The following is a 72089-nucleotide window of genomic DNA, read 5'->3' as shown; positions in this document are numbered from 1 at the left end:
TCGGATTAGGATCAGTTCTCACTAGAGCTAGAGGGCGAAGAAAGAGTCATCGCGTATGCTAGCGGCTGTCTTAACAAGGCAGAGCAGAACTATCCATCCACAAAGAAGGAGTGTTTGGCCATCGTATGAGCCATCCGAAAGATGAGACCTTATTTGGAAGGATACAAATTCACCGTTATTACCGACCATCTGTCCATGAAGTGGTTAAATGCGATCGAGAGTCCCTCTGGTCGTATAGCAAGATGGGCATTAGAGTTACTGTTTGGCCGGGGTGCGTCTGCTCCTGAGTCGGTGGGCGCACCGAGGTCGATCTCAATGGGAATAAGCGGGTTGGAAATAAAAATAAGAGAAGACGAGATTTCTCGTTATAATGGATGTGATTTATTGGGTGAATATATAAAATAACCTGGTTACAATATTACCTGAATATATTGGCAGGAAGAACGGCAGAGATCGCTGGCAGCATATGTGAACTGGTTGGCGGCTAAAATCCAAGAGGCCGGTTGTATCGAAAGCGACAACCGTTGACCCGCAAGATCCTCCGTTTTGGAGGGGAAAGGCACCCACGCATCAACCCACGACATGCATATGCATGAGTGCTGACAAAAGGCACCCATACACTTGCATGTACCATGCATGCATATGCATAAGGCGGTGATGGTGTCGGTGGTTATAAATTAAATCGAGTATCTAAATGCATTAGGGGGGTTGCAATCGGATGCGGAAAAGTTAGGCATCCGGCCTAAATATGCTGGCCCCCTTGCGATACGCAACATCGTTTCCCGCTAACGTTCTCTGCTAAAAAGAGAATATAAGACTTACAAACTAAACTTAATCTAGATGAGGATTTTGACAGCGTCACGGATTACAGCATGCCTCCTAAACTAAGAAGAAAATGATCGATTATGAAAAAATACAAGTGAATATTTCTTGCCATTTCCATTTCAGCGTTTCCGTTCCAGCGTCTGACGTATCGGATCGCTCTTCGGGCGACTGCCTTTCTTTTGTACGACGAGGAGTGGCAGCTTATAGATGTGCCGGGGCGAGTGGCCGTGAGATTGGTTGGGTGAGACTCGTTCTCGCTACCGTGCATATATATTATAAATTATGTATTATATTAGTAATTAGTGCTGTCGGAATGGACGTGATTTCGAGCAGCTCATGCATATTTAACAAAACCAGTGTTGTTTTTGTAGCGATAAGGTTGCTCCCCGAAGGCTTTAGGGAGTGTTATCGATGTGATGGTCCTTTGCCGGATACAAATCCGGTACGCTCCGGTACAATAATACCATTAAGGTGCTAGCCCGACCATCTCGGGAACGATTTATGTGGCCACGTTAAACCTTCAGGCCATTCCCTCCCTCCCTACCCCCAAGTTCAATTAGGAGCTTGTGGTCGCCAGATCCTCGTCTGTTAGTGAAACAGGATTCGCCGCGGCTAGGTGAGGTTGACAATTGGGTTTGGAGAAGCTATATATTGCGCTGGCAACCTGAAAGGTTGCGCTACACAGCCCCTTGAATCTGGTATTTTAGTCGCCTCTTACGACAGGCATACCTAACGCGGGTATATTCTGATCCCCTAACCCGCTGGGGTTAACAAAACCAGTAGAATTGCGGTGTGTGGAACGTTGGAACGGACGGATTCCAAGCCACCTGCGCAAAATTACTTGTTTTGGTGATAAGCGTGGGAGGTTGGAACGGACGTGATTCCAAGCCACCCACCCAGATCATTGCGTATTTAAGTTAGTCAGTAGATATTTCATTATTGCGTGCTAAAAAGAGTGTTATTTTATTAACAAACGTATGTTAAAATAAATAAATAAAGCGAGTTTAAGCGGAGCGTAGTGGCCAACGAAATTGTGCATTTAATTGTGTGCGACAGCTCATGCCGATTAGAGAAAATCATAATTCAATTCGAAGTTCCACCAACTACTTAGGCTTATATGAAGTGGCTGAAAAATGTCAAGCTGCTTAAAACGGAATATTAAATCCAATTTTACCAAGCAGAATTGTGACATGAATTTTCAGATTTGCGAAGCTTTTCACGACGGGTTTTATCTGCACGTACCATTAGGCAAAATGTTACATGCAACTCTGTCGTATGGTTTTTGCAGCTGATAGCTAGTGAGGTGAGTTTGTGGCGTACGAATCTATGTATATGTATTTGCTAGTCTTTGAAAAAAACTAAAAAAAAAACTAAACATTTTTCAGACAACCTGCCATAGCTGCCTTCATCATCAGTACGCATCAGCAGTGGTTTGTTTGACTGGCAAATTGCTATTTCGATTCCTTCTTACCAACTATATTTATTCAGCGTTGCGCCATCTGTTGAAAGACACTGATAATGTTGAATTTGTTTATTGTCAATTACTTAAAAAAAAAAAAAAAAACAATAATCATTACAAAAAATGATTGTTCTGGCATTGAGCTCGTTTCGAACCTTGAATACTTTATCAAAAGCCGATAAAACAAAAACAATTGTTGATAAACCATGAGCACTTGGGAAATGTCAAACAAAGTAATTGACAATAAACAAATCCAACATTATCAGTGTCTTGCAACAGATGGCGCAACGCTGAATAAATATAGTTGTTAAGAAGGAATAGAAGTAGCAATTTGTCAGTCAAACAAACCACCGCTGTATAGCTAAATGGTTAGCGGAGCGTGCCTAAAGCATTACAAACAATTATTGTTCTGGCCTTGAGCTCGTTTCGAACCTTGAAAAAAAAACTTAATTACTAGTATTTATATTTATTTGTGTTTATATTTATTTATGTTTTTAGTTATTCGTATTTGTAGTTATTTGGTTTTCTAGATAAATCCGTGCACTACGAAATTTTCGTTAAAAGTATGTTATTCCCAAAAAAAAAAAAAAATCCAATCCATTTATCACCTTGCTTGAAAACGCGTCGGTTTACTTATTTGAAACGTTGTGCAAACTAGTCGATATGCACACCATTTATTATTATTGGCGAACGTAGATTTATTTGTTTAGTGTTGATCGTTTTAGGTTTAGGTATCTTAGATTTATTATACGTTTACTTATTTTGATTTCATTTCTTTATATATGTAGCATTTTTCTTTTCCTTTTGCAAAAAAAATGATTATCGTGATAACATATTTGTGGCATCGAGGCCTTACATGGGCAGTACATGTATGTACGTACTACCGGTTGAACCCAACCCTGCAACAAAATGACAGTACAAAAATTTATTTATTTAATGGCTGCGATTTCAAGTTCATCCACTAAAGTAACCTCTAGCCACTTAATCCAAAAAAAAAAAAAAAAAACAAGCGGTACAATTCTTGAATAATCTTCCAAGATAACCCAGTAGAAAAAATCTCTAACGATTTCCGATATAAATTTGCGGAAACCAATATAAGGTTTTATCTATTTGATCGGATATGACTTCGACATTAGCCAATGTCATCTACTTGGCCGCCCAAAGCATACAACCAACTTACACTGATATAGAGTTTACCGGTTCACATCCGAAATAATCCAGATGATGTACAATCCAAGGCAAAATCTTTAGGAAAATAAAAGAAGGGTTAAACTGCGTTAAAGCAAATTAAAAAAATGTAATGAGCTGCAAAACATACTAAAATTTAAAAGAAATCTTATAAAGTTTACCGGTTCACATCCGAAATAATCCAGATAATGAGAATCCAAAGAAAAATCTTTTAAGTGATTAAAAAAATTGAATAAACTTCCAAAAAAAATTGATGAACTATTAACCTTCTCTGGCCCCACGTTGGGCGCCATTTTATGTAATGAACCAATCGCATCATGCCTCCATCTGCCCACCACAAAGTGCACCATCTATGCAAGGAAACTGGCCCCATTTCCGTCCACCATTCCCGCCACGAACTCCTTCACAGACAATCGTTTAGCTTATTCTACACTGAATTAGGGGACAATAGTTAAGCTTTGCAACAGCTCTTCTAGTAGATATAGGGTTTAAGAAGCGGATACTCTGTTTGTTACTACCAGCTAGTCTACGACGTATATGGGAGGGATCTTGCTCCTACACTGACTTTTATCTCGATTTCTCATAAAAAAATTAAACAGAGATTTACCAAAAAAAATTTAAATCTTCAGGCTGTCGAAGGGTTAGGCTCATACAAATCAAGCAATAACAAAAAAAGGTATGGAAGAAGAACAATAAAAGGGTCAACTAATACAAAACTACCTGAAACACGTTGCATTGTTTAGGTTCTTGCGGCAGTTACAGAGTGGAAGGCTAAGCTGTCGTTGCACTTCCATCTACACCCACCCAACCTGCTAAAAGAATGGTGATATTTAATCTCTTCGCCCACACATACTCACCATTGCCCCTGCCACAAATATCCAAAAGAAGTTAAACCTTCATTTTTTCCTTTTACAGATCTTTAAACTTTAATCAGTATTCGTTGGTAGTGACCACTCAGGTTGCTGAAGTTACGTATATGACAACTCAGGAAAGTACTGGTATACAGTGGGACGCGTAGCCACCACTACGGAACAACTGGCAGTGACCACACAGGTTGTTTAAGTTACATAATTTACGAGTCAGGAAGGTACAGGTATATAGTGGGACGCGTAGCGACCACTACGGAACAACTGACAATGACCACTCAGGTTGTTTAAGTTACGTATTTTACGAGTCAGGAAGGTACAGGTATATGGTGGGACGCGTAGCGAGCCCTACGGAATAACTGGCAGTGACCACTCAGGTTGTTTAAGTTACTTATATTACGAGTATATAGTGGGACGCGTAGCGGCCATTACGAAACAACGATAATATAATAAGAATCGAATAAATAAATTTAAATTTTAATTTAACATAGGGGAATTCTTTTCTTTGTAAGCGAACCCATCGACCGAGTTATAACCCTGGCCCGGACGACCGGGGTTCGTTAAAAATGGCGTACGAGCAGGTACACTTATAAGGTAAAAGAAAATGACAGGAACTCTAAAATCATCAGAGAGAGAAGGTGGAAAATAAATTGCAGAAGGACCATCAGCTGGAACACAGAACAAAGCAATCATGGTAAAGGTAAGGTGGACCTACTACCTCAATAAGGAGGACCTGGTAACATACGCATGTGAATTTGGCTTCGGGAGCACGGGAACTATCGACGAACTGAGGAAGGAGTTCGTCAATTTCGTTAATCAAAACTCATCGTACGAGAGTCGCTTCGCAGAGTTGGAAGCAAAACACACGAAACAGGCGGGTACGCTAAAGCCGCCCAATCAACAAGGTGGTAGTGTAAGCCCAGGACGATCAACGACGTCCACCAACCTCAACGAGGCCCAGGCAGGACTAAATACAACGGAACCAAGCAACCCACTGAAGCCACAGGCTTGTATAATCGATCGGGTAAGGAAGTGGGCAGAGGAGATCCATTGGCATTCATCGAGAGAGTCGAGGAGCTGGCAGAGGGGTACGAAGTAGACCAAAACCTACTACCACGAGCGATACCAGAACTGCTTAAAGATCGGGCGTTAATATGGCTCAGAAACAACAATCGGCATTGGGCACAATGGCGGATGTTCAAGCAGGATTTTCTCAGTTTCTTCTTGAGCGGTCGATACTTCGAGAGGCTAGGCAACGAAATACGGCAACGTCTTCAGCAACCAAAGGAAACGTTCAAGGATTACGTCTTGGAACTGCAGAGCTTGATGCGGCACCCCAATCTAACAGAGGAACAGAAATTAGACCGCATTTATAGTCGTAGTGAGTATCAAATGTATGCCAAACGTAACAAGTTCATTACGCTCGACGAGCTGGTAAGTCTTTTCTAAGATCTTGAGAATATAATTATAGAGAGAGCACAACGACGGCCAGTATTGCGGCCAAACCCACCGCTTCGCACAGAGGGGCGCTAGCCCCACACTCAAAGGTATACACCTGCACACACAGAAGCAACGAGAAGAGACGCCCACTTACGACAACTCTAAGAAACTGAACCACCAGGAACTCAGAAACGTGCGTAGATCCGAGGAATGCGTGTAGGCGATGCGGCGAAACGGGTCATTTTGCATACGAATGTCGCAACGAGCAACGACAATTCTGCTGGGAGTGCAGTCGATGTGATGTACTGACGCGAAATTGCTGTCGTAGATCAATGGGAAACGACCAGAGACCATACCAGAACCGAGGGATAGGGTCTCAAGTCGTGCAACCTCGGTAAGTTTAAATATTTTGAAATAGGCAGAAGGGCGAGTTTTGGCAGAGGCAACAGTAAACGGCGAAGGTTTGATGGCAACAATAGACACGGGAGCAACCAGAAGCTTCATGAGCGAGGCTTGGGCAAAGAATATACGTACAAGTAATGTTAAACAGGTGCAAAGACATGTGGTAATGGGGGAGGGCAGACCATGAACGGTAATGCACGTAATAGATGTAGAGATGAGAATTGGTGATAAGACACACAGAAGTGAGGTACTTGTGCTCCCTGGGCTAGTTGACGACGTTTTCATTGGACCGATATACTGGCCAACGCTAACATGACATTAAGCTGCGGAGGCCACTCCCTGACACTACAGGAGAAAGGGGTGAAACGAGAAGTGATCGCGTGCACATCAATAATAGAGGGCAATGACAGTCGTAACGAACCAAGCAACAACGAAGTAATTATAAGTTTAGAACACACATCAGGTAAAGATACCAAAAGGATCAAAACTTTCTTAGGCGAGGAGCTGCGTCGATTCGAGAACATGGGTAGGACATCGAATATCGCCACACACAAGATAGTAATGCGGGATGACCGCCCCATTAAGCAAAGGTACTTCCCACGTAACCCTAAGATGCAGGAGGCAATCAATAAAGAGGTCGACGAACTATTAGAGAAGCAATGCATAGAGCCACCGCGGAGTCCCCGCAGCGCCCCGATAGTACAGGTAAAGAGGAAAAATTGAAGTTGGAGATTATGTGTCGACTACCGACAGCTGAACGCACGGTCAGTCCCCGACGCATATCCTCTCCCACACATACAGCACATACTGGACCGATTGCGAAATTCGTAACCAGTCTAGATTTGAAGAACGGCTACTGGCAAATCCCAATGGAGAAGCGAGTAAGCAGTACACGGCATTCACCGTACCAGGGCGAGGCTTATTCCAGTGGAGAGTAATGCCTTTCGGCCTACACTCGGCACCACCGACATTCCAAAGAGCGTTAGATCACGTTATCGGCCCAGAACTCGAGCCACATGTATTCGCCTATTTCGACGGCATCATTGTCGCAAGCACAATGCTAGAAGATCACATCAGACACCTTACCGAAGTGTTTGACCGACTAAGACAAGCCAAACTCCGAATAAATCCCGAAAAATGCGAGTTTTTCAGAAAACCACGTGGTAAGCGAAGAAGGTATCCACACTGACTCCGACAAAATTTCAGCAATTCGTGAACTTAGGGCGCCCGCGAATATGAGAGAATTACGAAGATTAGGCATCGCATGCTAGTGCCGACGGTTCGTGCTAGACTTTTCACGCACAGCACACCCCCTCACACCCCCTGGTCTGAACAACAACAGGAGGTGTTTGAGAACTTAAAATGTTCGCTTACTGAAGCCCCGGTGTTGGCCTGCCCAGACTTCACACAAAAAATCCAAGAGGCCGGTTGTATCGAAAGCGACAACCGTTGACCCGCAAAATCCTCCGTTTTGGAGGGGAAAGGCACCCACGCATCAACCCCGACATGCATATGCATGAGCGCTGACAAAAGGCACCCATACACTTGCATGTAAATGCATGCACATGCATATGGCGGTGATGGTGTTGGTGGTTATAAATTAAATCGAGTATCGAAATGCATTAGGGGGGTTGCAAACGGATGCGGAAAAGTTAGGCATCCTGCCTAAACATGCCGGCCCCCCCCCCCTTGCGATACGCAACATCGTTTCCCGCTAACGTTCTCTGCTAAAACGAGAATATAAGACTTACAAACTAAACTTAATCTAGATGAGAATTTCGCCAGCGTCGTGGATTACAGCATGCCACCTAAACTAAGAAGAAAATGATCGATTATGAAAAAATACAAGTGAATATTTCTTGCCATTTATTAACAATCCTTAACAATATGAATTTCATACGCAATATAAGTAGAAGGTAGATAGGGCTGGGCGAAGAGGCCAAGGTCTCTGCTCCAAACTCGCAAGTTTTGTTTTCTCCTTTTGTTGGACGGAGAGGCCGAGGTCTACGTTCCAGTGTCGCAGTTTTTTTTTTTCCTGGGGCTGGGCGAAGAGGCCGAGATCACCGTTCCAACGTCTGACGTATCGGATCGCTCTCCGGGCGACTGTCTTTCTTTTGTACGACGAGGTGTGGCAGCTTATGGATGTGCCGGGGCGAGTGGCCGTGAGGTTGGTTGGGTGAGGCTCGTTCTCGCTACCGTGCATATATATTATAAATTATGTATTATATTAGTAATTAGTACAGTCGGAATGGACGTGATTTCGAGCAGCTCATGCATATTTAACAAAACCAGTTAGATTGCGGTGTGTGGAACGTTGGAACGGACGTGATTCCAAGCCACCCGCGCAAAATTACTTGTTTTGGTGATAAGCGTGGGAGGTTGGAACGGACGTGATTCCAAGCCACCCACCCAAATCATTGCGTATTTAAGTTAGTCAGTAGATATTTCATTATTGCGTGCGAAAAAGAGTGTTATTTTATTAACAAACGTATGTTAACATAAATAAATAAAGCGAGTTTAAGCGGAGCGTAGTGGCCAACGAAATTATGCATTGTGTGCGACAGCTTATGCCGAATAGAGAAAATCATAATTAAATTCGAAGATCCACCAACTACTTAGTCTTATATGAAGTGGTTAAAACGGAATATTAAATCCAATTTCACCAAACAGAATTATGTTATTTGCCATCCACTGACATGAATTTTCAGATCTGCGAAGCTTTTCACGACGGGTTTTATCTGCACATACTATTAGGCAAAATGTTACATGCAACCCTGTCGTATGGTTTTTGCAGCTTATAGCTGGTGTGGTGAGTTTGTGGCGTGAAACTTGAAAAAAACTAGGTCACTGGGGCAGTAGTACAACTAAGCTAGTAGAAAAAGTTGACTTTTTTTAGTTCCGGGATTTATTCCTTTCGGGACTCGGAAGTATGATGCATGAATGTTTGTGATGTTTGTTGTTAAAGAACAACAAGTCCTGCCCCCAGCCAGAAAACAGTACCCGAATACGGATGTTTAGGCCACCAGCCTAAATATTTCGGACCACCCTAACGCGCGCATTAGTTATTTTATTATTAATACCGGTAACGGCTAACACCAGTCGAGAGCTAACTTTTAAGGGGAAAACTCATCGAAAGTTAGCTATCGGCAGCTGCCGCGGACTTTTGCGCGGTCTTGACTCTTTCTTCTATTTTAGAACGTTCGAGCGCCAGCAGCTATCTCACAGGTGAGTTTCCTAACCATTTTGGAGTTATAATTTTCACAAGTGTAAATCTTAAACTTTGAATTGTGTTTAAATTGTGAATTGCCAAGTGCACCTTTTTTGTATAATTTAACTCCTTGGCATTGTCACTTAATTTTCTATTTGCAATTAATCACTGGCATAAATTTGAATGTGCCAAGAGCATTTTGTATTTCAATTTACTTCTTTCCAATTGCACGACTGCATATTAAATCGAAATCGATATTTATATTGTGAAGTAATTAACTTACCTTACGAACAGGAAGTTTGTGAGTGTTTTCACTTTTGTAAACACAGATTGTAGCTCGTCGCTAATTCCTCTTTCTATATTATCAATAAATTTATATTTTATAAATAAACTTGTGATTACTATTTACTAATTCGGTCTTTATTTTCTTCTTATTTGCGACGCACACGCCCGACTTGCCCGGGTCCACACTGCCCCGCAAAACATTGATCCTTACGCGCCGAGGAAATTAATATTCAGAAGCATACTTCAAATCACAGAGAAAACAGCACCTTTTTAAAATTTTGCCAATTTGCATAGTTTGGATAAAGCGAACAAAATTGAAAGAGGTTATTTATTATCTCCAGCAATATAAAAACCAACCAGCAGGCAGCGAGAACACAAATAGGAACTCGCTATCTCACACATACAGTCAGTACAGTATCACATCATCATCACATCCATTCAGCATCACATACAGTCCGCTACAACCAACAGCACATCATATTTTATTTATTTATTTATTATTTAAAGTCGACGACAAACTATGGTCGACGGCATAATATAAAAGATATATAAATATACAACTCAAAAGATAAAATTTAAGATATATCGAGATTTCAACAATGTTATATTACAAACAAATATATATTAAAGAAAATTACTCTTTAATTTCAGAATATAATAATAATAAGAAATATGAGCAGACATAAGATCTTATACCAAGATCTTATACTGGCGGAATGCATCAGATTCCGCTCACCATGATTTCGGAATGCAGTGGATTCCAATCTTCCTGTTGGAATGCAACAAGATTCCAATCAGCATGTCATGGGAATCCGGCAGTGCTAAGAGTAGTGTAATGAGGATACGCCATCACACGGCATAAAAAAGTAACATGACCTGTGTTGTTGGAATGCACCGGATTCCAATCAGCTCGATGCCTGACCCATAAGATTATACTGCCGGAATGCATACGATTCCGGTCAGTGACTCATGAAAAAGCATATTTTTACGTTGTTGGAATGCACCAGATTCCAATCAACACAGTACTGTCTTGTTCCTTCTTAATGATACATGTTGATAAATGTTCCTCCATCCTTAAACGAGATAGTTCCTGTTTTTTATGGAAGAAATAAAATGCCGGAAAATTAAATTAGCTTGTATCTCTTAAATTAGATAGGCAAGTATTGCATTACGTATAGTGGCAAAAGTACATACATTCAAGACTGATACAGCTATACAAGTCATTGTAGTGCGCGCACCAGATAAGAAGAGGATTAGTTTTAGCAAAGTTTCGTCGACAAAGGGGTACATAGAAAGGAACGTAGTGTCTGGATACTCTACGGGAAACCGCAAAAAACAAGCGGTTGAGAAGGTCCGCAGAATCAATTTCTCTAATAATGAACTCATGGATGAACAATACCCCCAGTAATATTCTCCGATTTTCCAGAGTGGGTAAGTTAATAAGAAGAAGTCTACTTCTGTATGGAGGAAGGTGGAGACTTGAGTCCCAATTAAGGCAGCGCAATGCAAATATCAAAAATTGGACTGACTCAAGACGCTTTATATGCTTTTGAGAAACAGGGGACCAAACGCATGAGCAATACTCGAGTATTGGACGAACCAGCCTATCTACCTAGCCCATCTTTTAACAAATCTAAGTAAACCCAACGCTTTGTTGGCTATAGATGAAATATGCATGTTAAAATTCAATTTCGGATCAAAAAGGACACCTAGATCATTTGCAATAGATATACGCTCCAAAGGCGTACCATCTATTACATAAGATTTCAATGCTGGCTTAACTCGGTGAAATGTCATATGCTTACATTTAGAGCAATTTAAAGCTAGTAAATTTGTTGTGCACCAACATTGGAACGAGTCCAAGTCGGCCTGAAGAAGATCCAAGGAATTCAAATCGGTAGGACAGTAAGTGTAGCAAAGTTTTACATCATCCGCATACATTATAGTATGGGAATATAATATTGTCTGTGGCAAGTCATTAATGAAAAGGGCAAAGGGCCTAGATGACTTCCCTGGGGTACGCCGGAGGAAACTCCGAACGATTCCGACAGATTGCACTTGAACAGGACTTTTGGGTCCGGTTAGAAAGATAGATTTTCAGCCACATTAATAGGTGAAACGAAAAGCCCAGTAAATCAAGCTTATGAATAAGCAACTCATGGTTGACGGTATCAAATGCTTTGCTGAAGTCCGTGTAGATCACATCCGTTTGCTTGTTCGCTAAAAATCCTTCCATAACTATGAATACAAGCAAATTTGTAGTGGTTGACCTTTGACGAATGAAACCGTGTTGGCATGGAGATAAAATACTAGAACACTGATATTGGAATTGACTGGCAACAATCTGTTCAAAGACTTTAGGAATGACTGAAAGTTTAGCAATACCCCTGTAGTTTTCAACTTTTGACCTACTACCTTTTTTATGGAGGGGTATAATAAAAGACTGTTTCCAAAGTGCCGGGAAAGACGCAGATCCCAGAGATAGCTCAAATAATTTTAAAATAGGCTCATACATGTTTTCGGCGCAGTACCTAAGCACGCAACTAGGAACACCGTCCGGTCCCGGAAAAAAGGTGGGCTTTAAAGATTGAAGACTCTGAAGATCAATATTACCATCAATAGCAGGATTCCTAATAGAATTCGATCTATCTAAGCGATAGGGATATTGACCGGAATGAAAACCACTGGATGAATATGTGGACTTAAAGAACTCAGAAAATAGTTCAGCAACGTCGTCATCAGTGCAAGCTTTTTTACCTCCAAAGGTTAATGAGGAAGGATACCCAGAATTTTTCCGCTTTGAATTTACGAAACTGTAAAACTTCTTTGGATTCCTAAAAAATTGGGCTTTACAACAACTCAAGTAATTTTTATAACAAAGCTGATTAAGACGGTGAAATTTAGAACGAGCTATTAGATATTTAGAGAGGTCTGCAGCTGCTCCAGATTTCTTGAATCTCTTATAAAGCCTAGATTTAATGTTATTAAGTCTGATAAGTTGCCTTGAAAACCAAGGGGGCTTATTCGAACATAGGGTATAGCGAGTAGGAATGCAGGTATCAAAGAAGCCATCAAGCGTACTGTAAAATATAGAGATAGCCGAATCGACGTCAGTGCAAGCATAGAGATCCGACCAATCATGGGAAGCCAACAGATCGTTGAGCATAATGAAATTCGCTTTGTAGAAGCATCTAGATCGGGGACGAGACTGTACTTGAATCCTTCGGGGTAGGCTGATATCAAGTGATATCTCTAGCGTAGGGTGAAGAGGGTCTTCTGGAAAGGATAAAGGTGGGATTTGCGTAAGGGTAGTACCCACCGAGCCATCCACAAATACTAAATCCAGCATTTTATTTCCACTATTTGGAACATTGTTAATCTGTAAAAGAGATGAGTCTAACAAGCAATTGAGAAACTCATGTTGAGCAGTGGGAGTTAGAAAGTTTGAATCACTTATATTAACCCAACTAACTGTTGGCAAGTTAAAGTCACCAACAACACCAAGTCGATAGTTATCTCCCAACTGCGAATGCAAATCGCAGATGGCCGAGCTATGACTAGCATAAACATCCATATCCGAACGAGGTGGTATATACGAACAGCAAACAATTACGCTATTGCTACCGAATGAAAGCCTAACTGCTATGAATTCGATATGAGAGATATTGTCCAGCAAAATCAACTCAGATGATAGGCTAGATTCAACAGCAATAAGGACACCTCCCGCTCTGGAGATGCGATCACGCCGATAAACAACATATCTATTTGAAAAAAATCTCAGAATTGTAATTATCAGGCTATAGCTAGGTTTCCGTAAAAGCTACAACTTGTGCAGAAAAGTTGAAAGAATTAAGGAAGAATGGAACAAGTTTTGATCGTAAACCACGAACATTTGGTAATTAATGAGAAGACGGGACAGATCAGCAATTACCTTTGTGTTGTTATTACTGTGTTCGTCATACCGTTTTTTGGCTGTAATAAAACAGGTTCGGCCCTCGCCTTTCTTGTGAACAAGTGAACCACAGTATGCTTAGGCCAAAAAGAGGAATCAAGTACCTTATCGAAATATTCATCTGAAAGGGATATTTTAAATGAGGAGATGTCTCTCTCATATTTAAAGTTAAATTTATACCCATTGATGTTACTAGTGGGTGCAACACCAAGTTTAGAGCAAACGTAATAAGCAATATCATTTTCGGTAAGCGAGGCGTGTAATCGGGACACAAATACAGCCCTATGAGGAGGCACGGCAGTCACCTGCAAAGGAGTAGCGGATAGCGCACCAGATAGCTGGGAAGGTGCGGCCGTTATATAACAGTTGACAGAAGGCGCATTGCTTGACCTAGCGTTGGTTATAGCCCGTCAAAGAAGTACTATTTTTTTCAGGTACACTTGTATCACTAGCAACAACCCCAGTATCGGTAACTGTTATTGTTGGAGCTAAAGATACCGGTGAAGGTGTAGGATGAATTGGGGAGTCCAGCGAAATCAACATTGGTGACGTAGAACAAACAGCCGCAAAGGTACCACTATTAGTTCGTGCATCGCTTAATTTGCCAGAGATCGTCTCACTGGAAGTCTCCACACAGCCTTGTAGAGATTCTTGTGGAGATTCCTGAGCTGCATTGTTCATAACGTCTTGGGTAAGCCTGTTCGTATCAGTCAACGCGGTTGAAGGGACATTCGGGGGAGGATAGCTTTGCCCCCGACTCGAAGACAAGTTGGAATCATTGTTGGGCATACATTTCTTACGTTTTGGGGAATAAGATATCACTTCAAATTTTTTAAAGTATGCCTTCATCGTTTTGAATCTTTCGTTAAGGTCACGAAACCCAATAAAAATGTTGTTGAACTCTTTCTGAGTTTGCCTCATGAAAGCTCGCATGTCATTTTCTACGGACCGACAATCATGACATGTCCAGTTCAGTCCAATTTTGCTGGATATTAGGTCAACCACCCGACCACCTATGTGAGAGAAACCGGCACAGGTAACATGAGCCATATTATCACAGAGCCAACAACAAACATAAGTATCACCATGGGAAATTTTCTTTTGATTGGTGCACTTCTTGACACAGCATCCAACATAATTGCAAAGTTAAACAAACCCAAAAGAAAAATAGGCAAAAAAACTATAAGTATAGGATAAATTGAACAGCTGTTCAAAAATATGGGCGACAGTTATTTTGGTGCACTGGATGCAAATCGCAAGACAGCGTATAGCTAGCAGCGAACACAACAGAAAGCAAAAAGGCCACACAATGACTTGCTAATAGCAGCTACCAACAAAAAGGTACGCAGTTACCACAAATTTTTGTGAAAATCTATGATCTATGAACACACAGACTGAATGTTTAAATTGCACAAAAAGCCACTATGTATATTGCACTGTGTAAAGATGTAATACGAAATTAAACTTATAAACTGTTTTCTATTATATTAATGAATATTTATAAAAGATAAAACTTGTTTACAAGGTAAAAAGAATAACAATTCGAAGAGCGATCAAAAACACGTCCGCGCGCGGCAAGGTTACCAGATCAAATCGTCATCACAATATTGCTATCACTCATACAGTCCATTCGCATCACATCGCAAACACATTATCAGAACATCAAACAGTTCACTACAGTCCATCACATCAACACATCGCTGCCCATCGATCAACTTAAAACACAAGGCACGTGGTTGCTTGGTACTGCACATATTTTTTTAATTAAATTTTCGTGTTTTACGTAAAAAGTGCACTCCGGGATAGTTACAAAAAAGGCAAAGCAAGTGAAATTGTTAGATTTCGCGTTTAATAAGCACACAACGCCTTTTGACGATCGGGTAATTCCCCCCACCAGTGGTAAGGGTTACCCGACACCGCTCAAGGCAGACAGTCAGTGAATTTTTTTTAAGTTTTTTTCACACTGATCACTGCAATGTGTTGTACCCCCTCGTCGTCACATACGTTGACAAAAACTTGCTGCAGGAACCATATTTTCACTTGGTTGATAGCGTTAGCGTATCTATCAAGGAATTTACGTTGTTAATCAGTTGCGAACTGAAATAATACCAGAAAGCCAAAAGATTAGCACTGCGTTGGGTGGCTAGTGGCTTATCACAATTGCTCACAAACACGATTTATACCTGTCGCTTTATAGTATATAGCTGTATTTTTTCAGCGTGGTCATAATAATTAATTAAAAGTGTTATTTTCCACATAAGGTGGATAAACAAATTTATTTTCTTATTTATATTGGGGAGGATACCCTGGTTGGCTACTCGGGAATACTCATCAGCGTTCACATTACACCTTTTGTATGCACATTAAATCCTCGTCAGGATTTCTATCTGTGTTTCACATCACTAGGTATACACATCAAATCCTCGTCGGGATTTCTATAGGTGGTTCCAATTTCTAGGTTACACACATTAAATTCACATACGGATTTCGATTTGTGTGTCAAAGCTCGAGGTTGACACTATATCCACATCGGGATTACTATCTGCGTTTTAAAACCTTTTTTTAGACACGCCAAAGTTTTGGAAAACATTTCTATCTGTGTCCAACACACTTGTGAAGGCACATTAAATATTTGCAGACGATTGTCTTCTCTGCCGTGCACATCACTGTAAACACATTAAATCCTCGACAAGGATTTCTATCTGTGTTTAGTATCACCTGATACACATTCATACACGTCAGGATTTCTATCTGTGGTTTACATAATTAAATCCTCGTGAGGATCTCTATAAGTGTTTCATATCACTGTCTGCACATTACATTCACGTCAATATTTACATCTGATTCAAATTTTTGCTTATTGCACTAAATTCACATAAGGATTCTATCTGTGTTAACATATTCAATCAGGTCAGAGTTGCAATCCGTGTGTTTTTAAAGATTCTACTTAGACACTTTTCAATCTCAGTAGGATTGGTAGCTATACTACTCAAAAAAAAAAAACACTTATAATTTTTGCTGCGGTTGCATATACACCAACGCCACTAAGTTGTTTACCTCCAAGCTCGACACCTTTAAAGAAACAAATTAATAAAATCAATGGAGACTTATATTAGATTCGCTGATTCCATAGTCGAGTTTGAACAAGATTTCAACTCCACCCCGGCCGAATCCCGGAACAAGCACACCCTTGCACTACGGCAAGAGGAGCTAAGGGCACTAGGGAAGAAGACCAAGTCTACATATGAAGGTCTTCTCAGCAATCCTGAGCTGTCCAAAGAGGAACTCAGCTCGCTAAGAAGAAAGAATAAAAGCTGCTTCGCATGCTACCTGCAATGCATGTCTGCTGTGGCGACTGTAGTCGACAAAAGATAAAGCAAAGGATGAAGAATCTTCGCGCCGTGGACATAAAATGCGGCTGCCGCCTTGCGACACCGACGTATTTAAAGGCGACTACCTTTCTTGGCCAGCCTTTAGAGATATGTTCACGGCAATTTACATCCACAATACCGATCTGAAAGATGTCGAGAAATTATATTATCTGAAACAAAAAACTCAAGGGGAGGCAAAAGAAATAGCGGGCAGGTGATCGTTAACAAACGAGGGTTTTGCAACCGCCTGGAAAAATCTAAGCGACAGGTACGAAACAGTCAACACACAACTTAAACTTTTATTTAACCTGACGGCAGTCGAACAGGAGTGTGGAACATCAATTAAAAAATTGCAACGTGAAATCAACAATTGTATTTCTGCGCTGCAATGTCATAACATTGACATCACAAATTTTGATGCAATTATAATGTACTTGTGTTCAACAAAACTCCCCGAATCTACCTTAGCGCTTTGGGAGCAGACCGTGGAAAGTAAAACCGATATCCCGAAATGGGAGGATATGGACAAATTCCTGTCCGATCGCTTCCAGACATTAGAGACGGTTTCTGATCTTAGGGGTAACAAAACAACAAAAGCACCCAAAAGTCGGAATTCGAATTCTAGGGAAAATTTTACAAAACTTGGGGTTTACCAAGCCAGCGTACCAAAACTGGCATGTAAGATAGGCAACAGTACGTAGCACAAATTATGAAAATTCCGTAGGTTGTCCACAGGAAAAATCGAATTTGTAAAAAACAATAGTTACTGTCTGAATTGTCTGTCGGGAGGACACACCGTGATACGATACACTAGCCAATTCAATTGCAGCACGTGCCGTGCAAGGCACAACACCTTGCTCCATGTTCCGACAGCACAACCAAAGACAACTCCTTAAAGGTGGACTCAAAACGCAACCGAAAACACACCTTCAACCTCACAACAGGCTAGGGCAAGGATGGAGTCTGATAAAAGACAAGATAATGCTAATAACGTCTCTTCGTGTCATGCTAACACCACTAAAGGGGTGTTATTAGGAACAGCACGTGTTAATATACACTATAGTGGAGTAAAATTTTCTGCCAGAGCGCTGATAGACTCTGGGTCCGAATGCTCTTTCATAACAGAAAGACTAAAGAAGCGAATAAACTTTCCATCCAAACGTTTGAATGTGCAAGTTTCAGGAATAAATAATACACCATCTGCACAGATAAAGGAATCATGTGCGATTAACTCAGGTTCGCTTACAGACCCCTTAGTAAACATCGATACAGTGGTCCTAGTCCTACCTCAATTAACAGGGGACCTTCCGACTTGCCAAGTTAGCGCAACGACTCGGCAAGCGTTCCCTGATCTCATTCTGGCGGATAAGAGGTTCTTCATTAACGAACCAGTCGACCTCATACTTGGAGGCGACATTTATCCCCAGATAATACTAAACGGTATACGGAAGAACGTTCTAAATATGCTTCTCGTCCAAGAAACCGTCTTCGGTTGGATTTTAACCGTCGTGCAGAAGCACCTCACCCAACTAATACACGGGTATCCTTTTTTAACGAAATTAGCCTAGACAAGCAACTAACCGCTTTCTGGGAAATTGAAAACGTACCTACAAAAACGGCCCTGACTGAAGATAATGCCTATTGCGAGGCACTATATAAAAGCACGACGGAAAGGAATTCAGATGGAAGATATATCGTCGCCCTTCCATTCAAACAAAGCTTCCCAAAAACCCTCTGTTTTGGCTCATATCTTAAGAGCGTCTGATCTCAGTTCTGTCGGAGCGAGACACACCTAGCCAAGACACCGGCCCTACAGACGGAATAAAATAGGGTACTGACAGAATACGTCATGTTAGGGCACATGTCTAAGGTGCACACAGTAGTACCACCACAATCAACTGATTGCTATTTCTTACCGTATCAAGCGGTGATCAAAGAAGAAAGCACAACGACTAAAGTAAGGGTCGCCTTCAACGCGTCGTGCCCGACATCCAATGGAAAAAGCCTGAACGATGTTCTACACACCGGCCCAGTACTTCAAGCCGACTTAACAATACTACTTCTCCGACGGAGATTCTACAAGTACGTCTTCAACAGCGACATTGAGAAGATGTAAAGGCAGATCTGGATAAAAGATGACCTGCACTTTGGTACCAGGGCAGCGCCAATAATAAGCACAAAAATAAGTGCATTGATAGTTCGATTACGAGACATGGTCCCTTATGAAAGTTTAATATATATAAATAATATTGGCACACCGCTTTCACTATTAAGAAAAATATAAAAAACACATACCACTTTCACCTGCACACTCCTTGGAACTGGTTACACCGTTTTAGATAACCTTTGATTTGTGGCGTTATAGTAAAAGGTGATTAAACGACCAAAAAAATCGCCATCGATGTCGGAGAATTCTAAGAGAGGACAGGTGCTTACGCTGCTTCTGAAAGGTTACTTGAAATCAAGCGATGCGCTGTAACGGAAACGGTTGGAATTGTTAACTTAAAAGTAACTTCTATCACATGCAAGTGGTCAAAGTGCTCGCATACCTGTAACAAGGGCTCGTTCACCTCGTAATTCACTTCTTCAGCTGGCCTTAGCATTTTTAATAATATTCGATTCGCTTCGACGCGCATACCTTTTCCATAGACCACGAATCCTTCCTATGCACAAGATTGGAAATTGCGTGAACAGCTGCCGCCTGCACTTGTCTACCTGAATGAAACAAAATTCGGCCAAGTGCTTCATGATCTTGTTATCCATTATTATATAATCAGCATTCTCGGCCTCAGCTGTAAGGTTGCCAATAATACATCATGCTTATTCTTTACTTTCAGCTGATCGTTGAGACTCCAGTAGCTTATTTATAGCTTCGAGTATTGGTGACGCATGCGTATTCATTAGTATTTCCACATGATGAGTTTTACCCAGTAGATCTCTTAACAGCCCTAATGTTTTCATCACAATCTTGGTATCGGTATCATTCAGCAATTACTAGATACGTTTTGTTCCTAATGTATTTCTAATATCGTTTTATGCAAATAATTCAGACTGAAACGACATATTCATTAAAGCCCGTACGCTATTTAATATAAGTGAGGGATCTTCATGCAATGTCTTATTTTAAATGCACACGTATGTTCAAATGTCGAACGTATTGTACTGAGGTATGTTTCAACACATTTTTTACTATTACTTTTTGAAGTAATTTCCTTTAGCAAGTATGGTTCGACCTTATATTGTTTAACCAGCATTTCAACTTGCTCTTCCGAACCTTTCGCCAAGGAGCCTAAGATGACGAGTGCATCCATTTTGCGGGCTGGGCTTGATCTTAATCAATGCAGCTATTTAGTATGACCAGAAGTACATTCGTGGGAGATGAGTGCACCTTTCCCTTTTTACCTCGCGTGCCATAATAGGGCTTGTGGATATCACGGGTGGGGCAGGCTCAAAAATGCGTTGCTGTATATCAATTGAGCTTTTGTCTACTGCCTTGTTCTCGATGAAGCATATTTCTTGCAATAAATAACCAAAACCATGAACGAATATTTTCTGCTTTAGTGCACGTAATTGACAGCTACTGGTTTCTGGATGATCAATAACGCATATTGTAGTATGTGATTGACGACAATCTTCGTTACCCTCGTCAACAACCCAATGTATTGCAACTGGGTATTTTTCTTTAGTTGCATTATATATTAAATCATCTTCAGGAATTGTGGGTTAAAACCATGACTTGATTGTGTGAAAAATTGATTTATGCCTTTTTCGTAGTGAAACGTTTCGGATGTTAGACCATCACGTGGCACAAGTGTAACGCCACTAGGACTAACATCCTCACTGCAAAAGTAATATGGTAATCGTGCATTTTCCATCCGAATCAACCGTAAGCTCAATAGTATAAGCACATGTTGGGTGTTTTCCACTTGGAAAGTGCCCCAACTTTCAGCAAACCGAGTGCAAGTGTTGGCAAAAAAATTCTGTAGAATGTTGTATTGCATTGTACTGGCAATTTCTTGTGCGCATTGTCGTGCTATATGCGAAGATTCTGGGCAGATAAATAGACAAGCATTGCAAACCACCCAAGTTGTAGCTGTGTACCTGAAATGAAACAAAAGAATAAGAAATTAGAATATTTATAAAATTATCAAAAGGGAACGATACAGGTATACAAGTTTTCTTCATAATGGAAATCATTCAAAAATGTTTCTGTACTCATTTCTATGAATGAATGACATTTTTGAATGAACGAAACAAGGTTGCCACTCGTCTGACATAGCCTTTTTTGTTTCTTAAGCGGTGAAAACATTGTAGGCGATACCATGGGACCACAATTCGGATCCGTGAGATCCGACAAGCACGAAAAGTCATACGCGAGCTAGGTAGGTGCCCGACGCACCCTACCAACAGCTATGGTTCGGAACACACAAAAAAAAACAAACAACAAAATTATAAAAGAGAAAAAAGTGGTGGGGGAACAAATAAAGGACGAGAAGAAATTAAGCATGCTCTACAAAAACGGAACATTTAATAAGACATATTTATAATTTATTGGTAAATATATATTTACAAAAAAAAAATCAAAATGAGAAAAACATAACGTTAAAGTAAAGCATGTTTTCGCTTCCGATGTAACAACAGCGAGGAGGCCGAAGGGTATCGCTTCCCGCAGCTGCATCTATAAGGTGCGAAACCCATGTGGCGATTGAGGTGGGCCTTCAACGCGGTAAAGCAGCTGATCGTGTGCCACACACTCGGCACATAAACTCTTGCCCGCCAGAAGAGTCAGCGTGAAACCAAAGGACCCCCTCATAACACCGATAAAAACAGGTATATCACGGTGGCGCCTCGTCATAATACCGCACTTTCAATCTTATGCGAATGTAGTTCCGCGGCACATTCAAAAATGTAACTCGGAGCGTAGGACGACGTTCGGAAGAGGCCCTGAAACGGAAAAGAAAGAAAGTGGTAATCGCACATTAGGAAAGAGGATCCAAAATAAAGAAAGGAGATCACAATCCGCATACTTACACGCTTGCTTGGTAAAACCTGATATACACTCGTCACTGGTCACGCTGTAAATGCCCTTCCTGTGCACAGATTCAGCGAACATAACAACACTAAAATACAGTGCTGCCAGATGACATCAGCGAATGAGTAAAACCAAAAGCGCTGATCACATGAAGAGCGGTCGACGGCAAGCTTAACTTAACAAAAAAAAAAAAAAAAACGAAAACATGAGGAAAAAAAATTAACTACGTAACTCACGTTCCAATATTATTTTTATTTGGAAAACTTAAGCCTTCTTCTAAACTCCAACTTAGCTTTAAACTGTTTCTTGAACGATAAAGAAATAATTTCGAATTATACAAGACCTTGAAATTTCCGAGCCTTCCCACGTTTTTTATTAGCTTAAATTTAACGGTGGAAGAGCTAATGGGAGATTACAATACAACTTTTAAGATTGATAAAATAATTAAAGGAAGGGTCAGAAATTTGTGTGAAATAGTAATTCAACAAAATCAACTTTATGAAAAAACCCCACAAACAACAAAAATTAAAATTTCCAGAAGTAATTATCAGAGTTGAGGTCGCGTCAGAACTCAAACGTGAATGTCCTCAAACACTTTCGCGACATTACCGTTAGGCATCGTTACGCTGCTAAATTGGCAGCACCGCACAGATTTCTCAATCCAATGAGTGGAAGAGTTATCAGCTGACAGCTCTACAAATTACCACACTCGATAGTGTAGGCTATTCCCGCCAGGGTTGGTGTTGAAACAGACTCACCACAAATTGTGATTCTCATACAACATGGCCCAAATCAACACAAAGAGTGTTCCGCGGCAGCGAATAAGGGGAAATTTACATCTGTCGCGCATTTATTTGCACGACGTCGCTTAAACGACAATCTGGTTCACCAACTCTGAATTACCGACGTTGAATATACACGGGTTTACCGTGACACCATATTCTACACAATTAATGGCAACTAGTATATAAACAACAACTACAGTTTGTCTTTCGTTTATGCTCAATAGTTTTATTTAAGGTTGGAAATATTTACCCAAATAAAATTTACATTGTTTTATTTAAAGGTTGGAAATATTTACCCAAATAAAATTTACATTCAGGCGTGTCTAAATAAAGGGTTCCATAAAGTATAATTACCTTGACCGCATAACACAATAAGATTATGCATTCCACATGAACCCCTTATCCCGAGTACGCCAACCAATATGTCAGCCAGAATCGATCCCTGGTCTCCGCCCATTAGCCACCCAACCAACCTACGCAGCGATATTACTAAACGATACCACTTCCAGACTTGCCTAATTTTGGACTCAAACGCTCCAAAACAGAGGCACCCCCCAATGCCTTCACCATCGCCTGCCGTCTGTGCACCAAACCGCACAGAGTGAGATTGTGCCCAATTTACCAGGGTATGTCGACTGAGGAGCGACTACGCGCAATATTAATTCACCGCTATTGTCCCAACTGCCTAGATTCAGCGAATATAACAACACTAAAATACAGTGCTGCCAGACGACATCAGCGAATGAGTAAAACCAAACACGCTGATTACATGAAGAGCGGGCGACGGCAAGCTTAACTTAACAAAAAAAAAAACGAAAACATGAGGAAAAAAAATGAACTACGTAACTCACGTTCCATTATTATTTTCATTTGGAAAACTTAAGCCTTCTTCTAAACTCCAACTTAGCTTTAGACTGTTTTATTTTCGGTCTGGAAATATGCCCCAGCCAAGACCGATGCCGACGTTGCAGTGAACCACATCACACGACGCTACATATGGACGAGGATCAGCGGTCGCCAACTCAAAGCAAACACGACGACGACGAGGACTGCTCGCCTATGCACGGCGCTTTCGCGCGCTTACAAATCCGTCCCGCTCGTCACGACAGTTCGCTGGGAGGGCGGCCCCTAACAAGATGCGCAACAACCATAGAGCTCTCGTGAGGCAACAACAAACCCCTACAAGCTTCAGGAGTGGTCGACTCCGGGACAATTTAGCGGCACCTACTATAACTCGAGCACTGATCGCCATCGCGCCGACAGCAATTGTCCGAATTGAGGCAGGAGGCCGTTTACACCTGGTCTGCGCCCTGTTAGATGCCTGCGCTCCCACCAGCATTATCGATGCCAATCTATGCAAGGATCTACACCTGGAGCGCAACAATGCCGCACGTCTTTCAAGGTGCCCCGTCGTTCTTAGGGGGAAGTATGGGGTAGCGGGAAAGATCACGACCCAAGCCACCGTAATATCAAACTATGCCAGGTTAAACCCAACGACCCGTCGGTAGCGGCCCCATTCCAGTTCATGAAGCTGGCCGATCCGATGTTTTACCGATCGTCGCCAGTGTTGTTCACGTTGGGCGCCGACGTCTACGCCAGTATTATGGTCGGCGGCACACCCGCGTCGACTGTTGGCGGGCTCCTCACCCAAGTCACAATTTTCGGCCTCGTTGTGTCTGGAGCCCACCCACTATAAAAACTTTAAGTATACCACAAGCTGCATTTTAGACCAAGCAACCCCACGTACTTGAACACTAACGCTTTTCTCTTTCATCCACAGTTCAGCGAGGCTGCATTATTGAAAGCACGGATGTCCACCGGAGATCGCACTTACCATACACCCATACATACATATCATATTTTTAATTTACTTAGTTTATCCCGCCTTGGGCAGGTTGGTGGCGCACTCACCGAGTTTCAAATTGCTCGCCGCAAGGGGTCCGGCATGTTTAGGCCACCAGCCTAAATATTTCGGACCACCCTTCGCGGTCTTGACTCTTTCTTCTATTTTAGAACGTTCGAGCACCAGTAGCTATCTCACAGGTGAGTTTCCTAACCATTTTCGAGTTATAATTTTTTGTGAATTGCCAAGTGCATCTATTTTGCATAACCATTGTCATTTAATTTTCTATTTGCAATTAATCACTGGCATAAATTTGAATGTGCCAAGTGCATTTTGTTATTCCATTAACTTCTTTCCAATTGCACGACTGCATATTAAATCGGAATCGCTATTTATATTGTGAAGTAATTAACTTTGCTGACGAACAGTGTTCGGCCTGAGTGCGTCGTAAACCGGCAGTGGGTAGGCGCACAAGGATCGATCTCGGGAAGGTTCACTCAAAAAAATATGATAAAAGAAAACACAAAGAGGAATTTCCTCGTTATAATATAATATTTAATTCAGAGTGAAAAGAAAATCTACAGTGGTTATAAGGTTACCTTTATGTTGAAAAAGTGATGACGGTGATCCTTGGCGATGTGTGCTGGTTGGCGGTCAATCGAGAAAAAGGCCGGTTATCCCGTTGAGGACAACCGCTAAGCCACGAGAAAGTCCTCTGGTATTAAGGAGGGGAAAAAAGCCACACACACAACAGCCCCCACATATACGTGCATGGGTGCTGACAACCTGCACACACACGTGCATGTGTATGAAACGCCTGCATGTGCATGCATGCACACAAATGCGGCGTGAGTGTGGGTGGCTGGAAATATTATTAAAACGTTAGGGAGGGGCGCCGTCAATCAGGTAAAAGTTAGGCATTTGGCCTAAACATGCCGCCCCCTTGCGGTACGCAACATCACAGTCCGCCAAGGATCACCGACCGTGAAGAAGAGAAGAAAAAAAGTAAAATCTTATAACTAATTATATCTAACTTAACATAAACGCCGGTCAGTCCGCCGGCTTGGCGGCACGCAAGATGGTTTGCGCAATGGGTGAGCTTGGTTGCTGATGCCTCTGTCATTCGGCACTTTTCCCGTTATGATTCAAGGCCTAAGCCAGGCTTGCCTAGAGCTAGGGATAGCGAAAAGAAGTAGGAAGATATACGTGTTCATATTTCTTGCCGTTTATTACAAATTCATTGGAAATTCTATGCTCGTGAATTTTGTATGAAGAAAATTTAATAAAAAATAGCTTATTGTAATGATACAAGCTTTTAAAACGCACACCTCCATTGTGAATTCATACAAGTGGCGAATTTTCGATAAAACGTTCACAATAGTGAACAGCGAGTGAGTATTAATATGTAGTCTGATTTTCGGTATACAAATTTAAAGGAAAGCTGATTTGAAACAAATGTACAATTCATGGCACTTCAATTTAATAACGGCGAGCAAAGGAAAAACAAACCTTTATTCCATTATATGGCCAAACGCGACTGCCGTTCTCCCTGTCAGCTATTATTTGACACGCAGGTATGGCAATGGAGGAATCGAAAGATTTTTCGCTGGTACGAATTCACAATGCAAGTCTTTTGCAACTGTGTACACCAAAAATTCAATAAAAATAACAAAGTATAAAAAATTCATCTGTGTCGGTCATTACCGAACATTTTGATGTTAGGCCTTGGTTGTGCCCGAGAGTACCCAACCGAAGATGGTACTCTGAGCCAGCAAAGGGCCAAACGTGGTGGGCAGAATCCCTGGTAATATTATCTCCGCATATACATCTGTTCCTAGGATGAGGCGGATCGGTGCGGATGCATGGAACTGCGGATCCGCCAGACGGAGATGTGCGTACGGGGCTGCGATAGCGCTGTCGATGCTGGTCGTCGGTGTCATGCGCCGAAAATTGGATAAGACCGCAGCATGGGTCGCAATCCTTTTGTTCTGTCCGTGTCTACCTTGGATACGCAGCAGACATCCTGCTTGCCCGCCAATGTTGCTGGTAGGAAGTTGGAGCTCCTGGGCGAGCTCATCCGCAATCACGGTGGTGGGGGAGCATCCGTCCAGTAAGGCACGGACGAGGTGTAGCCGCCCCCCAGCTTCTATCTTCACGACCGCGGTGGGTGTGATCGCTACCGTTGGTATCATGGTGGCGGTGGCTGCTGAATGCTGGGCTACGAGCCCTGACCGGAAGGCGGACACGGTGGTGAGCTGCAGTGTGTTGCCTCCGTGGCTGCGATCTTGTGGCTGATGTCGTTGGGGCAGGCGAAGAGGCCTTGTCTCCGCTCTGTGGTCACGTGAATGTCGTCTCCGTTGGGGGTTCCTGGGTTGCCGGCGAAGAGACCGGGTCTCCGCTCGGCCGTTATATGTATGGCGCCGTGCTGTCGCTGTCCCCTGTTGGAGCCGCTTCCTCTCGTGCTGCAGAAGTGGTCGAAATGATTTGGCTGTAGGTGGTATGGTCGGGCGAAGAGACCGCGTCTCCACTCCGGTTCGGCCGGCATCTCGGTTTCGGGGTGGACGAAGAGGTCCAGTCTCCGTTCCAGCGTCCGACGCATATAACGAGATTGAGTCGTCTATCCGCTCTCGGGGTGAATCTAGCTCCTCTTCCACTTGGACGCTCCATGGCTTGGAGCGGGCTTCTTGTAATAGCTGCTCCTCTTCGTCGATCGAGGCGATGTGCAGCATCGTGTGGTGCTTCTCGCCGCACCGTTTGCATCGCCCTTGGCTTGGGCATGCGTTAGAGCGGTGATCAGGCGCCAAACAATTTCCGCAGTAGCTTTCGCGAATGGTTACGTAGAGGCGCTCTTCTGGCCTTTTCGCCCTGAATGCTGGGCACAAGCGGATAGGGTGTCGCTCAAGACACACTCGGCATTCCGACGAATAACGCGCTGCGTTCGTGGCAGCATTTCGTTTTAAAGCGGCAAAACGACCCATTTTCCTGAAAGAAGTGCAATATGTTTGACTGGGTCGAGTCATTCTCGAGATGCAGGGGCGAGTGGTCCCTAGTTGTATTATTGGGGATTTGGGAAATTTTATTAGCGCGCGCATAAGGGGAAACATCTGTCGCTGCATAAAAAAAATATTCATATGTGGCGTGCATTATGTGCATGGCCTCTTTCCCCGCACGTTATGTGCCTGGGTCTTTAGTGCCTTATTTTGTTTATTTTGTGTCACCCGGCAGCGTTTTAGTTGGCCACGGGCACACTAGTGCTGCAGAAAATGAGCATTTACGAATTTCGGTTCACACATTCTGGTGCCGAACCGGGTAGAAAGTGTATAGCGTGGGTTCTTTTGAGTCGCTGTTATTTGTGTTGTTGGTGCTAAAACCCAACAACTTCCCTGCCCGCCACAAAAAAATGTTTGGACAGCAAAATTGTATGCGATGTAAAGAAAAAATAAAAAAATGTTCGTTTTGGATGAGGAGAATCATTTGTAGAATGTATCATTTTCCTCTTTTTGTATTACCTTTCGGTTATTTATGAGAGTTGTTTATTCAACCTTTCCCCAAGTACGCTTCTAGTCCTGTTTAATTGATGGCCTTTAGCAAATGGTACGGTTCCCGAAGGGTGTTTGGCCCCGGTACCGATTTTTCGGAAACGGGTTCTTCGGTACCCGTTTGCGTCATTTTATGCATCCCTAATATAATGTACATTTAAAACTCGGCATATATATGTACATACGTTGGTATAAGTATATGGGCAGTCAGTGCACGTACTTTACCGCATTGGTAGTTTGACCTACCTTTTTGACCCATTTTTCATTTTCTACTACTTCTGCTACCAACACTTAGATTCTACCAATATTTCAGTATTTTCGCACTGAAAACGCATGCTGCGATAATTTTAAAGTATTGAATTGCAGAGCCCACCCAACTAACATTAGGAGGCGATACTGACCAAATCAGTAAATTTTGAAAAAAAGAACTTAAACAGGAAATGAATTTTTGAGTAGAGAAATATAATGACTGAGTACGCGAATATTTTCTGCGCTATTTTTCTCAGTTTTTTTTTTTTTTTTCTTTTTTGAATAATTTGAACGACAATAGGAAGTTTTACGTAACGATAACATGCTGAAATTGGTTATTTTTCAGCAGTAATTTTGGTACCTTGGAAAATTGTTGTTGTGATTAGACGTTTTGGTGCATGTTTGTCAGTATTTCACACTCACGATACAGGAAAAAAGTGAGTATCGTATAGGCATAAGCTATGTACATAGGTATATACAAATGTGCATGTAATTTTGTCTTGTTTACGTGTTTTAAAGGTGTCATTTCCTTGCAAATGTGCGATATTTGTTTTACGATACATTAATAATTGTTTGGTACAAATATTAACGGTAGCTGTTGTTTTCTTGGTAAAAATTGCCAACTACTACTATTTTCATTTTTTTTTTTTTTTTTTTTTTTTTTTACTACCATTCCCTTTTTAGACTTCCGCTCACTGGTACCAGCATACCAACGGCAAAGACAAAAAACAAAAAAAACGCACATTCATACATACCCGTGTATAGAAGGCAAAATTCCTATGAATTGAAACAACGGGAAATGTATCAAGAGATTTTCCGTTCTTTCACTTCATTTTTTACGTGGTTTGGAGTAATGCGATTGTTGCGCAGAATGTCCTAAAGAAAAGGTAATGATGTGGAAGAATTGTAATTAATTTGATTACTAATATGTATTTCTTTTCATTAATCAATCAATTTTTCTTCTTTTTTTTCTTTTTAGATGTAAATTTGGGTGGCATATTTCTGATGCATTTGCATCGAATGGCGCACTTCAGGGGATGCTCCTGCCGAATTACTTGACACAGAGTGAACATTAGTGGATGCAAAATAGTTGACCGCAGATGCTATGGTTCCAATGTTTTTGTTATTCGCATTTACAGGTAAAACCGAGGACGCAGGAGGAGGCAAAACCCCTGTTGGTATTGCTATTGCTACATTAACATTTGATATGGCACTTGTGGAAGAACTTTGTTTCTTGATCAATGGGCGAGAATTCTTTGTTAGAAGTTGAGCTAAGGTTCTATTGTTCAACATAGGATCGCTAGTAGCTGACTGTAAATGTGAGACCATCAGGTTGCTACCGGTTACACTACCCGTTTTATTATTAGGTACATTGGGTACAGCAATCATGTGCTGATGTATTGAATTGCTACGCGAACGAGGTTTACTGGTTTTAGCTTGGTATTTTGGTACAGCAAAATTATCGTGACTTGATCTTGACTCAATCTTTTGCAAAGTTACATTTAGTGGCAAACTATTCGATCTAAAAATTTCTCGAGGGATCACATTAACACTTGTTTGTTGTTGTTGACCAAGCTGTTGCATTTGATTTTGTTGTGTGGTTAGCAAATGTTGCGCAGGTTGTTGTTGATGTAAATGACAAGTTGAAGGCGATAGTTGGCATTGTGCTTGTACCTGTAATTGTAGTGGGCTTGGCAATGATGTCACCTGACAGCCTAAATTCAATGGCAGCGATTGTTGATGAAGGTGTTGTGCATTTGGCATATTTATGTAGCCACCAGTCGATGCAGATTTCTTAAAACTACTCACACTTGGATAAGGTTTATAGGAGTTTGAGTTATTGGTGTTATTTAAATTTGTATTAACGCTATACACATCATTTGAAGCATTCAAATTGTATATAGAAAGCACATCGGCAGATGATGGTTCGGTTTTAACTGCCTGTAAAAGTATTGAAGAATTGCTCGTGTGTGATGAATTATTAGCATTGAATTGTGCTGTGTTGGGCAAACAATTTGTAGCCGCATGTAAAATGCCATAACCTTTTGGCTTTTTATTTACCATTGTAACATTAATTAAATTATTATTTGCATTAGGGCCACTGCGCGCCGACGGACTGAGTTCAATATTGTTATAGCCACCATACGCCGTCCCACTGCTTGTACCTTCAACAGAGCCAGTTATTGATGCAGCAGTAGACGGATATTGAGCGGGCGGTGTTTGCATTTGTTGTTGTTGTTGCTGCTGATGATGAAAGGCCATTGTCTGATGCAATCCTGTGCATGGCAATGTCGGCTGCAGGTGTTGGTTTTGTTGACTCTTTTGCTGTTCTGCCAACATTTGCTGGTACACAGTTGTCTGATGCAATGTAGGTAGAGCTTTATCATAGTTGTGAGGCTCCCTTCTAAAAGGCCGTTGAGAGTTCTTCGAAATTCGACCTTTCATAACACTTTTGCTAGGAAACTCATTAATTGATGTCCTGTTGCTTGTGGTGTGTTCACTTGTATTAGGAAAATGTTTTGAATGCAAAGGCATCGTTTGAGGTGCTGTTGGTACTGCTGTTGATGTGCTCAAGTTATTATTACCAACTGCTGAAGGACAATCGTCGGTCATAATAGCATCTACAGAGTTAATTGATTGCGTCTCATTAGTCCCTGATGTATTCAATAGTTGTCCACTGGTGTTTTCTCTTGTCAATGAAGCAGAAAAACGTTGTCCCATTCCCGACTGATATTGTATTGAATCCAATGGTGCATTTAAGTCCAACATGCTGGTATCATCGGTTTCTGGCAATGTATTCTGTGAGCTGTCTACAACACCCACCATATTACTAGAATCCAGCTGATTAGATCCCATGATTGATGAAAAGTTGTAATCAACATTTTTAAGCATTTCATCTGGGCCTTCTTCTGGTACGGGAGGTAGACGGGTCGGCTGAAGCAATTCTGCGAAAAATAGAGCATCAAAAGTTAGGTCAATGTCTTCAATATTTGGCTGCAAAGAACCAAGTCCAGGCTGTATGAAATCTGCTATTCCTGCACCACGAGCTATCTCTCGTGGATCTGGGAAAGGAAAGGGCCCATTTATAGAAGAGAAGAGAGTATCATTTGTCCAGTCGTCAGGTAGCATTAACGAGCGATCGTTCGGTGGAGACCATTCCAAGAAATCGAACTCACTTTTCGTATCATATGTAAGACATCCTGCAGCTTTGGATTTCGAATTTTTACGCCATTTACGGTATTCTGCCTTGATAACAGTTGTTTGGCGTTTCCAATATTTTCCTTCCAACACAAAAGCCTGGGGATTGCTGTGAATATCAACATCCAATGGCGAGGCAAATTGGCAAACCGGTGTCCTACGTTTTAGTATGAATTGCATATGCCAGCATCGCCAAATTACATTGTTCAATCGTATTTTGTCCTTCCAGCGTAAGCGAATACCTTTGAAGTGATTCCATTTTGGGGATGTTAGTTTTTGACTGTATGCCAGATTCATGCATTTGAACAGCTTAGTAAGGGAAGTTTCAATTTCCAAGTGTGAAGCTACAGCCGATCCTTCGTTACCAGTTTCTTGTATGAATGACATTTTACGTGGAACAAATCGTTGTACATCAGTACAAGTATTTTCTAGATCCTCTGATTTTGAAAGATTTGGATCTTCAGGATCTAACATTTTCACTTCATCATCTTCCTCTAAATCGTCTTCCTGTGCCTCGTCGGCCTCAAAGTGAGACACCATAAATTGGCCGGAGTGTATGGACTCACGTTCAGATTTAGAAATATTAGCAGTATTAGTTCCATAATCGGATGAGGCAGCTTCTGATGCGACAATACTGCTTGACATGTTTGTTGCTAAACCACAGCTTTGTTGTTGTTTTTGTTGTTGATTTTGTTCTTGTTGTTGTTGTGCTGAGATCGGCATCGAACTCAGTGGCTCTGATTCGGAGAAATCAGTATCAGTATATTCACCATGAATGCTCCTTTTACGTTCTACCGTGCGCTTATATTCATTCAATTCATCATCGGTTACATTATCGAATGGCTTCTTAGCATATGGTGCCTTATAAAACGGCCGCATTATGTTGATAGCCACGTTGTATGATTCCCTTGGAGGCGGAGCCCATTAGCACGACATGATCGCCAGCTGGTGAAACGGTGGCCTCCTTAATACGATTAGCTTCGTCCCATGTAACACCCTCGAGTATGTGTGATTGTGGACCTGCGGATATTTTATCAGCACGTCGATTATCTTTAATCTGTGGCTGTATGCGTTTAAATTCTTTTGGATTTGTGGCAGATATCGAATCTGCGTTAGGTTATTGCTTGGCCTCGTTCCTTTGGCTGAGTGCATCTGCGTTCTGTGGCAGACCCTGAGTCTGCGTTAGGGTTCTGGTGTCCTCGCTCGGGGTGAGTGAGTGAAATGGGGTTTGGTTGTGAAAATTAAAAATAAGTGTTTTGTGGCAGATGGGGATCTGCATTAGGGTGGTTGATTAGCCTCGGTGGGCGAGCGCTGGGTTTTGAAATTTTGAAAATTTTAAAAGGATTATGGGCCGAGTGCCTTTGCTTTCTGTGGCAGACCGAGGGTCTGCGTAAAGGCTTTTCTGGTATACTCGTTCTGGAATAACGAGTGAGTGTGATGGTTTTTTTTTGAAAATAAAAAAAAATAGAAATTTTTTTTTTTTTTTTTAACGGAGGGATGTGGAGGAACGGGGGGGATTGTTAAGCGAAGCTTTTGGTCCTCGCACAATCTATCTCCGTGGGAAGAAGGATCAGTTTGACCAAAGGTCGTCTGACTTGACCCTTCTCGGTTATGAGGTCGACTACACGTACTCGGTTATCTTCGCCGGGGTGTACGTTGACGACTCTGCCTAACCTCCATTCGTTGGGAGATAAGTTGTCCTCTTTGATGACAACTAGATCTCCCACGTGTATATTTTGTTTTGACTGTTTCCACTTCACTCGTTTTTGAAGTTCGGAAAGGTATTCCACCTTCCATCGTTTGCAGAAAGTGTGATGGAGGGCTTTGAGTTTCTGCCATCGATTGATCATCGAGGCAGTGCTCTCACTGGCATCCGGTTCTGGTGGAGCCAGCAGGTGGCTGCCGGTTAGGAAATGTCCTGGGGTTAGTGGTTCCAGATCCGTTGGGTCATTCGACCCCGGACTGAGAGGGCGCGAGTTGAGGCACGCCTCAATCCGGCACAAAAGTGTTTGGAACTCCTCCATAGTATATTTGTGGGGAGAAGCGATCTTTTTGAAGTGGCTTTTGAAGCTCTTCACTCCCGCTTCCCACAAGCCGCCCATATGTGGAGCGCCAGCGGGAATAAAATGCCAAGTTAATGCTTGATGGCTATACTTGGAGACTGTTTTGTCTCGGCTTTCTGCCAGGAAGGCTTTGAATTCCGATCGTAGAGATCTGGAAGCTCCGACAAAGTTCGTACCATTGTCGGAGTAGATGTTCTTCGGACATCCTCTTCTCGCGATAAAACGCGAAAAGGCCGCGAGGAAGCCTGGGGTACTAAGGTCACTAGTGGCTTCTAAGTGGATGGCCTTAGTGGAAAAACAGACGAAAAGGCATACGTAGCCTTTTGACAGTCGACATCCCCTACCGCGGTAGCTTTTGATGTCGAAAGGCCCTGCAAAGTCTACCCCGGTATTGGTGAACGCGCGGGTAAAAGTAGTCCGCTCGCAGGGAAGGGTCCCCATAAGTTGGGACTGTGCCTGCTTTCGGTGAATAATGCAGGTTTTGCAATTGTGGATGATGGCTCTGATCATGGTCTTGATATTCGGTATCCAGTATTGGGTTCGGATGAGACGGAGCATGAGCTGGTTCTCGCCATGAAGGGAGTCAAGATGAGCCATCAAAACGGTCAGGCGAGACAGCCTACAATTGTAAGGCAAGATGATCGGATGACGCTCATTGTACGACATGTCCTTTGAAGCCCCTAGACGCCCCCCTGTTCTAATAATAGCATCTTTGTCGATATATGGGTTGAGTGACAGTATTTCACTCTTTCGATCGATAGGTTCCCTATTTTTCAATTTTAAATATTCTGTCCCGTAAAATTGTTTCTGGCAGACTCGTATTAATGCTTGAGTCGTTGCCTTAATCTCATCGGCTGAGATTATACACGACCTTTCGTGGAACATTGCTTTAGTTTTTGGGTGAGTTCGTTTATAAAATCTCCTAACATAGGATAGAACCTTCAAAGCCCTGGGTAAATTTGAAAAACGGTCGAGAATATCTACATGATCTACCCTTGTCGTGGCATATGTTTGTGCCCTTTTCTCCTCAACGGACGTTTTGTATTCGGTCTCTTGTGCTGGCCAGTGGGAATTGTCTTCTTGCAGCCAAGAAGGTCCCTGCCACCACAACGAATTGTTTATCAACTCTGATGCAAGTAGTCCTCTGCTTCCTAGATCCGCTGGATTAGATTCCGAGTCCACGTGAAGCCAGTCCTTGCTACCGACCATATCGATGATCTTAGTGATTCGGTGTGCGACGAAGGTTGACCAGGAACAGGGCGGCTTTCTTATCCAAGCGAGTACGACCATCCGTCCAGAGGTGAACTTTTGCTGGCCCCAAATGAATGTTTCGGAATATTGATTCCATGATTTCTGCGAGCAGCACGGCGCCGCAAAGTTCTAAACGTGGTAGTGAGATGGTTTTCACTGGGGCTACTCGGGTTTTGGCTAGCAAGAGATTTGTGAAAATTGTATCGTCCCTTTTTACGCGCATGTATATAGCTGCTGCATATGCCTTTTCCGATGCATCGCAAAAACCATGTATTTCGATGTCGTCCTCGGGCGTAAAATTTACCCATCGCGGTATCCTAATGTTATCTATTTCGTTATAGTGTTGGGTGAAATTTTCCCACCGTTCTAAGGTAGTTGGGGAGACAGGTTCGTCCCACCCGGTGCCCTCTAACCAGATATGCTGCATTAGTATTTTTGCCACTATGACCACTGGTGCAAGCCAGCCTAAAGGGTCGAAAAGTTTGGCTATAGCGGATAGGATTACGCGTTTGGTGATGTTCTCGCCACTCTCTAAAGCTCCTGCGGTGAAGTAAAACATGTCTGAATGCGCGTTCCATCGTATTCCGAGTGCCTTCACCGAGCTAGCCTCTTCAAACGCTAGGAAGTCCTCGCTGAGCAGATCCGTTTTGGGGATGTCCTGAAGGATTTCCTCACAATTTGATGTCCACTTGCGCAATGGAAAGCCAGCTGAGTGTAATGCTTCGCGAATCTCGTTTCTTGCTCTGATTGTTGACGCTATTGTATGTCCTCCAGATAAAACGTCGTCGACATACATACTTTCTCGTAATATACCCGATGCTATTGGGTGCGTATTTTCTACATCATCAGCCAATTGTAGAAGTGACCGTATCGCGAGGTAGGGGGCGCAGTTTACACCAAATGTGACAGTCTTTAGTTCGTAAAGACTGATGGGTTCGTTGGGGGATGTTCGATGGACAATTCTTTGAAATTTGGCGTGATAATCGGTCACCCAAAACTGCCTATACATCTTTTCTATGTCGCTATTAAAGACAAAACGGTAAAGTCTCCAACGTAGAATTAAAATAGGCAAGTCTGCTTGGAGTACTGGACCTGGGTGGAGTATGTCGTTTAGACTAATGCCATTTGCCGTCGGACTTGACGCGTTGAAGACGACGCGCACCTTGGTAGTGGTACTTTCCGCCTTTACAACGGCGTGGTGGGGCAGGAAATAATTATCCGAATCGTCGGATGGTATATTATTCTTAATTTTTCTCATATGTCCAAGTGTTTCGTATTCTGACAACACCCGAACATACTCTTTTCCTAAATCTTGGTTTTTCAGTAATCGCCCCTCATTTCTGAAGAATTGTGAACATGCGCGCTTTAGAGACGGTCCTAATGCAATCTTCTCAGGGTAATCCTGCCTGAATGGTAGCGAGACTGTATATCTTCCACTTTCATCACGTTTTGTTGTGTCCTTAAATAATTGTTCACAATACCTTTCTTCTTCATTAAGCATTTTGTTTTTTGGAACATTTTCTACCTCCCAGAAAGCTTTTAATTGGTTGTCCAACGCAACCTCGTTGTAGAATGACATGATGCTCTTCGTTGGACTCGGTGCTTCGATGCGACCGGTTAGTATCCAACCGAACACTGTCTCTTGGGCCAAAAGTGTATTTAGTACATTCTTTTTCAGACCACTCAGTATAATTTGGGGATATATGTCTCCTCCAAGTATGAGGTCTACATCTTCGTTGATGTAGAACCTTTTATCTGCCAAAACCAAGTCTGGGAATGCCTGCATAGTCATGGCGTTGATATGGCAGGATGGAAGATTCCCAGTGAGTTTGGCTAGGACTAGAACGGGTGTAGTCAGGCTGAAGCAGGCATCCACTGGTGAACGTAATTCAATTTTGGATGCCTCTTTCACCTGAGCTGACACCGCATTTGTGATGCCTGAAACTTGGGCATGCATTTTTCTCGCTGGCAAATTGATTCTGCGTTTCAGTCTTTCAGTTATAAAGGAACATTCAGACCCTGAATCAATTAATGCCCGTGCGGAGAAGTCGGTACCATTATGGCGAATGTGTACGCGAGCAGTTCCTAATAGCACACCTGTGCTGGAATTCGTATGACAGGATGTCACATTTTTGTTCCCGTTTGAATCTGGTTTTTCTGATTCATGTCTCGCTAATGCCTGTCTAGAAGTAGAGGGCCTATTATCGTAGGAGTGTTGGGGCGGGTTGTAGGTGGTGTTTTTCTGTAGGGTATCCGCATGCAGGAGCGTATGGTGACGAGAGTGGCACGTATTGCAGTTGTAGGAACTGGTGCATCTGGTCACTGTGTGTCCTGGGGATAGACAATTCAGACAACCACTCGTAGATTTTATGAATTTAATCCTTTCAGGAGGGGTTAACTCGCAAAAGCGTGAACAGTTGCGTAATCTGTGTTCAGGGGATTTACACATTTTACAAATTGATTTTATTGTTTGCTTGGATACTTTCGTTTGAAAAGCACCAAGTCTTTTCGTAGGGGTTTCTGACGATTGTCGCGACGCGTTTGGTTTTTGCACTTTCGCAGTGGCATGCCCTGTAAAACCAGACACTGTTTCAAGTGTCTGAAACCGATTAGACAGGAATTTATCCATATCCTCCCACTTGGATATGTCCATTTTATGGTCTATACTTTGCTCCCAAAGAGCCAGCGTGCTCTCTGGTAACTTGGTTGAGCATAAATAGGTCAGGATTGCGTCCCAATTGGAAGTGTCAATTTTGTGGCATTTGAGGGACGAAATACAATTATTTATATCATTTTGCAGCTTTTTTATTGAACTGCCACACTCACTTTCTACCTTTTTTAAGTTAAATAAAATTTGTAGTTGTGTGTTAACTAAGATACGTTTGTTTTCGTATCTTTCACACAAGTTTTTCCAGGCCATCTCGAAACCTTCATTTGTGAGGGGGCATTTTTTAACGATATCTTTTGCTTCGCCCTGCGTTTTGTTGTTGAGATGGAATAACTTTTCCACCCCTTTCAAGCTGGAATTGTTTATATAAATTGCCGTGAAAAGGTCGCGAAAAGTTGGCCAAGACAGATAATCCCCTTTAAAAACTTCCGTATCGCAAGCAGGGAGGCGAATTTTATGCCCATGAGGTTCTTGCTCAGGGTTGACGTTCTTTTCATCCTTCTTGTATTTTTCTGCCTCAGCAGATATAGACGCTGAACATCGCACGTAGATTGCGTATGCTGCCTTTTGCTTCTTTCTGATCGCCATAACGTCATCCGCTGACACCTCATCAGATCCCAATAGCGAATCAAACGCAGACTTTACCTTCTTCCACAAGAGCCGCAACTCTTCCTGCTGTATTGCAAGGGTGTGTTTGCTATGGTCGCTCTCCGGAATAAGGCTGTAATATTTATCAAACTCTGCGATTGATTCTGCTAAACGGATGTAGGTTTCCATTGTTTTATTTACGTTTATTAACGAGAAAATTGCCGATTATAGAAATGGAACGCTTTAGAGTAAAAATACCTGCCCAGCCGTAAATAAACACTACTGAAATTCGAAGTTTATTATTTATTTTGTTTATTGCAGAATTTGTCAGAGTAGCGACAACGAAAAGGGTTTACTTTATGGACTTTTTGTCACAGCAGCGACAACCGCAAAAGGTTTAATTTACAGACTTTGTCTCAGCGGCAACAACAAAAAAAGGGGGACCACTCGCCACCTCCACAGATAATGGGTGTATTTTTGAAAAAGTGAAAAAATGCGTGCGATATTGCAAAACAAGCGCAAAAAAAGTGTAAATAGTGTTTAAAAAGTGAAGTGAGCACCGGATTAATTAATTAAATTGAACTCAATTTCGTGTTTGTGATGTGCAAAAAAACAACAACACAAAACTATTTAGTATGGTGCGGAAAATGAGGTTAGGTAACCCTCTTCCTTGTGTTGTGTCTGGAAAACCTTACCACTGGTGGGGGGATAAACCAGATAATCACAAGGATCCAAATAAAATTAATAAACCAAGTGCTTTACTTTTTGAAATTGGAAAGTAAAATGGTGCTCACTAAATAACTTCACTTTTTCACTTCTTTTTTTGATTTTAATTTTTCGCGCACTACACGGGTTTTTTTTCTTTATTTTGCAAAAAAAAACAACACTCAAAAAAAAAGTGGCAAGAAATATAACACTTACTTCTTATTGGTTTTTGTGCTGGAAAAGTTGATTGTGCTGTGCTGTGGTTGGCAAATATGCTGTGGCTCTGGTCACCTATGTACAATGTAAAACCTCCAACTTTTTCCTTGTCGATTTTTGGCTGCTGTGATCTGCTGTGGCAAATAAATTTTTAGTAGGCAAAATTGTGCTGCGTTGTGGACTGTAATTTTAGGCTTTTAGTTGTTTATCCGGCTCGAAGGACCAATGTTCGGCCTGAGTGCGTCGTAAACCGGCAGTGGGTAGGCGCACAAGGGTCGATCTCGGGAAGGTTCACTCAAAAAAATATGATAAAAGAAAACACAAAGAGGAATTTCCTCGTTATAATATAATATTTAATTCAGAGTGAAAAGAAAATCTACAGTGGTTATAAGGTTACCTTTATGTTGAAAAAGTGATGACGGTGATCCTTGGCGATGTGTGCTGGTTGGCGGTCAATCGAGAAAAAGGCCGGTTATCCCGTTGAGGACAACCGCTAAGCCACGAAAAAGTCCTCTGGTATTAAGGAGGGGAAAAAAGCCACACACACAACAGCCCCCACATATACGTGCATGGGTGCTGACAACCTGCACACACACGTGCATGTGTATGAAACGCCTGCATGTGCATGCATGCACACAAATGCGGCGTGAGTGTGGGTGGCTGGAAATATTATTAAAACGTTAGGGAGGGGCGCCGTCAATCAGGTAAAAGTTAGGCATTTGGCCTAAACAAACAGGAAGTGTGTGAGTGTTTTCACTTTTGTAAACACAGATTGTAGCTCGTCGCTAATTCCTCTTTCTATATTATCAATAAATTTATATTTTAAAAATAAACTTGTGATTACTATTTACTAATTCGGTCTTTATTTTCTTCTTATTTGCGACGCACACGCCCGACTTGCCCGGGTCCACACTGCCCCGCAAAACAACGGAAAAGGTAAAAAAACTTCTTTGTAAAAAAAATGTGTATAATTTTTGCTTAAAGAGAAGGTTTTTTGGTTTTTTTTTTTTTTTGAACTACTTTGTTGTGTATGATTGGGTGGGTTGGTACTGCACGAGATGCCCATATGAGTAAAAAACACGTCAGTACAAATTTTGATGTCTTGCGGTTTTCGGTACTGCTTTTGTCTATTTAGTTTTCGGTATCCGCCCTGCGGGTTGCCATCCAGTTGTTTACCAGTAACAGGAATTTTCCAGGATAAGATAATGTAGGATTGTGTTTGATAAATTATCCTTACCACATTATTTTTTGCAAACGGGTTTTCAGGCTAGTAAAACGTAAGTAATGCAAATTCCTAATGGATTATTAATAATTTTTCCTCTAATGGGTTTTCTATTTTCCTTTTTATCTTCTTTTCAGTGTCAAATGGAGCCTCTGCAATACATATGTGTTACACTGGAGTCTGCGGAGGGGGATGCGGAGCCCATTGACGCGGTCGCGGACATCCGCTATGCGGAGCGGCGAAGGGGCTCATGGCCATGTTTTGCGCCGGTCGAGGTCCTGCTGCATGCAGTGAGGGAGGATCTACGTTGCGCCGACCACGGGGTGCTCCATGCTAGGCGGACGAACATTGTCGTGATGGTGCGCGGGAGGGCCACGACGTGGTATTCTACATTTTACCGCGGGTGTGAAGGAGTGATATGGGTACGGGGGCCGCACCAGGATCCAGTGCCCCATTGGCAGCTTAGTTTCCGCGTGTGCCAGCCGGCACTAAGCTGTTTCACTAGTTTCATTGCCCATTTAAATGGGCATATGGGCTTTTACCCGTACCGGTGCGGGTATTGTCTGAAGCGGTATGCGTCTTCGGCTGCGTTATCCCTGCACCGAAAACGGATGTACTAGGGATGGAAGTTCTGGGGTTTCCCGGACAAGATTTGAAATAACTTTATTTTCGTAGAATTTTTAATATTTGAGTTCCGTTTTTTTTTTTTTTTTTGTATTTATTAAGGAAAGTGAGTGTCTGAACACTGACAGAGGCGTCGTGAAACGGGTCATTTGGTGGTCCAGTTAGGTAACATGGCAACTCTGCCGTTTCTCGTTCTCTTTTACGTGTCATACATACATACCTACGTTGGTTTTTTTTTTTTTTTTTTTTTTTTTTTTTGTTTTTTTTGTGATTTAAGTTACTTCATTGCGTGTATATAAAATACCGGATGAAGATCGAATAAAATTCGAATTATTTGGCCAGCTCGAAAGCTAAAACGCCAACGCCAATTGTTCAGTTTAATTTTGTGATGTTATTATATAACTCGATTTAATGGTTTACTCCAAGTACTAAATATTGATTTAATGGTTTACTCCAAGTATGCTAACTTTTTGGTTTTAAGTTCAATTTTTTGTCAATTTGCTTCCCTCACTGTCCGCCATTTTGTTGTCAACCGCATGAATCGCGTCCCTTTATAGCACGCGGTTGAGCTGTGGGGAAACGAACTTGACGCGACGACGTTTAAACACGAAGTCTTTTCACCTACGTTGGTTACCAATGTGCCAACGGAAAAATACAAAAGAAATGATCATTCCAGTGTAGAGAATGTAAATTTCAAACCAATTGCAGAAAACGGTAAAATAAATCTTTCGATTCACTTTTTTCGTTGCTTCATTCATTTTATTTTCACGTGTTGCTGGAGTAAAAAAGGGTAAGTAGTAAAATTTTTTAATTAATTTTTTTCTAATAAATATGTTTCTTTTATTTCATATTATTAATGCATTTTCTTTATTTTCAGGTGACTGGTGATGGATGGTGGATATCCCGGAGTTGTAGCTATGTACATATAAGTATATATGGATGGAGTATCGATTTTTTTTGTTTTTTATTGTGTGTACCGGCATCGCAAAGGGGTGCTCCAACTGCGGCGTCGCACTATGGCGCCTCTGCCCGAAAAGCCTGGCAAAAATCAAAAATTTCATGAAAGCGTTCGATAAACCTAATGCATGTATTTAATAGAGAATTACGAGTATATAACTCTTATTAAAGATAAGATGATATTTTAGGAGGTACAGACGCTCAAAGTTGATTAATTTTTAAAACTTAGAAAAATTTGTGGCTTTTATTCTTTTTTGTTGTATTAAGAATTGTTTTTTCTCCAAATAAAATGGCCTCGATGGCAAATTTTAAAATGTCTCTAGAAAACTCCAAACTATTTGAGGTGTTCAAAGCTTCTAAGACAAAAGCGGAGTTCGTTGAGGCTATTATGACAGAATTACCAAATGAAACATGCAACAAAGAAGACGAAGACTTGAAAGAAAAAATTGGCTTCTTCTACATTCCAATACAAAAAAAATGGCAAGTAGTCGGTCGTTCTACTTCAAGGTTTATAAGTAAGCATGAAAGCTGGTTAGCTGATAAAAGTTTTTTGGACGAAGAAATGCCTAGCACATTAACCAATCGAACTAGAGGAACACCAACAAAACCCATAGAAGAATGTTCCACCTACACAAGGAAAAGGAAGCTGTCAGATTATACTAGAACTATCGCCACGACTCATCTTTCAGAAGCATTGGCTATTAAATATAAAAATGACGAAGAAAACACCAAGTCTCATATCATAGAAGCATTTGCGTTAGCAAGTCCAGTGCGACTGAGAAGGATCAGAAACAGCATTCCTACACCCCCAAATGTGCTACCTAGGAGATACACTCCTGAAGAGTCTTTGGCGCTGTTTATAGATCTCTGGTTATCGAAGGATAAATATAATATATTGCGTGAGTCATTATTGCAACAAAATGCCGATCGTTTCTCTGGATACAAACAAATCGCTCAAGCCAATTAAGAAGCAGTTCTCCAAGAGCCAAAATAACCGAAGTATCAGCTGAAGTTGAGCTCCAAAACTTAATGGATCATACGTCTATGCGACTCTTGAAAAGTTTTTCTGAAAAAAAGGTCATCAGGACAAAGAATAAATGTAGACGATGGAACAATTACAGATGGTAATATGTTTATGGCTTCTATTGTTCTCCTCCCTTTAAAAGATAAAGCATCAGAATATTGGAAAAATCCACGGCCGTCATCAGTTAAATTGTGCCGGCCGATATTATTTAAATATTAGAAGGAGTCTTCGGAACTCATACAAGTTACAGTGAGTGATATAAAAAATCAAATCTCAAAATTAGAACCAACATTAATTGAAATCGAAGACGGAAATGTTATTACCATAAAGCATGATTTTCTTCTAGCAATGGTCGATGGAAACGTTTTAAACTTACTAGCAAACACATCCTCTACATTGAAATGTCCAATCTGTAAGCAGAGTCAAAAAGACTTTGAAAATCTTGATTATTCAATTATTGGCGAACTAAATTATGAGTATGCAATATCTCCTTTGCATGCGAGGATAATGTGCATGGAATTCGTTTTGAAACTGGCTTATACACTACAACAACAAGGAGAAGTTTTCGACGACAATGCAACATCTAAGGAAAAACAAAACATTAGAAAAAAAATTATTCAAGATGCATTCTATAAAGAGCTTGGCCCGAGAGTTGACTGCCCAAAGTATGGATACGGCAACACAAATGATGGAAACTCTTCAAGAAGATTTTTTGAACACGATGAAACTACTGATCGTACTACTGGAGTTGATAGAGATATTGTCAAACGATTGGGAGTAATTATAAATATTTTAAATTGCCACGACAAAGTCAATGGACCTAAATTTGGCGAATACGTATCGAGAACTGCAGAGCTGCTGCTTCAAAAGTATCCTGAGAAAAAGCTCACACCAACGGTACATAAAATTTCGGTCCATGGAAAAGATTAAATATAATACCAGTGTTTACCATTATGAAAATTGTCTGAAGAAGCTCAAGAATCTAAAAACAAGGACTACAAAAATATAGAAGAACTAACGCATGCAAAATCTCACGAGTTAGACAAAACGAAGACCTTTTCAATATGTTGGCCATCTCTTCTGATCCAGTCATATCATCCATGAGGCATGTAAGATCCCAAAAAGATCTTACAGACACCTATAGCCCAAAAATGGTTTCCTTGTTAGATATATTTTCAAGTGGCGAAGACTACGTTAAGATTAAATAAATGATCCACCTTTTTCTATCATAAAAAAAAAATTTGTTAGTACTTAGTTTTGTTATTTTATTGAAAAAAAAAGAAGAAATCCATAGAAACAAGTTTATTATTTATTATAAATAATACAATTATTTCATTTAGTAATTATAATCATATAATCTTCGTTTTTACATCTTTTTAAAATTCACCAAATTTTAAGATGAGTTTTGAAGCACCCTTTATGTATATTTATTTTAAAGAAGAGTAATACATTTTTACAGAAATCAATAAAATTTGTAAAGCGGTTAATAAGATAAAAGTGTTTATCATAAGTGGGCAGTGCGGGGGCTAAGATACTTGGCTTGGATATCATAAGTGGTTTCAGGCTCTGGATCAGGGACTGATATCAGTCTTAGACCGGCCATAGTGACGAATGCCACACGTGATTAGTTTTCACGTCCCGCACGAGGTGCCCCTGCTTCTACTGATAATGGCGGATCTAGAGAGGACAACTCGATAAAACCCGCACCCCCTGAGTTATTGTGCCGAGCTCAGGGGAGGGAGGACTCCTTAAGAGTCAAGATCGGTACACAACGGTGACGAACTGGACTGTTTTTGGGCTTTGATTTGACATTACATTTTGACTTGATGACTTTGTGCTGGTAGGTGCGGTATTCTGCCAGTTTAGTAGGTCGGGGTGAAACCCTACCGAAATGGCTGGTAGGCTAATGCTGCACCTGCCCACGTCCCGCTAAAACCGTGGCGGTACGTTCCGGCTCCGTCGCCGTTAAGTTGGTGGTGTAGGTGCGGTTGAAGATTTTCCCGCTTCGCGTCCGGTCTGGCTCTGAACGCATTACTCATAAGGTAATGCGTCAACCCTCGCGTGGCCTCCCTGCGTAGCATAGATAACCACGAGACCGTTAAAGGTCGACTACACAATCGGCTCCGGATAGCGGCCTTGAGGGGGGACTTTTTTTAGAATGGACAAGACTAGTACGAATCCGCCAAGGATGGGGTGCGGAAGAATAGCGCTTTTGATGGAAATCCGTCAAATCAATCTTCAGCACTCTAAGGTGGCTTCCGCAAATTTGTTGCACTGCCTTGAAAAAGGCGGAGTGGATATAGTCCTTGTCCAGGAGCCGTGGCTGAGCAGTAACGGCAGTAAGATTTCTGGATTAAGGACTGGAAAATTCAACACCTTGGTGCATGTGGAGGCAAGTAGGCCTAGATCCTGTGTGCTTGTTAAAAAAGAGATTAAAGCTTTTAATCTCTCTAATTTCAGCAATGCTGACGTAACCACGGTCTGCCTCGAGCGAGGAAGTAATGAAATGTTGGTGGTCTCAGCGTACATGCCCCACGGGGACGTAGAGGGACCACCACCTGCGATACTGGGTGAAATCACTGCCGAAGCAAGGCGGAGAGGTGTTGGTGTGATCATCGGTGCCGATGCTAGTGCCCATCATAGCATTTGGGGAAGCTCGGATACCAACACTAGAGGTGAGTCTTTATTTACGTTTATTGTAGATGAGGGACTTTGTATATGTAATAGGGGGAATGACCCGACTTTTATTACTGCGGTAAGGGAGGAGGTCCTGGACCTCACCCTGGTTAGTAGAGAACTGGAAGGTCGGATATCTGGATGGAGGGTTCTCAACGAGCACCCCTTCTCTGATCACCGATATATTCAGTTCTCAGTGAACGAAGAACGTCCCGGTAAAATATCTTTTAGGAACCCTAAAAGTACTAACTGGGACTTGTATTGTAGGAAGCTGGGAGAGCTACTGCCTGCGGTGCCTATCATTAGTTCGGGCCTGTCCTAATCTGAGATAGACGTTCTGGTGGAAAACTTCACCTCGGCAAGCAATAGCGCCTTTCAGCTGTCCTGCCCATTGAAAACTTATAGGGGGAAGGGCAAGCCGCCCTGGTGGTCGGATTCTCTTGACGACCTAAGAGCGTCCAGTCGGCGGCTCTTCAACAGAGCCAGGAGGAGTAAATTACCCTCGGACTGGGGCTCTATAAGATGAGTCTGGGGATTTAAAAATATGAAATAAGGATAGCCAAGTGAGATGCATGGCGAAGCTTCTGAGAAAACTTAGAAGGCTGCAATGAATCCGCGAGATTTAGAAAAATACTCTCTAGGAACCCCGCTCCTCTGGGGTGTCTGAGAGATGATGGTGGGGACTGGTTGCGCAGAGATCTTCGCCTGCATAGTTGGCGGTCGTTGGCCATGCAGAAGTGCCTGCCATTCCAATACGGGAAAGTCAAATAACCTGGACTATAGGGTCTTTTGTCAAGAGCTAAATTTAAGCCGTAAGTTTAAGTTGGCTGATCACTGCAGTGTATTCCAAGCGGAAATTGCTGCGATTAAGGATGCGGTGGATGGAATGCTATCCAGTGCTACCACGGTTAGGGAATTTAACATCTACTCTGATAGCCAAGCGGCTATCAAGGCCTTGAGCTCAACTACAGTGCGATCGAGGGTGGTCTGGGGGTGCCTGACCTCGCTTGCGATTGCATCGAATTATTTTACAATTAAGATTATCTGGGTCCCGGGTCATAGTGATATCCCGGGTAACTGTCAAGCGGATCTCTTAGCCCGCATCGATACAACTGAACCGGATGAAGATGGCTGTACGGATTTCGGGATCCGCCTGGCCACCTGTGGATTGCTCCTCCATAGCTGGGCCTCGAATCAGCTCAGCAAACGTTGGGCGGATACCACGTCTTGCAGGGTAGCAAGATCTTTCTGGCCAAAAGTGGATGGCAGGAGGTCTGCTGAAATAATTGGGTTCACTAACGCTCACCTATCAATGGTCATTGGGGTTTTGACAGGGCACTGTCCCATGGGTATCCATGCGGTACGTCTCAATATACTGGAAACTCCATCCTGCTGCAGCTGTATGGAGGATGATGAGGTGGAATCACCAAATCACTTTATGCTTGATTGTCCAGCTTTTTCCAGAACTAGGCGAAAGTTCTTCGGTCGCGACTCACTTGGATCTCCCGAGGATATATCCAAAGTTGAAATCGGTATCATTCGGAGCTTTATCGTTGCTACCTAACGATTCTCTAAGTAGCTAGATCTAAGTCACCGTTATTTTTGGTGTATGTGGTATCACAACGGACCTTCGTGTTGTCCAAGTGAGATATCCTTATCAGGGCAGCTACCACCTAACCTATCCTAAGTGGGCAGTGCTCAAAAATTTATTAGTTGTTCATTTTTGGCTCAAATTCAATAATATTAATAAAATATTTGGTTTTTGAATTTTCAAAAATATGTAAATAAATTTATACAATGAATTTTCAAGCAATATTTATATACTTATCCCCTAGCGTACACATTTCACTTTTATAAGATTATCTTAAAAGAAGTAATGCGTCCATCAAGTTTGGTGGAGATTGATAACCTTGCTACTAAGACAAAACTTTTAATCATAAGTGGGTTGAACCACGTTCCCTCATACAAATCATAAGTTTATCTGATTTCATGTTCAAATACATCCTCATAAAAAAAATACCAAAGTTTGTCCTTCAGTTTTAAAAAAAATTTTTTGTTTTCAAAATTTTTTCAATTTTGACGAATTATTGTGAAGCAACCTGTTACTCTGGCACTCTGTATTTTAAACTATATAAAGCCTAAATAATTAGCTTTCAAATATCTTCATGAGTTCAAAAGTTATGATTTTTGCAAAGAAAAAATTCAAAAGGCGCCATAGTGCGTCGGCCGCGCCGGCAGTTGTCACACCTTTGCGATGTCTATTGCAGCATATATTAATAAATTTTTTTTCTTCTCTTTCTTTGCAAGTTTTTCAGCTTGTGGTGGAGATTGGGCGATCACCGAGGCCGTGCAACAAATTAGCAAATCGTACAAGTATAAACCCATCGAGGGAATGCTCGTCCACGAATTGAAACAATTTAAATTTGATGGCCAAAAGACTATTATACAAAATCCAAATGAAAGCCAACGCAAAGAGCACGAAAAATGTACTATCGAGACACATGAAGTTTATGCTATTGATGTTATTGTAAGCTCCGGCGAAGGAATTGGGCGTGAAAGGGATCCAAAGGTCTCCATATAATATAAGAAAACGGATGAAAATTATATGTTAAAGTTAGAAGCGGCGCGTGCACTTTTACAGGGGGTTAAAACAAAATATGGTAATATGCCGTTCAATATCAGACACTTCGAAGAAGAAACAAAGGCTCGTATGGTTGTTGTTGAAAGTGTATCACGCAAGATGATCGAACCTTTCCACGTACTGTACGAGAAGCCAGCTGAATATGTGGATCAATTTAAAACACACTGTTTTGCTTATGCTTAACGGAGTAAATCTGGTTACTTTTATGGAAGAATGTTTTGTCAGTGAGCATAGTATAGCCCAGCCAGAATTGAATGAACTTGTTGCTACACCTTTGCAACCAAGTAAAAAGGATAAGGGCGGGGGTAAAAAGAAGGGAAGTGCAGCTGCTGCACAATATGTCACAGATGCGGCTGCTTCAACAGCAACGAAAGTTGAATCAACGCCAGCAGTTGAAACTAGGGCCTGAAATGTGGCTATGGCTACTGACTTTTGACTACAAAACAAAATACCATCCAATTGAGTTGAAATCAATGAGACAAACAGCAGCAGCATAACAACAACATATTAGAAGCAATAAGCTCGATACACAAAAGAGATCGTATGCGTAAACAGTGGCGCAAAGACAAAAGAAACACTAAGCAAATTATATGGGCTGCAGTTTTGAAAGATAAAAACCAATAACGAAAAGGATATGGATAAAGCATATAAAATATGAACTCAGTTGCCGAAATATATATTATCCTTTGAACGATTGTAGTCATAAAGATATTTAAAAAGTTATTACCTACTTGCCGTTGAAACAATTATGAAAATATTTCATTGAATGTTGATCCGACCTAGAAGGAGCCAAAAAAACTTGACTTTCATTTTATTAAATTACTAGCTTTACCAGGCGTACGTTGTAACGCATCAAGATACCTCAAAATTTACTCAAGTTATCGTGTTAACGGACAGACGGACATTGCTCAATCGAATTTTTTTTCGATACTGATGATTTTGATATATGGAACTCTATATCTATCTCGATTCCTTTATACCTGTACAACCAACCGTTATCCAATCAAAGTTAATATACTCTGTGAGCTCTGCTCAAGTGAGTATAAAAATCAAATTCTGTGTGTGTGTTCCCTATGAAAACGTGTTTCCCATACATCAATCATCACCAAATTTTGGCTGTTGGTTCCTTCGACCAAGACGAACGTTTTTCATATTTCAGAATTAAGAATTTTAAATTTAAATGCTTTTGTTTTTTGGCTATGCGAACGAACTATCTTCGCTCCCAAAAATGATCATGTTAACAAAATCAATGATCGCATTCAAAACCAATTTCCTGGTGAAGCGACGAAATATAAATCGATCGACACAGTTACAGATGAAGATAAAATTGTGAATTATCCAATTGAATTTCTAAACTCTTTAGAACCACCTGGAATGCCTGCGCATATATCAACTTTGAAAATTTGCTCACCAATCATGCTTCTTCACAATTTAAACCCACCAAAATTGTGCAAATGGACTTTGCGTTTAGAAATTAATACAGAATTTAATCGAAGCAACAATCATCAGCGGTAAAAGCAAAGGTGAATTTGTGATCATACCATGGATCCCACAGATTTGCCATTCAATTTTAAGCGCTTACAGTTTCCTGTACGCCTTGCTTTTGCAAGCACAAGGAAAATCGCTTACTATTGCATGCTTAAATTTAGAGAGTCCGTGCTTTTCCCATGACCAGCTATATGTTGCTTGCTAGAGTTGGAAAACCAAAAAATTTATCTTTGCACCGAACGAAAAAACCAAAAATATTATGTACCCACTTGCATTACAATAAAATACAATAATAAAATGTTTTAAACGAAAATTTCACCAAATATGCGTACAAAATTCAATTCAATTTACAGAACAATAAATTAAATTATCAAAAAACAAAACAGAAAAAATAACGCAACATTCATTCTATCTCTGGCGTTACAACGTACGCCTGGTAAAGCTAGTAATTTAATAAAATGAAAGTCAAGTTTTTTTGGCTCCTTCTAGGTGGGATCAACATTCAATGAAATATTTTCTTAATTGTTTCAACGGCAAGTAGGTATTAACTTTTTAAATATCTTTATGACTACAATCGTTCAAAGGATAATATATATTTCGGCAACTGATTTCATATTTTATATGCTTTATCCATATATTTTTCGTTATCGGTTCCTGGGCACTCATCTCAGATCGCTATTTAAAATGAACGATATCGGACTATAACCACGCCCACTTTTGCGATATCAAAAATTTCGAAAAATCGAGAAAGTGCGATAATTCATTACCAAATACGGATAAAGAGATGAAACTTGGTAGGTGAGTTGAACTTATGACGCATAATAGGCTAGGTTAGGTTGCAAGGGCTGAGCTGAACACTATGGTAACAGCTCACTACTTAGGCCACCAATGGGCCCATTGTAATACCCTATACGGTCTCAAAAGAGGACCACTACCCTGCCTAAAGCGGGTCAAACCACCTCGTGGAAATTATAAATTTTGCCAGAGCCTTTACTTCATAGCAAGAGACCTCAGCGAGGTCATTTAGAAAAGGTTTACCGAGGATAGCCATCCTACGCCTACTAAGCGCTGGACAGTGACAGAGAAGGTGCTGGGCGCTCTCTTCCTCTTCTGTACATCTGCAGCTGCGACAATAGTCGAAGGTCGTTACCCCCATTCTAGCACCGTGCGTGCCTATTAAGCAATGCCCTGTTAGAACCCTTATCAGGGACGATAGAGCTGATTTATTTAAAATCAGAAGCGCTTCTGTGTGCCCCTTGTCATATGAGGGCCAGGTTTGCCTGGATGTCTCACATGATGATATGGCTGACCATAGTCCATTTGCGATTCTTATAGTGCTTGTGTTCACACGAAGCCTGAAAGTGGCCATGGGTATGCCTACCGAATCATTTCCCCGAAGGATATGGTCGGTGGTGCCTCTTCTGGCCAGCTCGTCTGCTCTGAAATTGCCCTCAATATCCCTGTGCCCAGGTACCCATATAAGGCTGATACTGAAGTGCTGACCCATCTCGTTAAGAGATCTGCGGCATTCAGTGACCGATTTTGCGTTGTCGACGAATGAGTCCAGGGCCTTTAATGCGGCCTGGCTGTCTGAGAAAATAAACACCCGTTTACCATCCTTAGGCATAGACCCGAGATGGTTCACAGCCCTGTGTATTGCCAGCATTTCCGCTTGGTAAACACTACAGTGATCTGGTAGGCGGAAAGAGACCTCTAGACCCAGATCCGGCGAAAAAAGGCCTGCTCCCACCTTCCCGTCAAGCTTAGAACCATCCGTGAATATGTTGATGGCACCCGGTACCGTATGTTGTCTGGTATTCCAGTCCTGTCGCGATGGTATATATATACTATAATTTTTAACGAAGACGTTATTTGGCGTGCAGTAGTCAGTGCGCACCGGTATTGGGACTGGGGCGCTCGTGCCCAGGATTGTCGCGTATCCACTAGATCCATTTGACCAGAGACCTGTTTCCCTTATGCGTAGAGCAGCGATGACCGCTATTGCCTTCGCCACCAGGTCAAGAGGTGGAAGGTATAGCATTGTGTTGAGTGCTTCAGATGGAGTGGAGCCTAGAGCCCCGGTGATGCAGAGCTCCGAACTCCGTTGCACCTTTTGAAGCGTCTTAAGATAGGTAGTTTTAGCTAGTGCAGGCCACCAGACCAAGGCACCATAAAGAAGAATCGGGCGCACAATGGCTGTATAAATCCAGTATGTCACCTGGGGGAGAATCCCCAGGAGGTGCTAATTGCCCTCTTGCAGGTGAACAGCGCTGCTGCTGCCTTCTTGCATCGCTCCACTATATGGTCACTCCATAATAGCTTCCTATCCAGAATTATTCCCAAATACTTGACTCCATCGCTAAACGCTAAAAACGTACCCCCAATTCTTGGCGGTGTTAGATTTGGTACCTTATACCTCCTCGTGAAGAGGACAAGCTCGGTTTTATCCGGGTTGACTTCCAAGCCTGTGGCTGTGGCCCAGTGCGAGATTTTGGATAGTGCCCCTTCCATTAGGTTGCAAAGAGTTTACGGAAATTTCCCCATGGTGACGCAGATGTCATCTGCATACGCGATCACTTGGTGACTTTCCGATTCCATGAGCCGGAGTAGTTGGTTGACGGTAACCACTCAAAGTAGCGGAGAGAGAACACCTCCCTGCGGAGTGCCTCTGCTGACCGGTCTGCGGATCACGCATCCACCTAGCTCAGTTTTAATCTGCCTACGCGTAAGCAGATTGTATATAAACTCCACCAGGCACGCGTCCACCCCCAGATCGGTCAGCGCCGAGGTGATGGCCTCCGGGAGAACGTTGTTTAAGGCACCCGCTATATCTAGAAATGCCACCAATGTGTATTCCTTGAGGTCTAGTGACCTTTCGATAGCGGATATCAGTGAGTGCAAGGCCGTGTCAGTTGACCTGCCCTTAGTATAGGCATGCTGTGCTTGCGAAAGAAGCGACGGCTCAATCCTCCTCCTGATATGGTCCTCTAGAAGTCTTTCAAGCGATTTAAGCAGAAAAGAAGATAACCTTATAGGCCTATAATCATTTGGCTTAGAGTGGGAAGGTTTCCCTGCCTTGGGGATAAAGACCACGTTGACTTCCCTCCACGATACTGGTACGTAATTGAGCCTAAGACAACCTATAAACATCCCTTTAATTCAGGGCCTTATAAGTTCGGCAGTATACTGGAGCTGAGCCGGAAAAATTCCATCCGGCCCGGCGACTTATAAGGCTTGAAGGTCTGTAAAGCCCAATCTATCCTTTTATCATCTGTGATTTCGCTTATCAGCTGATCATTAGGTGACCCTCCGCTGACAATACTTGAAGATACGCCCGTTCTTGCTGGGAAGTGCGTATCCATTAGCAAGTTTATGGTTTCAGCGCTGGAGTCCGTCCAGTGCCCATCCGGCTTTTGGACGTAACTTAGCTGAGTTGGAGATTTCGATAGCACCTTCCTTAACCGGGAGGCCGCGGTTGCGGATTCAATCCTGCCGCAGAAATCCCTCCAGGAGGATCGATTCCCATTCCGGATTGCTTTTTTGTATATACTTATCTTCGCTTTATAAGCAGCCCATGAGGATTCATGTCCATCATGCTTTGCTTTATTGAAGGCCGCCCTACATGACTTTTTAAGTTTATCAAGATCAGACGACCACCAGGTGGTTTGTGAGTTTCCAAAACCTTTTTAGCCGGGCAAGCCCTATCTAAAGCATTCCTGCAATTTTGACTGAAATTATTTACAAACACGTCCAGCTCCTCCTCGCTTTCTGGGACTCATACCTCCTCATATAGCTTTTTACCTATAATCTTCTTATAGTAGCCCAGTTAGTTTTTCTAATGTTTTGTATATACTTAGGACTTGCGTGCGCCTGCGATATAGAAAAACTTATATATCTATGGTCAGAAAAGGAGTGCTCTTTTAGAACCCTCCATGAAACGATCAGGTCACTGAAAGAGTCTGTGACCAGTGTTATGTCAAGGACCTCTTTGCGGTTCCTCGTAATGAAAGTGGGATCATTTTCCCTTTACATATACTCAGATTAGTGCCTAACAGATAGTTGAATAGAGACTCACCTAGGACATTTGTATCTCTGCTGCCCCACTGGGCGTGATGAGCATTGGCGTCGCCTCCGAGCAGGATAAAATCGTTTCGTGGATTTGCCGCTATCACGAACTCCTTGAAATTATCCGGTGGTAATGAGCCTTGGTGATCGTGTGCTAGGTAGAAGAAGGCAAGTTTAAAACTCCTCCCTAGCACCTCGACGCTGACCGCTGTCAAATCCCCATCTCTATAATTGGGTAGAAGAAAAACATTAAGAATAGACTTAGCCAATATACATGTGCGAGGCTTACCCTTTTCCTGAGCGCTATAAAGCTTATACGCTGGTGTCCGCAGTTCACAGATCCTATTGCCAGTAATCCACGGCTCCTGGACTACAACGATATCTACCGCACCTGAAGACAGGTGCAGTAGGAGTGCAGCTGATGCTGCTTTGTAGTGATGCAGGTTTATTTGGAAGACCCGGATCACTGCTTGTTTGTGCTCTCCTCCGTGAGCGTCGCGTCGGAATCGCCATCATCCAGAAGCTGACCCTCAGAGTACAACCCTCTGAGAGACTAGCTTCCGCTCGAACCTGACGAAGCATAGCCACCAGCTTCTTCGCCCTCGTCTACCTTCATCTCGTCTTCACTGGGGGGGAGTTCAGCCACCTCCGTACGAGGTGCAAGGTTTACCAAGGCTTCGACATCAGCCTTATAAACCTTAAGGCTTATATTTTTGAAGCCGTAGCTTACCCTGAAATCCTGCCTTTTCAACGCTTCGACGCTTGCGCTGTCGAGCAGCAGGACTATCTACATCGTGGCCCGTTCAGTCTTCTCCACGTTAACCACTTCCAGTTTTGGGTCGGTAGACCCGGGTTGTACTCCTGGAGCAGTTCCAGGATATCAGCGGCGTCCGTTGGCGTCACTGGAATCCAGGCTCTCGCCCTTGGTCGTGAGGGGATATCACACGCCTCCACTACCTTGAGGCGCGCGCCCGGATACACCTCCCCTATCAGCGAAACGGCGGCTTTATAAAGCTTCGCCGACCTGGCGTCATCACACGCAATGAGTTTTATATTGCCCTGGAACCACCCCGCATCGGTATAAGAAGGCGGCGGACCAGGGTTATCTTTTTTGACCTTAACGGCCACAGTAGCGAGCGCTGCCTCAATCCACTTCCACTGCTGTTTCGGGATCCTGCCATCTTGGCTGCTCTCGCCCATAACACCAATGATCTGCCGATCCTTGGCTATTTCGGCGAAAGACCGAGTCCAGCCTCCCTGCACCTTGGCCTTTTTCGGCGCCGTAGCGTTGGATTCATCTATAGACGGCTGGCGCTTCGAGGCTTCATCGTTCTCGACCCAGTCCGGCCTGAACTCCGGCAACATTTGCTTCGCCCAAGCAAGATCGCGCTGAGCCTTCGCCCAGTCCTCCGCGGAAACTTCCCCCTCCCTTATCGGCGAGGAGGCATTCCTACGCAGGATCCGGGCAGCCCAGCGCTTGTCCTGATGACTGGGCTTTTTGACTCCCTTGACCCTAGAGCGGGCCCCCACACCCCTGGAGCCCCCAGCAGCCAAACCGCCAGACGCTTGACGCTGAGTGGCAGCCGTGCTGGTGGCTACGAGATGGGCGGCAGCCGCCCCAAGGGCCTCCCGGTCGGTGGCCCCTCCCTGAGAGGTACCGGCCTTTGGAATACCCAGGCTGGATTTTTCCTCAACCATTTCCTGCCTAGATTGGCCCTTGGCCCTATAGCCGACCCCTCCCTTCACCCCGAGGCCCCCAGCAGTTGACCCACCAGACGCTCGTCGCTGGGTGGAGGATTTGCTGGTGGGGCCCAAGGGAGGGGCGGTAATGGCACTGATGGCCTCCCGGTCAGTACCCCCTCCATGAGAGGTACTGGCCATCGGACTGCTCGAACCGGATAAACTCTCGGCCCTTTTCTGCCTATCTGCCGCTGCAGCAGCGAACCTCTGAGGAGTTCTCTCAGCTAATTTTAGGCCCGGCTGAGCCGTAGCCTTTGCGGAGCAAGCTCCTAACGACTTCTTTTTTGAAGAGTCGCCCTTCTTACTAATTTTTAACAATTTTTCCTCCATACTTAAAACCCACGAGTAGCGGAGAAGGGGAAAGGTCCACCCGGACAGAGATCCGCGATGTCCGGGTAAGGCTTAATGGCATCGAAGGTCGCCCGGTATTCGATGCACTCCGTTAACGACTGGACTATTTTTTGGGCCCCCAGCCAGGCTGATCCTTTGCACGGGTCGTATAACACCTTGATCCAGCCCATTAAGGAGAAGGGGAGAGAAAAAGGAAAAGGAAGAAGAAGGGAAAATAGGGTTTAAGTGGAGTGGGAAGAGAGGTCGCCGCTCGAATTAGCCGCCGAAGCGTTACCAGGTGCCACCACGAGGAGGCTCCGCCCCTACATGAGGGAGGGAGGGTGTAAAAACACCTACGAGTCGACGGTTTGGGGTGACGCCGGTGAGTGCAAGGCGCAAACACCCCCATGAAAGGCACCCATGACGCAGAATAGAAAAATAGTAAAGTTTTGGACAATGGGCGTGGCACCGCCCACTTTTAAAAGAAGGTAATTTAGAAGTTTTGCAAGCTGCAATTTGGCAGTCGTTGAAGATATCATGATGAATTTTGGCAGGAACGTTACTCTTATTACTAAATGTATGCTTAATAAAAATTAGCAAAATCGGAGAACGACCACGCCCACTTTTAAAAAAAAAAAAATTTTAAGTCAAATTTTAAAAGAAAAGTTAACATCTTTACAGTATATAAGTAAATTATGTCAACATTCAACTCCAGTAATGATATGGTGCAACAAAATACAAAAATAAAAGAAAATTTCAAAATGGGCGTGCCTACGCCCTTTTTCATTTAATTTGTCTAGGATACTTTTAATGCCATCAGTCGAACAAAAATTTACCAATCCTTGTGAAATTTGGTAGGGGCTTAGATTCTCGGACAATAACTGTTTTCTGTGAAAAAGGGCGAAATCGGTATAAGCCACGCCCAGTTTTTATACACAGTCGACCGTCTGTCCTTCCGCTCGGCCGTTAACACGATAACTTGAGCAAAAATCGATATATCTTTACTAAACTCAGTTCACGTACTTATCTGAACCCACTTTGTATTGGTGTAAAAATGGCCGAAATCCGACTATGACCACGCCCACTTTTTCGATATCGAAAATGCGAAAAATGAAAAAAATGCCATAATTACATACCAAATACGAAAAAAGGGATGAAACATGGTAATTTTATTGGTTTATTGACGCAAAATATAACTTTAGAAAAAAACTTGGTAAAATGGGTGTGCCACCTACCATATTAAATAGAAGAAAATGAAAAAGTTTTGCAGGGCGAAATCAAAAGCCCTTGGATTCTTGGAAGGAATACTGTTCGTGGTATTACATATATAAATAAATTAGCGGTACCCGACAGATGATGTTCTGGATCACCCTGGTCCACATTTTGGTCGATGTATCGAAAACGCCTTCACATACACAACTAAGGGTCACTCCCTTTTAAAGCCCTCATTAATACCTTTAATTTGATACCCATATCATACAAACACATTCCAAAGTCACCCCTGGTCCACTTTTATGGCAATATAGCGAAAAGGCGTCCACCTATAGAACTTAGGCCCACGCCCTTTTAAAATACTCATTAACACCTTTCATTTGATACCCATATCGTACAAACAAATTCTAGGGTCACCCCTGGCCCACCTTTATGGCGATATCCCTAAATGGCGTCCATCTATAGAACTATGGCCCACTCCCTCTTAAAATACTCTTTAATACCTTCCATTTGATACACATGTCATACAAAAACATTCCAGGATTACCCTAGGTTCTTTTTACTACATGGTGATTTTCCCTTATTTTGTCTCCACAGCTCTCAACTGAGTATGTAATGTTCGGTTACACCCGAACTTAGCCTTCCATACCTGTTATATATATAGATAGATATAGAAAGACTGATGCTAACAAATTTTTTTAACGGAGGCAGATTACTAAACGTCCAAAAGGCCTAACAGCCAAACTCAACAATGCAGTCAAACTTTAGGTGTTAAAATAACTTAAGTTTGTACGGCAGCCATAGCTCTGAAAAATCCCATTTGTAGGGAAGGTGCCACGCCCCTTTTTCCCCATTCCACATTTTACTGGAGGTGTTAGGACTTAACGTCATATAGCTCCTTACGACTTTTCATTATCCTACCATTCCATCAAGAGATATGCTGTATGATATATTCCATTTGTATTGGAGGTGCCACGTCCCGTTTTCCCAATCCCACATTTTCTTGGTGGTGTTAGGGATTGACCTCATATAACTCCTTACTGAATTTCAATGTTCTAGCATGTGTACCTTAAAAGTTATGCAGTACCAAAGGAACCATTTGTATGGGAGATGTCACTCCCCTTTTATATATCGAAATTATTTTTAGCCTAAAACCTTCCCGTTGATCGAAGGAACCTATAACCAAAATTTGGTGATGATTGAAGTGTGGGAAATACGTTTCCATAGCGAACATACACACATACACAGAATTTGAAATTTATATTCTTATGGCTAAACCGATTTAGGATTTCAAAATCAACTAACCATAATCTCTCCTTCCTGTATCTTTCCAAAAAATTTCATGGCAATCTTTCTATCCGTTCTCGAGTTATGGAGTGAAAATCTAAATGTACACTTCTTTTTATATATATAGATATGTTCTAATTTCTACCAATCTGACACTGTATCGAGCTCGATACAGTATAACTTAATTTCTAACAAATATTAGTCTGGTTTTACTGTGTCAAATTCCGTCGTAAGGGCCTTTTTTAACTCGGCATAGCTTAATGCTTTGGTGGTGGTAAGGATAACTTTGGCTGTTCCCACCAGGCAGCGACGAAAAGCCACCAATTTAAATCGTTCGTCTACTATTGACGACTCCATTACTTCTTCGAAATCTTGAAGAAAATGTCCCACCGTCACTGATATATCATCACCACTGAACTTGGGCATAGCATACTCTATATCGGCAAAATCCAGTCTACGTTGCTGTTGTACCTCAGTACTCTTAGCTCGTCGATTTCTTTCAGTAATTTTAACATTTCCATACGTTTTCGTAGCGCCACCAGTTCGTCATCCACACTTATGGTCGTGGCTCTTGCATCAATTGGGGCAGAGTTTGATGGGGCGGCAGCAAAAACATCGTGAACATCAGGTGTTGAATTGAATTCAACCAAAACATCAGTAATAGAGGCAGTTGGAACGGCAGTGCGGCAGTATGAACGGCAGTGGCGGCAGCAAAAACATCGTGAACGGCAGGTGTTGAATTGAATTCAACCAAAACATCGGTAATAGAGGCAGTTTGAACGGCAGTGGCGGCAGTATGAACAGCGGTGACGGCAGTGGCGGCAGAGCAGACGGTAGCGGCAGCAGAATAGACGGCAGTGGCGGCAGTATGAACGGTGGTAACGATAATGGCGGCAGAGGACTCCGTAGAAACGGCAGCGTTTATCTCAATCATTTCGCACGGAATGCTCTAAAATATATTTGTGTTCGGAGTGGCATTCATCGTATTTGCGGAGCTATATTATCTCCCACGCCAACTATATTTTGCAGAAATCTGCGTAATTGTATAATGTTCTCTCGAGCATCCATTTTACAAAATAGTTGTTTATAATAGTGCGCGAGGTTCGTTAACACACCTGAGATGTAATTTCTACCTTCGATGGTTAATAAAACAGCAGAAACGTCCGGATTAATTATCTTAATACTTTATTCTTCAGTCGTCAATCCAATAATGAACCGGAAGTCCACCATCTTCTCTTTTCTTCCTTTACAGTGATGTATTTTTGCTTATTCTATTAATTAGTTGACATGTTTGCGTTTATGATCTTACAATGTATTATGGAATAGAGTAATGTTAGGGAAGCAAAAAAAAAAATAAATGAAGGCCATAAGCGCGTAAAACAAATGCATACAATGTCGTGTGTTGAAAGAACAACACAATAAATAGCAAGAACTTACACAAGTTTTATCTGCTTCTTAAATATATGTAGAAATAAATGTGTTCATTGATGGCAAATGAAAACAAGCACACATTAAAATTGAATGAGTATCCCAACATATTAGACACGTTATTGGCGATCTCCGATTATACATTGCTTAAATTATTTCAACTTGTCTGCACGCAAGCACGAGAACGTTCAATTTTTTGCATTTTAGAGAGATTTATTACATGACAAACCACACATTTTGGATCTATATACAGACGAACAAGCTATGATCCCGCATAGATGATATTCAAAACTTCTTAGACGCAAAGAAACATGAATGTTTCGAAGATTGTAACGAGTTAGATTTCTTGAATTTGGGACGTGGGGAAGGTACACAGAAATACATCGGCCAACGCGAGCAACAGATCGTTGCAATTTTACGAAATCTGAGTTTCTTTGAAGAAAATTTACTTGTTATTGCATTATTGTATTTTATAAAAAATAAGGAGATATTGTACAAGTTGTGTCAGAAAGATATCAATGAAGAGCCAATAAATAGATGCCAATCAATAACATTTTATGAACGCGTTTGACAGTTCCTATGCATTATATAATGTTAATAATATTTACTTTGGAACCTATTTATGCGCTGTGGAAGCACAATCATACGGGCCAGATGGTTGTATATTGATGAGAGTTGTTGAAACAGTGCCTGGTAACATGTGGCCAATGGTGGCACAAAATATAGCAAAGTTGCAAAATGCAACAGTAATGACAAAAACAACAGGGCAGGTATTTACGGCAGCACTTCGATTGCCAACGCCACAACCACTTTTACCCATCCCAGTTATATTACCAGCGCAGATTACACCTTCAATAATGTCACAGACACAAACGCTTGTGCAGCCACAGCTACCCAAAGTTCCATTACCCCAAATTTCAACTGAAGTTGCGAAAATTCAACAGGATCAAACACCTCAAGGCGATCAGCCGACAACAGCAACAGCAACAACGACATACAGTCCCAAACAACCAGGTGGCTATCATTCAAAAGCGAAAGTGGTATGTGAAAATCAAAAGGACAATCCTTTGTTATGTAGTGAGATTGATTATGGACGACAGCGTGATGTTAGTAAAAAAAATAACAGTTTCTAATGATTTTGTTTGGGAAACATGAATGTGTTCCCTTTCTTTTGTTTTATATTGGAACCACCGATATCGCATCACCGCGTGACCTACTCTTGGACTTGATCATTTAGTTATCATATGGGCATTACCGTATTCCTCAACTGAAATGGATCAAATTATTAAATTGCCCCTCATACCGTAGGTCTACAATTGGAGGAAGCAGCATTAACATCTCAATACAATTTGATTACTCTTACAAAAGAAATAATCAAATATGAATACTTTTAATGATCAGAACTGAATATATTTTTACACATTTTTCCATGAGATATGAAGAATAAATGCATCATAGTCGTAATCATTGATAAATGTTCACGACTATGATCAGAAACTGATAGAAAAGCAGTCGAACACTACTCTAAAAAATTAAAGATTAATTTTACAAATCTATCAAATAGCAATTCGAAATATGAATCTTAACCGATTATTCATTTAAGGTACATTCTTCTCCCGACGATTTAAAAATTTTCGATTCGAAAATACTTTGAAATTTGGACGTTTAGTTCATATGGGATATGATATTTGGGCGGTGTAATTGCTAATCTTATTGCGGATTCTGTGGCAGACAGTGAATCTGCGTTAGGGTGTGCTGGCCTCGTTCAGGGGAACGAGAGCATGGTCATCGGGGTGTTGGCCTCGTTCGGGGTGAACGAGATCTGAGTTATTAAAGTTCATTCTCCTTGTCGTTGGGCGGAAGTAGTTCCAGTTTCGCGATTTGTCATTTATTCGCATTGACGTATACGACACGGACACGATTATCAGAACCTGGGTGTGTGTTGATGATTCTCCCCATCCTCCACTCGTTGGGTTGGAGGTTGTCCTCCTTGATGACGACTAGGTCATCGGGCTTTAAGTTGGATTGGGGATGTTTCCACTTATAGCGTATCTAGATATCGGTGAGATATTTCGACTTCCGTCTTTTGCAAAATGTCTGGTGCAAGGCCTTCAATTTCTTCCATCTGTTGACTATTGAGGCAGGATTCTCATTGCAGTCGATTTCGGGTGGAGCTAGCAGATGCCCACCTACGAGAAAGTGGCCTGGAGTAAGCGGCTCGGAAGGTTCGTTAGATGAGGGACTGAGTGGTCTGGAGTTAAAGCATGCCTCTATTCGGCATAAGAGGGTCGTAAACTCCTCAAATGTATATTTATGGTCGGACGCGATCTTCTTATAATGGGTTTGAAAACTTTTTACCCCTGCCTCCCACAAGTCTCCCATGTGAGGAGCACCTGGGGGTATAAAATGCCATGCGAGAGTTTGATGGCTATATTTATTCAGTATGTCGTCCCTCGCTTCCCGCAGAAATGCCTTGAATTCGTATCGTAAAGATCGCGAAGCTCCGACAAAGTTAGTACCATTGTCGGAGTAGCCGTTTTTGGGGCATCCTCGTCTGGATACAAATCTGGCGAAGGCAGCAAGAAAGGACCCGGTACTGAGGTCACTTGTCGCTTCCAGGTGAATAGCTTTCGCCGAAAACCAGACGAACAAACAGACATATCCCTTTGAGATCTGACACCCTTTCCCCCGGTAAGACTTTATGTCAAATGGTCCAGCGAAATTTACCCCTGTATTTGTGAAGGCCCTAGCAAAGGTGGTGCGCTCCTTTGGAAGGATTCCCATAAGTTGAGCTTGTGCCCGCTTTTTGTGAATAGTACAGACTTTACAGTTTTGGATGACAGACCTAATCATGTTTTTAACACGCGGTATCCAGTACTGAGTGCGAATTAAGCGCAGCATCAGCTGGTTTTCTCCATGGAGGGAGATTTTATGTATAAACTCAACTAGGAGTCTGGTTAACCTACAAGTGTACGGCAGGATAATGGGGTGTCGTTCGTTGTAGGGAATATCTTTGGATGCGTCTATCCTACCACCAGTTCTGATTATACCTTCAGTATCGATGAATGGGTTTAAGGGTAAAATTTCACTCTTCCCATGAATTGGCTTTCCTGACTTTAAATTGGCTACTCTTCTCGATAGTATTACCTTTGGCATGTAGCTATCAATCGTTGTGTCGTTGTTTCTATTTCATCAGGTGCTTTGAATGAGACTGCCTGTTGAAAGAAACTTTAGTTTTTGGGTGTGTTCTGCGGAAAAAACGAAAGATGTATGATATAACCCGCAATGCCATTGAAAGGTCGGAGAACCTATCAAGGATGTTCGGGTTGTTATTTACCTACTGACGTTGCATGAATCTTTACCTGCTTTTCCTCAATAGACGTGTTATATTCGGTATCTTGTGCTGGCCAGTGGGAGTTGTCTTCTTGCAGCCAAGAAGGTCTCTGCCACCACAACGACTTGTTGACCAAGTCAGAAGCAGGTAATCCTCTATGCCTAAATCTGCTGGGTTTGAGTCTGTATTTGCGTGTAACTTGTTCTTATTTCCGACCATGTCGATGATCTTGGTGATCCGATGTGCGACGAAAGTGGACCAGGAACAAGGCGGTTTCCTTATCAAAGCGAGGACGATAGTTGAATCCGTCCAAAGGTGGACTTTCACTGGTCCCAATTTGAGATTCCTGAAAATTGATTCGGTGATTTCCGCTAACAGCACGGCTCCGCAAAATTCCAATCGTGGAAGAGAAAGAGTTTTCACTGGGGCTACTCGGTTTTAGCTAGAAGCAGGTTTGCCCAGATGTCATTATCCATTTTCACGCGCACGTAAATGGCCGCTGCATAACCTTCTCAGATGCGTCACAAAATCCATGGATCTCGATGTCAGTTCCTGGAGAAATGTTGACCCATCTAGGTATCCTTATTTCATCAATTTCATGGTATTGGTCGGTGAAGGTTTTCCATCGTTCTAGCGTACTGGTAGATACTGGTTCGTCCCACAAGGTGCCTTCTAACCATATACACTGCATGAGTATTTTGCCACAATGGCCATTGATGCCAGCCATCCTAAGGGATCGAAAAGTTTGGCGATTGCTGGTAGTATCGCTCTCTTCGTAATGTTTTCCGGGTTGTCCAGGTCCCTGCTTTAAAATAAAAGAAATCTGAGTGGGCATTCCATCGAATGGCTAATGCTTTCACTGAACTGGTATCTTCGAATGCCAGGAAGTTTTTACTAAGCAGGTCTGCTTTGGGGATGTCCCTTAGAATGTCCTCTGAATTGGATGTCCATTTGCGAAGTGGAAAGCCCGCTGGGTGTAGGACTTGACGAATTTCATCTCTGGCTTTAATGGTCGATGTGATCGTATGTCCACCCCCTAACACGTCATCTACATACATGTGTTCTCGCAGTATGCTAGCCGATGTAGGGTGTGAATTTGATACGTCGTCTGCCATTTGCAGGAGCGTTCTTATCGCGAGATATGCAGTGCAATTCACTCCGCAGGTAACCGTCTTTAATTCGTAAAGACCAATAGGATCATTCGGGGAGGTGCGATACACAATGCGTTGGAATTTGGTGTGATTTTCGTTCACCCAAATTTGTCAATACATCTTTTCGATGTCGCTATAGAAGACGAAACGGTATAGTATCCATCGTAAGATAAGGATGGGTAGGTCGGCTTGTAGAACTGGGCCTGGGAGGAGGATATCGTTAAACTATTACCGTTGGCCGTAGGGCTCGAGGCATTAAATACTACGCGTACCTTTTTAGTTATACCTTCTGCTTTAATAACGGCGTGGTGGGACAGGAAATAATTATCCGAATCGTCGGATAGGATGTTGTTTTTTATTTTGCTCATATGTCCGAGCGTTTCATATTCCGACAACACCCGAACATACTCTCTACCTAACTCTGGGTTTTTTATTAGTCGTCCCTCATTCCGAAAGAATTGAGAGCATGCTCGCTTCAGGGACGGTCCTAAATTAATAATGTTAGGGTAATCCTGCCGGAAAGGTAGTGACACGGTGTACCTTCCACTCTCATTTCGTTTCGTTGTTTCTTTAAAAAGCTGTTCGCAATACTTTTCCTCTTCATTTAATATTTTATTTTTGGGCACATTTTCTACCTTTCTAGCTTTCAATTGATTGTCCAACGTAACCTCGTTGTAGAAGGACATGATGCTCTTCATTGGATTCGGTGCTTCGATACGACCGGTTAATATCCAACAGAACATTGTCTCTAGGGCCAGAAGTGTGTTAAGCACGTTTTTATTAAGGCCACGTAACATGATTTGGGGATATATGTCTCCGCCAAGTATGAGGTCTACGTCTTCGTTGACGTAGAACCTCTTGTCTGCCAAAACCAAGTCTGGGAATGCCTGCATAGTCATTGCGTTGATATGGCAGGATGGAAGACTGCCAGTGAATTTAGCTAGAATGAGAACGGGTGTAGTCAGGCTGAAGCAAGGATCCACTGGCGAACGTAATTCGATGTTGGATGCTTCTTTCACCTGAGCTGACACCGCATTTGTGATGCCTGAAACCTGGGCATTCATTTTCCTCGCTGGCAACTTGATTCTTCGTTTTAGTCTTTCAGTTATGAAGGAACATTCAGACCGTGAATCAATTAGTGCCCGCGCGGAGAAGTCGGTACCATTATGTTGGATGTGTACGCGAGCAGTTCCTAATAGCACGCCTGCGCTGGAATTGGCATGGCAGGATTTGACATTCCGATTCACAGAGGAAGGTGGTTGTCCCGATTCCTGTCTTTTCCGCGCCTGTGCCGAAGTTGACGGGGTACTATCCGCATCTTTGAAAGGATTGCGCACCGCCGGTTTCTGAAGTGTGTCCGCATGCAGGAGCGTGTGGTGACGAGAGTGGCATTTGGAACAGTTGTACGAACTGGTGCACCTCGTCACTGTATGTCCTGGGGATAAACAGTTCAGGCAGCCATTTGTGGATTTAATGAATTTAATCCGTTCTACCGGGGTTAAATCGCGAAAGCGTGAACAGTTGCGTAATATGTGCTCAATAGATTTGCGCATTTTACAACTTGATTTTATTGTTTGCTTGGATACTTTTGTTTGAAAAGCCCCAAGTCTTTTCGTTGGGGTTTTTTTCGATTTTCGCGACGCGTTTGATTTTGGCACTTTAGAAATGGCATTCCCTGTAAAACCAGACACGGTTTCAATTGTCTGAAAATGATTTGACAAGAATTTGTCCATATCCTCCCACATGGATATGTCCGTTTTGTGGTCAATGCTCTGCTCCCATAGAGCCAGCGTGCTATCAGGCAATTTTGTCGAGCATAAATAGGTTATAATCGCATTCCAGTTTGAAACATCAATTTGATGGCTTTTTAGGGATGACAAACAATTGCTTATTTCGCGCTGTAACCTTTTAATGGAGTTGTCGCACTCGTTATCCACCTTTTTTAAATTAAACAAAATTTGAGCTGTGAATTTACGAGAATCCTTTTATTCTCGTACCTCTCGCACAAGTTTTCCCAGGCTGTCTTGTAGCCTTCATATCCTTTGCCTCACCTTGGTTTTTTGGTTAAGGTGGAACAATTTTTCTACCGGGCTTAATCGATTGTTGTTTCTGTAGATGGCCGTGAACACGTCCCGAAATGTTGGCCAAGATAGGTAGTCGCCCATGAATACCTCAGTATCGCAAACAGGCAGGCGGATACTATGTTCGCGCCCGCGTTCTCCTTCAGGACGAGCCTCCCTATCTTTTTCCTGCTTTAATTTGGCTTGAAGTTCAGCCATGTTTGACGTGCATCGTAGGAATACGGCATATGCCGCTTTATGCTTGATCTTGACCGCTGCAATTTTGGGTCAAGCGTGTCAGAGTCAAGTAACACCTCGAGGGCGGTCTCTTCTTTTTCCCACTTAGCTTGCAACTCTTTTTGATGTATTGCAAGAGTGTGTATTGTGGGCAGAACCGCATTTATGTCATTAAAGTCGGCCTCGAACTCGATTATTCGATCGGCCAACCTGATATAAGCTTCCATATTTCTGGATGAAAATTTGTGAACAAATTAAAACAAGGGGATGTAAAACTGAAAAAAACTGTGCGAATCACCCAACCAACAATGATTAAAATATGATAAAATTGATTTTAGTTTGTTTATTTTTTTGACTTTGCAGATTATTTTTGTGCCGTAAAACAGAGAGCAGGGGGGAGTAACATCAATGTGTACTGTGTGAAGTAAAGGGGGCCACTCGACACTTCAACGTTCAATTTTATTATAAAAATTAGTGCGCGCGTTGATATAAACTTGACGAAAAGTGTAAAAATTTAATAAAAATCTTGTGCAAAAGACTGTGTAACAAAAAGTGATTAGAAAACTAGTGAAATTAAAGTGACGAAAAAGAAACTGACATGCCGTAATTCAATGGCGTGAAATTTGTATACGAAAGTGAGTTAAGTGCACCTCTTTCTTGTGCTGTGTCCGCAGAGCCTTACCGCTGGTGGGAGGACAGACCAGATAGTCACAAGGACTTAAAAAAAACGTTAATGCTTCGCATCTACAAACTTTTTACACTTTTCGGGGTTAAAGCACAAATACTACGCGTGTGGTACTTGGAATAAAGATCTTTTACACGATTTTGTTTATTTTATTATAACCAAAAAAAAATATGGCAAGAAATATTGCACTTACTTTTGTTTGGCGATGTGCTGGTTTGGCGTGGCAAACAGCTTGTGGTGTTGCGTTGGGCTCAGCTGATTTGTGTTGTATAGCTGTTGGTGGGCAAAATACTCCGGATAACTTTTTTGTGTTACAAATTCTGGGGAAAGGCACCCACACATCAACCCCGACATGCATATGCATGAGAGCTGACAAAAGGCACCCATACACTTGCATGTACATGCATGCACATGCATATGGCGGTGATGGTGTGGGTGGTTTTAAATTAAATCGAGTATCGAAATATATTAGGGGGTTGCAAGCGGATGCGGAAAAGTTAGGCATCCTGCCTAACCAGTTGCAGCAACATTCGTTTGACATTCAGTATCGTAAGGGAAAACTGAATGTAGTCGCAAACACACTCTCACGCCAACCCCAAGATGCACAACTCTGCGTGCTGGGACAAGCAAAGGAAATACCAACGTGCAAATGGTTAAAATCTAAAATAGAAGATGTGAAAGGGAAGTTCCCTGATTATATTATCGAGAATGATGAGTTATATCGTCACTTCACATTTCAGGTAGACGACGACGACGGGATGCCATGGAAGTTATGTGTGGGCAAACCTATGCGAGACGTAATAATCCAAGGAGTTCACGACAGTCCAACGGCTGGGCGCATGGGGGTCCGGAAAACAATCATACGAGCGGCTAATCGATGTTATTGGCCTGGAATGCACCGAGATATAAAAAGGTGCGTACAACAGTGCCCAACCTGCCAAATATATAAACCCAATCAACAGCAAACCGCTGGTAAGATGCTGACGCAGATAGCGGAGGAACCTTGGGCTACAATATGCGCCGACTTTGTAGGACCGCTACTGTAACGAACTTCTCTTCACACTGCTGCTTAAACTAGGGAAGCCTAGGAAGGTGCGTTCGGATAGAAGCGGGGTGGCACACCTAGCTCTGCTTCAGCTTAGCTCAGGGAAAATGGGAGTGGGTTTGCTTTATCCTCGCGCAACGAAGTTGTACAAAAATAAATTGAAATGTATGCGGTATACAAAACTACAGAAAAATTTTACGTGACTCTAATCCAGCGAAACTAAATCTGGCAGCAAAAAAAAATGTATTTAATCATATGATTATCCCTTCCCGATATCTCAAACTAAAACGGGGGAATGAATATGGGTCGGAGCATTTAACCCGGAAAACAAAGTCGAGGGGAGAAAAAGATGGAATATTCCCCCATGTCTGCACCCACCCAACCTGTTAACCTAAGAACTATAATTGGAATAGGTTGACCCAAAGCATACTTACGTCATCTCAGCGTTTTATATCCCTACATTTCGTCAAAAAAAATTTAAATCTTCATTTCGATATACAAGATTTTCACATTTTATTCAAAAGAAATTTATACTAATGTTATAGCCCTATGCCTACTGTAGGGTTTGTTTGTAATTTTAACTACATAATATTATTACATCTAACTGTAATTTTGTAATTTCAAAATCTATTCACCTATATAATTTTTACGTTTGAATTTTGCCATATAAAAAATGATTTTAATGGAAAATTGTATTAAATGTTTGTATATTCAAAATAAGAGTCATTTCATTAATTACAATTTTGGATCTATAAAAATTCCACTAATTAATTCCAATTTCAGATAGACACCTACATCTAAAAACTCACTATTTTAAATCGTAATTTTCCAATTCTTATTAGCAAATGTTCTCCAGTATTAACATCGATTTAATTTTCACCAGACAAACAGATCTAAAATATTCGCAATTTTTCTATCAGGTAAATATAATAACCTCAGAGGAAGAAAACCAAAAACCTTAATGAAAGTATGATTCCTCGTCTCATTCCTGTCTTTAATCACTCGATTTTATATATTTATAAATTATAGAAAATTAGTTGTTTTAAATTCATTCCGTACCAAACGGAAGCGGAAATTGATTAATACCTGAATGTAGGTCGATCCAACTTATTTAATGGGTATGCATATAAAAACGATAAGCGCTGCTAGCATCAACATAGCATCAGTAGGTTCGATCGAACTACATACCTAGGCTATTGCATAGTATTCATCTTTAACATTTTTACTTACTTTTCTGTTACTCTATCGATGCGACGTTGGGCCCGACGACGACGACGTTGTAAGAGCTGCTTTCAAACCTGTGGCAAAAGAATAATGTTTGTCTGTGCGGTTGTAATCGCACCATAGCTGATTGATAATCATTAACACATTAATTACGGTCTACGCGTTTTTGCTACGTGATTAAATACAAAAAAAAAAAAAAAAAATAAGAAACAAGGCAGAAAGCCCAGGATTAAATTATTAAATATTGCGAATATTTCTTTTACAATTTATTAAATTTTGATGAGCTCGAGGCAGTTTAAAAAATTGAAACACATTTTAAATTTTTATATTTCAATTTTATTTGGTCGATATTTCGATCTCATTCGGAGATCATCCTCAGGAACTGTGGACAAAAACAACAATTAGTTAACATGTAAAAAATTTTCAAACCCTAAACATAATACCACTTACACAATTGAATATGTTTTACCGACTAACAAGATGTACGAAAAAAGAAAGCGTAGAAGTCAAATAAATATGAAAATATAAACAATTTAAAACACCGTAAGTATAAACAAAAATTTACAAAAACAACAATACATAGAATGACGAACAAAAAGACATAATCATTTGCATTAACATACAAATGTACATATGTACATATGTATGTATTGGTCATCCCACGGCATTTGTTGTGTTGAGCTGCAATTCTAACTAGAACAGTGTTGTTGTCTTAAAACTAAGTCGCGGTAAACGCGCGCCAGTGTCTGTTTTATAATAAATTTTCGTGTCATTAGGGGTGTTCGTTATGTGCAGCATTTCTAAAGTATATCTTTTGCCGTAACTTTTCTCCTCGTGTAAAATGGATACATTATCGAAATCGGGATAATGCCCGGTATCTTTGCAATGTGATGACATCATTTCAATGCAATGTGATGGGATCATTTATGGATGGTTTTCGGGATCCGTCCGGTATCCCGCCGGGGTCATTTCGGGACTTTTTGGGGACTATTTCGGGATCATTTTGAGACTCTTCCGAGATAATTTCTGTATAGTTTTCGGGATCCGTCCGGGATCCCGTCGGGGTTATTTTGGGGACTATTCCGGGATCATTTCGGGACTATTTCGCGACCAATTGTGGACCCTTCCGGCATCATTTCTGGATGGTTTTCGGGATCCGTTCTGGATCCCGTCAGGGTAATTTCGTGACTATTAGGGGATCATTTGGGAACCTTTCCGGCATCATTTCTGGATAGTTTCCGGGATCCGTCCGGGATCCAGTCGGGGTCATTTCGGGTTCATTTGGGGTCCGTTCCGGCATCATTTCTGGATGGTTTTCGGGATTCGTCCGGGATCCCGTCGGGGTCATTTCAGGACTTTTTCTCAACTAATACGGGATCATTTGGAGACCCTTTCGGCATCATTTCTGGATGGTTTTCGGGATCATACCGGGATCCCGTCAGGGTCATTTCGGGACTATTAGGGGATCATTTGAAGACCTTTCCGGCATAATTTCTGGATGGTTTTCGCGATCCGTCCGGGATCCAGTCGGAGTCATTTCGGGACTTATTCGGGTTCATTTCGTGACCATTTTGGGATCATTTGGGGACCCGCCCGAGGTCATTTCTGGATCCGTCCGTAATGCCGTAGGAGTCATTTCGAGATTTTTTTGGTATTTTTTGGGAGAGTTTTGGGACCCTTTCGGGATCATTTCTGGATCCATGCGGCATCCCATCGGTGTCATTTTCGGACTATTTCGGGATCATTTTGGGACCCTTCCGGAATCATTTGTGTATGGTTTTCGCGATCCGTCGTGGATCCCCTCGGGGTCATTTCGGAACTTTTTCTGGACTATGTTGGGATAATTTAGGAACCCTACGTGAATATTTTCTGTATGGCTTTTTAGATCCGTCCAGGAAACCGTCAGGGTCTTTTCGGAACTTTTTTGCGATCATTTTTGTACCCTTCAGGGATCATTTCTATGTGGTTCTCTGGATAAGTCTAGAATCGTGTCGTTGTCATTTCGGGTTTTTTTTTTGGGACTATTCCGGAAACTATTGGAGACCCTTCCGGGGCATTTCTGGATGGTTTTTAGGATCCGTCCGCGATATCGTCGGGGTCATTTCGAGGCTTTTTCTGAATAGTTTCGGGATCATTTGGGGATCATATCAGGTTATCAGCTCATTTAGATCTTTTTTTTCTCAATTACAAAAATAAAATGCTTAGACAGAAAAAAATTTTTTAACAGATAACTTGATAAGGAAGCTAACGTGAATAGCCCACATATTTCATTTTCTCCTTGCGGGCGGGGCCGCGGGTAAAGGCTAGTATATTATAAATGGGAAAGTTTGGATGTTTGAATATTTGGATGTCCAGACGTTTGTCTTTGTGACTCAATCACGCAAGAACGCTGAACAGATTTGGATGACATTTAGCCAATAGTCTAGCAGGATCTACTAGCTACATATTTTTCAAAAGGGGGGGAATTCCCGCCCCCTAGGAAAAGTTATAATTTAATTATTATATTTTTTTGATATTTTGACTGAA

The 72089-nt window shown here is 42.0% G+C and overlaps 1 protein-coding gene and 1 pseudogene across 1 annotated transcript; one reads left to right on the top strand and one right to left on the bottom strand.

Annotated features, from left to right (window-relative positions):
- Positions 1-29419: 29419 nt before the first annotated feature.
- Positions 29420-32521, bottom strand: LOC137248628 (protein WBSCR14 homolog). Its single transcript, XM_067779521.1, has one exon. The coding sequence runs from the start codon at positions 32519-32521 to the stop codon at positions 29420-29422; it is 3102 nt and encodes a 1033-aa protein (XP_067635622.1).
- An 11106-nt stretch (positions 32522-43627) lies between these two features.
- On the top strand, positions 43628-48686 carry LOC137248627 (proliferation-associated protein 2G4 pseudogene; annotated as a pseudogene).
- Positions 48687-72089: the final 23403 nt, after the last annotated feature.

The sequence above is a fragment of the Eurosta solidaginis genome, chromosome 4 (assembly GCF_040869045.1).
Source record: "Eurosta solidaginis isolate ZX-2024a chromosome 4, ASM4086904v1, whole genome shotgun sequence".
Taxonomy (NCBI): Eukaryota; Metazoa; Arthropoda; class Insecta; order Diptera; family Tephritidae; genus Eurosta; species Eurosta solidaginis.
This window is presented reverse-complemented; position numbering and strand designations above follow the sequence as displayed.

Bases quoted from the DNA above. Each gene is read 5' to 3' on its own strand.
- LOC137248628 (XM_067779521.1), bottom strand. From the start codon at position 32,521: ATGCGGCCGTTTTATAAGGCACCATATGCTAAGAAGCCATTCGATAAT.